Genomic DNA, 72,089 nt, shown 5'->3' with positions numbered 1-72,089 from the left:
TGAGTGACCGAGTTAGCCCCATGATATTTCTTTCTGGGTTTTTTTTTGTTCCTCGATCACTTGATTGTCTGGTTTGCTAACAATCCGCGAGTCATATGGCGAGGGGCTGTAAATACTTGCTTTTAAGGCAGATTGTGTGAAGAGTGGGTGCTACCGGAAGGGCATGACATGATTTCCCTTTTCGCGAACACCTGGTGTCATCACTGATTTTCAGAACCGGGTTAGAATTGGTCTCCCGCAATCCATGCATGTCGTAAGAGGCGGCCAACGGTGGTGGGTGGTCAGGCTAGCTGACTTGGTTGACACGGTCACGCCTAACTGCGTAGATCGATGCTCATGCTATTGATCACTGGATTGTCTGTCCCAGACTTGATCATTTACATCGATCATCTAAAATATTAACACATTCAGTCTCTTCATACGACCAGCAAAGGTTCTTGCGGAGCTTCTCAGACCCGGCGTCCATTATTTGCCTAACCCACATACTGCCAGTATTGCTGTCTCCCTGTCACCCGGTCTCCCTGTCACCCGGTCTCCCTGGTCTCCCTGTCTCCCTGTCTCCCTGTCACCCTGTCTCCCTGTCTGTTGTTAAAGAACAAACAGCATACCTTGACACAATACGTAATGCTTCACTGAGTGTTCCTATGCACCGACTTGTCTATATTTACATTAAGAGTTGATATGTTTTACAAACTGATAAATAGGCGCGTGCTCAAATCGTTAATGGAATATGTACGTCTTTCCTTTATCAGTGTGTAAAACGTATACCGGGGGCGATGGGGTAGCCTAGTGGTAAAAGCGTTCGTTCGTCAGGCCGAAGACACCGGGTTCGATTCCAATCATGGGTACAATATGTGAAGCCCATTACTGCTAAAAGCGGCTTAAAACTACTACACCCCTTTCCTATAGATGAATGCGCATGAGGACTGAGATACTTTTATGAAAAGGATCCAGTGTACTTAAATAGGCAAACATGACTGATCATATGTGACTTGACTGATCACGTATGACCTGACTGATCGTGTGTGATCTGACTGATCGTGTGTGACCTGACTGAGCGTGCGTGACCTGACTGAGCGTGCGTGACCTGACTGAGCGTGCGTGACCTGACTGATCGCGTGTGACCTGACTGATCGTGTGTGATCCTGACTGATTGTGCGTGACCTGACTGACCTGACCTGAGCGTGCGTGACCTGACTGAGCGTGCGTGACCTGACTGATCGTGTGACTGATCTGACTGATTGTGCGTGACCTGACTGACTGAACGTGCGTGACCTGACTGAGCGTGCGTGACCTGACTGACTGACCTGCGTGACGTGACCTGCGTGACCTGACTGAGCGTGCGTGACCTGACTGAACGACTGTGCGTGACCTGACTGATCGTGTGACGTGATCGTGCGACTGACCTGACTGAGCGTGACCTGATTGCGTGACCTGACTGAGCGTGCGTGACTGAGCGTGCGTGACCTGACTCGTGATCTGACTGAGCGTGTGTGATCTGACTGATTGTGCGCGTGACCTGACTGAGCGTGCGTGATCTGACTGATCGTGTGTGATCTGACTGATTGTGCGTGACCTGACTGAGCGTGCGTGACCTGACTGAGCGTGCGTGACCTGACTGATCGTGTGTGACCTGACTGATCATGTGTGACCTGACTGATCGTGTGTGACCTGACTGATTGTGTGTGACCTGACTGAGCGTGCGTGACCTGACTGATCGTGTGTGATCCGACTCATTGTGTGTGACCTGACTGAGCGTGCGTGACCTGACTGATCGTGTGTGACCTGACTGATTGCGTGTGTCCTGACTGAGCGTGAGTGACCTGACTGATCGTGCGTGACCTGACTGAGCGTGTGTGACCTGACTGATCGTGCGTGACCTGACTGATCGTGTGTGACCTGACTGATTGTGTGTGACCTGACTGAGCGTGCGTGACCTGACTGATTGTGTGTGACCTGACTGAGCGTGCGTGACCTGACTGATTGTGTGTGACCTGACTGATTGTGCGTGACCTGACTGATCGTGGGTGACCTGACTGATCGTGCGTGATCTGACTGATCGTGCGTGACCTGACTGATCGTGTGTGACCTCACTGATCGTGTGTAAACTGATCGTCAGCGACCTGACTGATCTTGTGTGTCCTGACTGAGCGTGAGCGACCTGACTGAGCGTGTGTGACCTGACTGATTGTGTGTAAACTGATCGTCAGCGACCTGACTGATCGTGTGTGACCTGACTGATTCTGTGCGACCTGACTGAGCGTGAGTGACCTGACTGCTCGTGTGTGACCTGACTGATTCGTGTGTAAACTGATCGTCAGCGACCTGACTGAGCGTGCGTGACCTGACTGATTGTGTGTGACCTCTCTGAGCGTGTGTGACCTGACTGATTGTGTGTGACCTGACTGATTGTGTGTGACCTGACTGATTGTGTGTGACCTGACTGAGCGTGCGTGACCTGACTGATTGTGTGTGACCTGACTGATCGTGCGTGACCTGACTGAGCGTGCGTGACGTGACTGATTGTGTGTGACCTGACTGAGCCTGCGTGACCTGGCTGAGCGTGCGTGACCTAAGTTGTGTGATTTACGACGATAAAACTGTGTTGCTGTTCCTGTGCCTCCTGGTTGCCGGTTGTATCAGCGTGATTCGACGATGTCACTGATGGGCCTGGTTCGGATTCGCTTGTATTCAGGAATATTGCTGGATGCGGCGTTCAACATCATTCACTCGTTACGTTGTGGTAGGCCGCCTCCGTGGTGTAGTGGTTGGAGCATGGTACTTGTTGGTTCCTGCCTGGTGCTCGGCATTTATGGGTACAACAAGGGCTGGTCGGCTCGGAGTCAGTATACTGTGTCTGAGTGGGGTATTCATGCTTCACTGCTGCATGGTATCTCAGTGGGCTAGCACTATAGAACCAGCTTCAGTCTGGGCTAGTACAAGCAGCCGCACATACACATACACACGCATGCACGTCGTCATATGAGCGAAATATTCTCATGCACGACGTTAAACCCAATTTCATCTCTCCACTTGTGGTAGCATTTTTCTCACATGCAGTGGATAATGGTGGCATGACTGAAGAATTATTAATTATAAAATAGAGTATAGAGCTAAATAAAACTATAGAGTATAAAACTTTCATACAAATTCTATTGAACATACAAGGCAAACCAGCGGTAAAAATACCAATCTTTACTCGTAAAGTCGTGTAGGCCACATGCCTAAAATACAGTAATATTTTGAAAATAGACAGTATTTTGGGAGTATATACAAACGCATGAGATTCTCATAAACACGCAATACACTACCATACACCAGACACGACTAATATACAGTAGAAACGTCACACTATCATATACCAGACACGTCACACTACCATAAACCAGACACGCCACACTACCATACACCAGACACGTCACACTACCATACAGTAGAGACGTCACACTAACATACAGTAAAGACGTCACACTAACATACAGTAGAGACGTCACACTACCATACAGTAGAGATGTCACGCTACCATACACCAGACACGTCACACTACCATACACCAGACACGTCACACTACCATACACCAGACACCTCACACTACCATACAGTAGACACGTCACACTACCATACACCAGACACGTCACACTACCATACACCAGATACGTCACACTACATAAAGTAGAGACGTGACACTACCATACACCAGACACGTCAAACTACCATACACCAGACACGTCACGCTACCATGCAGTAGAGACGTCACACTACCATACACCAGACACGTCACGCTACCATACAGTAGAGACTTCACACTACCATACACAAGACACGTTACACTAACATACAGTAGACACGTTACACTACCATACACCAGACACGTTACACTAGCATACCAGTACACGTTACACTACCATACAGTAGACAGTTACACGTACACACACGTACCATACACCAGATACGTCACACTAACATAAACCAGACACGTTACACTACCATACACCAGACACGTCACACTACCATACAGTAGAGACGTCATACTACCATACAGTAGACACGTCACACTACCATACACCAGACACGTCACACTACCATACAGTAGACACGTACAGTAGACACGTTACACTACCATACATCAGACACGTCACACTACCATACATCAGACACGTCACACTACCATACAGTAGAGACGTCACACTACCATACACCAGATACGTCACACTAACATAAACCAGACACGTCACACTACCATACACCAGACACGTCACACTACCATACAGTAGAGACGTCATACTACCATACAGTAGACACGTTACACTACCATACACCAGATACGTCACACTAACATAAACCAGACACGTCACACTACCATACAGTAGACACGTTACACTAACATACACCAGAGACGTTACACTAACATACAGTAGAGACGTCACACTACCATACACCAAAGACGTTACACTACCATACACCAGATACGTCACACTACCATACAGTAGAGACGTCACACTGCCATACATCAGACACGTCACACTACCATACAGTAGACACGTTACACTACCATTCATCAGACACGTCACACTACCATACATCAGAGACGTCACACTACCATACACCAGATACGTCACACTACCATACAGTAGAGACGTCACACTACCATACATCAGGCACGTCACACTACCATACATCAGACACGTCACACTACCATACATCAGACACGTCACACTACCATACACCAGACACGTCACACTACCATACACCAGATACGTCACACTACCATACACCAGATACGTCACACTACCATACATCAGACACGTCACACTACCATACACAAGATACGTCACACTATCATACATCAGACACGTCACACTACCATACATCAGATACGTCACACTACCATACATCAGACACGTCACACTACCATACACCAGATACGTCACACTACCATACAGTAGAGACGTCACACTACCATACATCAGACACGTCACACTACCATACACCATACATCAGACTACCATACATCACACACTACCATACATCAGACACGTCACACTACCATACACCAGATACGTCACACTACCATACACCAGATACGTCACACTACCATACATCAGACACGTCACACTACCATACACCAGATACGTCACACTACCATACATACACTACCATACATCAGACGTCACACTACCATACATCAGACACGTCACACTACCATACACCAGATACGTCACACTACCATACAGTAGAGACGTGACACTACCATACATCAGACACGTCACACTACCATACATCAGAAACGTCACACTACCATACACCAGATACGTCACACTACCATACAGTAGAGACGTCACACTGCCATACATCAGAGACGTCACACTACCATACATCAGACACGTCACACTACCATACAGTAGAGACGTCACACTACCATATAGCACACACGTCACACTACCATACACCAGACACGTCACACTACCATACAGTAGACACGTCACACTACCATACACCAGACACGTCACACTACCATACATCAGACACGTCACACTACCATACACCAGATACGTCACACTACCATACAGTAGACACGTCACACTGCCATACATCAGGCACGTCACACTACCATACAGTAGACACGTTACACTACCATACATCAGAGACGTCACACTACCATACATCAGACACGTCACACTACCATACAGTAGCGAGGTCACACTATCATATACCACACACGTCACACTACCATACACCAGACACGTCACACTACCATACAGTAGAGATGTCACACTACCATACACCAGACACGTCACGCTACCATACACGCCAAATTTTCCATTTAAATTTTCTTCTTCAACTTTGGATACAAGTAATATTATAGGGCTATATTCAACCCCAATTTTCATGAAAATAGCACATTTATTCATCCTTTCTGTATTTTACATGCCTTTTTTATTCCATATCATACAACTTCGTTAACGATAGATACAAGAAACACAAGGTCACGTTGTCTCTCAGGGGACATCACATACAATAATATATTATTTACCAGAGGTTTTTATGTCTCAGTTCCGCAATGTAATGTAACAATATATTTGACTTTACGACATTGACACCCATACCGTAATGTGTTCCATCAAAACTGGACATGCCATCAGTAAGATTAAACGTGTTAAATACGGTAATATTTCTCTCACCCATAAACTTCTCCATGTTAGTGTTAAAGCGTACAAAGTCGTCACGACCCTGGCCCTTCATGATAGGAGATTTGAATAACCCGGGGGCGTGTATATTCGCCCATAGTAACATTGGCCATGTTGAATTTCGCTGAGTGAGCTCACGCAGTACAGGCCCAAAATATTGTTTGTCAATAAGGTTAACATCAAAATTGTTATGAATGCCTATGCCGACTAATAATAGCGATTTAGACTGGATTGTTTTAACGTGAGCTACAAATTCACCACCCTTGTGGGCATAGTCGAGATACTTCATTACGACTTTCGCTTTTCCTCCGCAGATTTTTGTGTCGTAACTAAGACTGAGGCGGCAGAATTTTTCTGTGAACATGTAGATTCCTTTGCAATCCTTTCGTGTTGCTGAAAATTATTGAATCAAAATATAATAAAATTATGAAATTTGGTAAATTGATTGTTGTAATCCATCGTAAAACCTATACGGGTCTACCTAATCCGTAAGTATATAGTCGCTGTGTGTGTTTTTTAAAACTGACAAATGAAGCAAACGCCTGGTTACTGTGAAATCGAAGTAAGCTGTGATGAGTGAGTGAATATTGCTTTACACCGCACATTGTACCCATGTGGGGATTCGAACCCGGGTCGTCGGCGTGACGAGCGAACGCTTTAACCACTAAGCTACCCCAGCTGTGATGACCGCTCTGCTCAACCCTGAGGGAGTTGCTAAAGTGTTCGCTCGTCACGATGAAAGTTCAGGGTTCGATTCCCCACATGGGTACATATTGTGAAGCCCTATTGTAGTGCCCACCGTCGAGATATTGCTGAAATATTGCTAAAAGCAGCGCAAAACCATACTCACTCACTTTGGTTTCAATGGTGGGACGGTAAACGTGTTTGTTTGACATCGATATATATTTCTGTTACAGGATCGTTTTTAGTTAGTCTTTTATCTTATTTCCTGAGGAACATGTCCTGTAAGTTTTGTTTCAATGTTGTCTAACACCGCACCCAGCTCTATTCCAGCTATATGACAGCGGTCTGTAAATAATCGAGTCTGGAACAGATAAACCAGTGATCAACAGCATGACCATCGAGCTACGCAATGGGATACGATGACATGTGTCCACCAAGTCAGCAAGGCTGACCACCCGAACGCGTTAGTCGCCCGTACGACTAGCATGGTTCGCTGAAGACCAATTCTAACCCGGATCTTCACGGGTCAGATCACCTTAGCACTACTCTGTGTAATAGTGCCCTGGCAACTGTTTTTCGGACAGAGGCATACAATGGTGCTGGTTGCGATTGGGCATCGTCGTCTATTAGAAGAAATACGGTAGTTGTGTTAGATTCTGTATTGACTACACCCTATTCCTTTTCCTCACTTACCATCAGATGCGCTTGACACAAGTGCCCCATAGTCATAATCCCCTGTAAGAACCAATAACATTGCAGTGTAGATATGCCGAATCAAGGAGTCTCCAACAAAATGCACCGTACTTCCTTTCAGAAGTTCACATGCATCTTCTCGCGAGAATTCACGATAGGAACATCTCAAATCTGACGGAACCCACGTGGAATACTCAGCATACCTCTCTTTCCGCAGATCAAAACAATCTTTACAAACACACTCCTCTTCCGATCTCATTTGACAGGAATTGTGAAAGCAGCAAGGGGTTTGTCCTCGTGGGTTACATAATGCTCGGAAAAAGAATACCTTTTCATACGTCAGGTTCCCACAGCGGCCATCTTTGCGTTGGAAGTTTGGAGGAAAGGCATGCCTAGCGTGAGTGCTCTCACGAAAATCGAACATCCTTTTCTTCTCCTGGCTGGACAATGTTCTTGTGTTCCAGTGACCACTGGTCATATATCTGAGAACGTCTGGACATTCAGTCGGCAGGTTAGTCGGTGTAAAGTCTTTTTGTTGGGGTATGACCTTTCGGCATGGGATGTTGACAGGATACCGTATAAACCATAGTGTAAGTACAAGTACTGGAATAACCAGCACCAGCATCAGCTTTGGACGATGCTGATATTTCAACATGTTTGGCTGAAAAGAAAAAAATATTTTGTAAAATGTGCATTAAGACAAAAATAAATAGGTAACTCTAATTTGCAAATTATCAGAAGAAACTCAACAGAGATTAAAGTGAATGTTATGTTACTAGGTAGTCAGCGTTATTCGTGTTACAGACCCCTGTAATCATTGGTGTCTGGGCATGGAAACCAGTGGTCAATAGCAGGAGCAACCATCAAGGAATGATGACACACCACCGGTCAAGTCACCAAGCCTGATTGGCTTATCCCCTCTTCAGTCGAATCTTAGGAAGGTTGTAGAAAACTGTTTGTGAGACTGTTTATTTATTTATTTATTTATTTATTTATTTATTTATTTATTTATTTTGATCGACAATAGTCACGAGGTTTATTTATTTATTTATTTATATATTTTACATTATTTTTATTTATTTATTTTGCCTCGACAATAGTCACGAGGTTTATTTATTTATTATTTATTTATATCTTATAAATATCTATATTTATAAATTATTTATTTATTTGTTTGTTTGTTTGCTCACCAAGCGTGTCCTGTACGTTTATGTATACATTTACAATTTGAAGATAGAAGAATATCATTTGAATATGGCAGTGAATTGCGTGTCCGTCGTTATTTCGTTAAACATTAACTTCTAACAATTATATCCATTGTTTAGATATATAACTTTTAAGTTTAAGTGGAAGAAATTGTTCATTCAAACCTAATTTCTTTTCTTAGGTCATTAAAAGTCTTTAAATCTCGTTAGAAAAATATCCCTACCATACCTTGAACCTAATCTATAACATTTAACAAACACTTCTAGTTTGTTGTCTCTTTCCATGTTTCTGGGGTTGGTACACATGGACACTCCAGTCATTTCCCCTTATGTTGCTCATTAAATATACCATATTAAAGGATACCATATTTGGTAAATGAAGTAAAACCTGAAACCAAGGTTATACACTACGGACAATGATTGAGTGAGCGAGTCTAGTTTTACGCCGCTTTAAGCAATATTCCAGCAATATCATGGCGGGGAACACCAAAACTGGTAAAGAAAGCGTTTTGCTCTTGCTTGAGTGTATATTGCTACAACAAGCCACAATGGCTACCCCCCTCCTAAGAGAGCAAAGACTGAGTTAACTCTAGAGGTCAAGCTGAAATTGTTACATGACAAATTTTGGATTGAGTGTCTCAAAAACTCCTCTAAACCGACATCCCTCTAAACCGACATTTTCACCTGTCCCGAGCGATGTCGGTTAAATGGAGTCCTCTGTATATCTTTCAATAGTAATTCTAATCTAGCAGCATCTTGTTTAGTCAGATGGATACTGGAGATGGTTACTGAAGATGGATCGATGTCGAGAGATAAGACTGTTGTTTTAGACACGTGGGCTACAGCATACTCTACCCTTCGTAACAATAGCATCAATGGAGAGGACAGCAATCGTCACAGTGACGTCACAGACATCAACAAATCTATTGGATAAAAGACTACAATCTTGGTGTGACAACAACAATATTATCCATGAATGTCAAGCTGGCTTTAGACCTGGATACTCAACCATTGACCACATCTTCACCCTACAGGCAATAGCACAGAAGTTCCTCTCCATGTGTGAGATCGTCAACCGGCTTATCTGAATATTTTAAATGCAGCATCGGAACCCGTCAGGGATGTGCCTTGAGTCCAAAATTGTTCATAATTTACTTAAATGAACTCATATATCAACTTGAACAGAAAGGCGGGGAAGGAATATTAATAACAACAGATTTTCCCAATATTTATGCATTATTATATGCAGATGATGTGTCTTCATTAGATGACAGTGTTGCACAACTTCAGAAGAAAATAGATGTGATAGAACAATTTTGTGACTCTACAGGCATGGAAGTCAATCTAAACAAAACAACAGTTATGGTATTCAGGAGAGGGGGGCGGTTAAGAAATTATGAGAGATGGACTTACAAAGGAACTGAACTTGAAGTTGTTAATTTTTACAGGTATCTGGTGATAGTGTTTACCCCAAAACTTTCATGGAGTAAAACATTCAGCTGTCTTACTGCACAAGCCAAGAAAGCCATGTTCAATATCACTACTTTTCAAAGTTTGGAAAACTGGGCTATGAAGATAATTTTAAAGTGTTTGAAAGTATGATTGTTCCAATATTATGTTATGGAGCCGAGATCTGGGGAACTTCATATAACAAGCTGATTGAAAGTATCCAAGTATCATTCTGTAAAAGATTTCTCAGACTTACTAAAAATACTCCAAATAACATGGCTCTAGGGGAGTGTGGCAGACTCCCCTTCAATATATCTACATGAGACTCTCCCTTCAACATATCTACATGGCAAGAGCAATAAAATACTGGACAAGATTAATTCACCTTGGAAACAACAGACTACCTCACCAGGCATATAAAATGCTCAAAACAATTAAAGGACAAATGTTTAATGCCATCGTAGCGCTTCAGCATAATGTAAAGTCGTGTGTGCGGATAAATGGGTCAAGTACGCCATGGTTTCGGGTCAAGTGGTCTACGTCAAGGAAGTCTGATTTCACCTCTACTATTCAACCTGTACATCAACGACCTGATATCAACCCTCAACGCCTTTGACATCCTAGCCTACGCCGATGATATCATTCTGCTGGCCGAGAGGGAAGCTGACTTGAATATACTTCTGGAGGGACTCAGTCAGTGGTGCCAGGTACACAAGATGTCTGTCAACCCTGGAGGGACTCAGTCAGTGGCGCCCGGTACACAAGATGTCTGCCAACCCTGGAGGGACTCAGTCAGTGGTGCCAGGTACACAAGATGTCTGTCAACCCTGGAGGGACTCAGTCAGTGGTGCCAGGTACACAAGATGTCTGTCAACCCTGGAGGGACTCAGTCAGTGGTGCCAGGTACACAAGATGTCTGTCAACCCTGGAGGGACTCAGTCAGTGGTGCCAGGTACACAAGATGTCTGTCAACCCTGGAGGGACTCAGTCAGTGGCCAGGTACACAAGATGTCTGTCAACCCTGGAGGGACTCAGTCAGTGGCGCCCGGTACACAAGATGTCTGTCAACCCTGGAGGGACTCAGTCAGTGGTGCCAGGTACACAAGATGTCTGTCAACCCTGGAGGGACTCAGTCAGTGGTGCCAGGTACACAAGATGTCTGTCAACCCTGGAGGGACTCAGTCAGTGCTGCCAGGTACACAAGATGTCTGTCAACCCTGGTGGGACTCAGTCAGTGGTGCCAGGTACACAAGATGTCTGTCAACCCAGAGAACACAAAGGTCATACATGTTAGAAGCCAAGCAGTAGAAAGAACAGATGTGATATTTCAGTGTTGTGACAAGATCCTAGAGATAGTAGAAAGCTACCATTACCTCGGCCTGCTCTTGACAGAGCATATGAACTACACCCGGATGGGAAATGCGGTGGCAGGCGCAGCCAGCACGGCACTAGGACTCCTCATAGCAAAGTGTAAAATCCTAGGAGGCATACAGCACAGGACTTTTACCAAGCTTTACGACTCCATGGTATGGGCTACTATCGACTACGGTGCTGCAATATAGGGAACGTATCATATCCCATCTATAAACGCTGTTCACAACCGAGCTATGGGGTACTTTATGGGCGTGAGGAAGTTTACTCCGAACCATGCTGCATATGGTGAGATGGGGTGGGTGCCACCGGTTGTCCGGCAATGGAAGAGTGTTGCTCTATTTTACAAGCGATCATGCGGTCAGAACCCGAACAGATTATCTTCTAAGTGGGCCCATTCTAAGGCTGTGTCAAGTGAGCGGAATTGGCATCAACGTGTACACAGGAAATTTAGAACTGTAGATCTTGAACATTTTATCCCTGTTGGAAAACTTTCTACATACGCTTTTTGATATCAGAGGTTGAACAGAAAGTGATGCAAAACTATTTACAGGAGTGGAGTGTTGCAGTCAATCAGGAGAACAGTAAGCGGGGAGGTGGGAAGAAGAAGTGGAGACTGTATCGTAACTTTCAACAGTGCTATGGAGTTGAGCCGTATCTACAGAGTGACCTCCCTTGGTCGTATTGCCGAGCACTAGCCAGTGTAGCCTTGTTGCGCTGTGGAGTCCCTCCGCTACGTGTTGAGACGGGCCGATACACCAACATGCCACTGAACCAATACTTAATTGTAATTAGTGCGTTGAGGATGAATGTCAGGTTTTATTCCAATGTCCACTTTAGTTTGATGTTACAAACAGTCTTTTAGTCAAGTGTGAAGAAATATGTTATGATTTTAAATGTTTGAGTATTAGTGACAAGTTAAGTTTTATCATGTCCGAGGTTGATATGTTTATTGGAAAAACAGCAAGGTATTTTATATCATGGTGGGTAGTCTTTTTTATAATGTGTAGTGTATATTCAACCATTATTGCTTTTTAGTACCTTTTATTAATTAATCTGTATTTTACACAGTAGACATAGTCTCTCGTAACCCTTAATGGGTAGCTTGTAAATAATCTTTTGTTTTATTGACTTGTCTATTGTTTTATATTGTAAATACGAGGTGAGAGTTTAATAAAATTTCTGTCTGTCTGTCTGTCTGTCTGTAATCTGGGTATATGAATGATATGGGTGACATGTGAAGCACTGAAATGCCACTACTGGCACCCGAACAACGCCAGCTGGTCCCCTGGGATGATAGGGGCGGGAGCAGTGTTTGCAATACTTTGCCAGTTGGCCATCAGGGCCTGCTGCCGCCTGAAGTCCTTAAACTCTACAGGCCCTGAATGAAATCTACAGGCCCATTTGGTCAAAATCAAACCAATATAAACAAAATAGACTACACTGTTTCAATTAGCGAAGCCTATGGCGCTGAGAGAAGTTTTTATTTGTTAAAGACTGGTGTTGACATTCCTACACTCAAAAGCGCTGAAACACCAGAAAGTGAAACTGTAAGTATCTTAACATGATGGATCATGGATGATTCCCGAACGTTATTAAAGAAAAACAATATGGGAAAGATTCCTGATGAAAAACACAAACATTGACAGATAATTTACTGAAGGCCCACATTGCTAGATTTTTTGCTTCCTCTCGTGTTGTAACTAACCTGGACGTTACAGATATCAGGCATCAGGAGATGGATCCAAGGTAAGTATAGGTTAATCACCCTTACAAGGTAGTTATTAGTCTGTCTCACAGTCCCTGAACCACATTAATTTCCCTACTGCCAAGCCCTCTCTGCAGTGCTAAAGCCCTAAATAAAGCAAGTCTAGATTTCCTCAGGTTCTGAATCTCTGGTCTCCCTAGGGCTCCTTTTCAATATAAATGGGCTTGTTTGTTACTATCAAAATTATATATATTCAGAGACTAAGCCTTAGTCTAGGTAGTTATTTAAACAAACTCTTACACCACGAGGGCATACTTATTTAATATGTGTGTAATGTATTAGGCATGATGAAGATTATCAAAATAAGTACAATTTTATTGGTTTTAAACATAAAAAAATTGCCCTAGAGCAGTTATTCAGTTATGCTGATAAAACACTTCCAAGAACAATGGGCATCACTTTCCCTAGTGGTTTAATGAAGACCGCTACAAACGTACCTTGCCTTTCCGGGATCCATTAATGACAGTGGCGTCATGAGCGCCCCATGCTTCGGGGCACGTGATTAGTCAACAGGGCACATGATTAAACGACAGACAGCAGGAATAACTGCTTACTGAGTGAGTGAGTGTGGTTTTACGCCGCTTTTAGCAATATTCCAGCAATATCACGGCGGGGAACACCAGAAATGGGCTTAACACATTGTGCCCATGTGGGGAATCGAACCCGGGTCTTCGGCGTGACGAGCCAACGCTTTAACCACGAGGCTACCCCACCGCCCCTCTAAGAAGATAGGTGAACTGGAAGGCGATATTTTCTATTGTTATATCTAGTGTAAAGAAGCAACAGGTTCCAGGAGAAACAATTTCACGCAATGACATTTTTAACCGGTTCCATGGAGACGTTAATTCTCCTATAATCAATTGCTGTTGACCAGTATTGCTAATTTCGAACAGCACTGTTGGTCTTTGCTGGTATATATTAGATAACTTTCTTTTTTTAGAAAAAAAAATAAAACATATCTCACATTGACTGACTGGAGACCCTTCTTCTGCGCTTATCGTATTGAGAGTATCGAAAATAAGTGAAGTTTCGTGATGTATTCATATTAATTTATCCAACTGACATCTCACTTCAAAATTCTGGTTGAAAGAGATCAATAAATTAGACAGAAAATTGTCCAATAATTATTGAAACAAAGATTATTATTATGTTTTACAGATTAAAGATGAACATGCAGCAGAGAGGGTTCGGGTGATCCTTGCACAGTCAGGCTGGTAAGGCTCATCATCAGCTCATGGCCCTTGCCCCCTCTACACGCAGCCCAGACAGCGAATGGGACTTCTCCCAGGAAACACTGCCGATCCCACCAAGAACTTTTCGGAGAATATGAAGGCTCCCCAACACTGCAGCCTTCTGCATGACCCAGAGTATCAGAAGGGTGGTGCTCCCGGTGGACATCCCGGGCACTCTCCTGATCTGCGCCAAGAAATCAGGAGATACCAAACCAAGGGCACCGAGAACAATGAGGAGCCTGACGACAGTGTACTTGGGATGCTGGAGAGACATTTCAAAGGCGAGGTCCGCATATTTATCATGCTTTTCTTGAATCTTGCCAATCACACTGCTGTCAAAAGGGACAGAAAATTCAATGATATAAATAAATTCATTGGCTTTATCGAAAAGGACAAGATCAGGTTTGTTGGCTGGAATTCTTCAGAGGCAGTTTATTGTTATTATTATTATTATCTGAGACAAAAGTAAACAGTTAATGAACCAGTCAAGCGTGATAATCCCATAAAACAACAAGTGTTGGGTCAAACTAGATACCCATGAACTGGAGACAAGACCAAATATATATTTTGATACATCGAGTTTTAATATATGCATGTCATGTCGTTAGATATCTTAAAAGAATATAGATATACATGTTTTCCCTTTGTTGAATAAACAAAGTGATTTATGATTGGATGTGAACTGATACTCAAGACTGAGAACAAAGATGATTAAGTGTTCACCTATCAAAACTAATTGCTGTCAACGTTCTTTCTACCATGACTTTAGTAAATACTGAATTGTGATTGGTTAATTAAAGTCATTCAGAGGTATATAATCACGTTATAATTCCTCTGATTTTCCAACACAGTATGTATTTTGTTAAAATCCTAATAACGCGGTTATGGAAGACTGACTGAGTATGGTTTTACGCCGCTTTTAGCAATATTCCAGCAACATCACGGCGGGGGACACCAGAAATGGGCTTCACACATTGTACCCATGTGGGGATTCGAACCCGGGTCTTCGGCGTGACGAGCCAACGCTTTAACCACTAGGCTACCCAACCGCCCCCCGGTTATGGAAGAATGGAGATAAACACACTATGTTGGAAAATCAGAGGTATATAACGACAAGGTCGACTGGTGTCCAAAAACTCCCTCTCTACTTCATGCAATGTTGATACAGTGTCTAGTTCTTCTACCATGTCAACTCCGCAAAAGTGATCTTACTCCTCAAGACAATATATGAGGTCCATTCTCGACGTCGCAGTTCATTTTGTACATCAACACCAGGGAATAACCCATCTCGGTTGTCCGTTGATAAAGGTTACGTCCTCGTAAAAGGCAAAACGATGTAAACCATATGCATGAATCACAGGAAATATCTGTTTGGATACACTGTAGTGACTTACGTGTATTTTTAAATTACACACTTTAATGGCAGAACATGAACAAAAGCGAAAATAAATGTGCAACTTTTTAGGACCACCCCGAAGTCGGGGCGATGGGGTAGCCTAGTGGTTAAAGCGTTCGCTCGTCACGACGAAGACCCGGGTTCGATTCCCCACATGGGTACAATGTGTGAAGCCCATTTCTGGTGTCCTCCGTCGTGATATTGCTGGAATATTGCTAAAAGCGGCGTAAAAGTAAACTCACTCACTCACCCCGAAGTCCATAAATGTGTCTTCAATTATCGGCGGGACGTCTTCTAACTTCTAAATTCCTGAAGTAAAGTTTATAATATACACCTTATGTTTAAATCACGTTTAAAAGGACGGTTCCTGTGGTGTATACACTGTGTACAAAAAGCGAACATAAGATTCTACTTTCATTTGTTCTACATAGTTTGTCTTATTGCCAGTATTGTTTGTGTGTGATGATGCGCCTTTCAGGGTAATTTGCCAACACGATAAACCCGCTTCTTTCGAAACAAACTTGATTAATAAGCCAATAACATGCGTTTGTGGTGCCTGTCATGTCAAACATATCAAGAATAGGTAGCTGTTGCAGACCCTGATATTTAGAACATTAATGGCACTATTTCACACCACACATCTCTAAAAATAAATAATGCATTTCTCTCAATAATACTAACTATCCGCCCTTAGGGAAGCTACCATATAATTTATATTTTTTTAAACAAATATTTAGATTACAACATTACATTTACAGGTTCGAATGTTGCATTAAATCGACTCTTGCTACCTTTCCCGGCAGAATATTATTTCAAAAGCGAACCCCATAGAGTTATGTCCCTTGGAGCGCTCTTTACGAACATTCTCCATTCTCCTTTGGAGACAGAACCCAGTCCTAGACAAAATGACGCTAATGTCTAGCGCAAAAAACATACGCGCAACTTGTGATTGAAACCAGTTGGACAAACATCGACAACACCGCGTGTGACTGTTTTCGATATGCGAAGCAAATGTTAACATTCCGTATATGGCAAGTGTTCTCTGTTTGGAAGCTGTTCGCCTCGAAGTTTCAATTATGGATTCCAGGTAAGTCGTAAGGGATAATAATTCTTTTATTGCAGGAATAGGAAGCTAAAGTGAGTGCATATGCCCCAATATATATAATATAGGCCAAAATATTGTCGAAAATGTATGACATTGTACCTTTAACATCATTCCGGGCCTTGAAGCCTTTACGATGAATAGTTCCTTTATAAGACTATTATTTTGTAACTTCATTAATAGGGGTGGGTATTGAAGAGAATTTTCATATTGCGATATATTGCGATGCGGAAGCATTTATCGCGATATGTATTGCAATATATTGCAAGGATTATTTTTTTAACAAAAACTACTTATAATCGAGTTAATGCTTGATTATAAAGCAAAAACACAACAAAATCACTATGATTGATTAACCTTTTATAAAAACTTTTAATCATGACAAAATATAAATTTAAGTAACATTTGGCACTAATGAAAGAGGGAAAAGAACAAGTCAAAAAACGGAAATATCCGAAGATTTCCGAGCGTTACGAAGTTTTCCGAATGCATGTCAAAATACCGGTTTTCGATCAGCGTATCGCAATACGTATCGTTTTCATGACTGAACCGGTAAATACCGGTAAACCGGTTATATTGCGCAGCCCTATTCATTAACATACCTTTATTTCGGGGACTTTATGTTAGTCTAGTCATTATTAGGCTATTAGGATTATACTGCAGATTACGGGTTCACACAATGTAGCGGCGAACGTTGTTCTCATACTGTGCTTCATTTCTGAATGTATCGCCCGAACACAACCATGCGAGAGGCGCAATGGCGTCTGCCAATCCACACAAGGAACGTTGTAATAGTAGTCGAACGTGTAGCGTCTGTATCGAACCGTTCAAGGACCCAAAACTGCTACCGTGTTTCCATACATTTTGTCAGCGTTGTTTAGAAGAATTTACATCGAGAACAGCCAGAAATGGTGAGTTTTGTTGCCCCGTGTGTCGCTTCAAAGTCACACTTCCGGAATCAGGAGTAAGAGGGTTTCAAACTAATTTTTACATCGAAGCTGATGAGCTAAAAAAGGCAAGCGAAGATGCATTCTGTGAGGTCTGTTCCAAGACTGCAGTCAACAGGTGTAACCAGTGTGAGCAGATATTATGTGATACTTGTACAAGCGTTCACAACTCATTGAGTATGACTCGAAAGCACTCTCTCATTCGTCTAAATAAGACCTCCAAAGACTACCCGGCGATTTCTAAGCCTGAATTCTGTACTAAGCACAAAGGGGAACGTTTCCGATTTCACTGTACGACATGCGAGCGGGCTGTTTGTCGTGACTGTAAACTAACAGCACACGAGGGTCACAGAACTGTGGATTTGGAAGATGTGATTAAACAGGGTCGCAATGACCTGGCGAAAGTGAAAGTAGAACTCGATGCGCGTATGACTGCGTTTGAGCGAAAGCTTCAGAAAACCGCAGATAGTAAATTGAAATGTTCTATAACAGCAGGCGCGATAGCACAAAAAATCAATTCCGCAGCTGACCAGATGATTGAAAAGATAAACTCTCTCCGCAAAGAAAAGTTGAAAGAAATTAAAGGAATAAAAACAACAGAGCTTTCATATTTAGATAGAATTGAAACGACTACTACACAAGACAAGCTGTTTCTTGCAAGCCATATTGAACATGTATCCAGACTGTTGGAGGAAGGCTGTGGTGCAGATATCTTGAATACACTTCCGGAAATGCGACGAAGGTTAAAAGACATGAAATACAGCATTGACGGAACTGATGTTGAAAAACTTAAGAATCCTATGCTATTAACTGTGTCCAGAAGTAAGAGAATCATGAAAAGCTCAGAAATCCTCCAGATTTTAATGGCAGTTCCTGAAGCCGAAATAGTATCACCTAATTTCGAATTTCAATGTCCTACTGCAAAGGGAACCATCGACTTCATAAGTCCGACTGGTCAGAATCAGGCATGGGTCGCCATTCGCGGCACCACAGGTGGATGTTCACTGATCCTGTTTGATGAAAGGGGTGGGGCAGTAAAGAAGTTTGAACTACACCTAGACCGTTATGAAGCTGTTCGCGGAAAGGGGATCCAAAGTATGATGCACGTTCCTATATCTGACGAAAATGTTAAATCCGAGGAAATCACAGCACTCATGGAAGATATCAAACTGAAACAGAGCTCGCGGAAGGACGTGAAGAATGGTAAAACATGTGAAGTCTTCGCAATCCCAGGAACTGTCAAAGTGTCAACCTCAACAGGGACTGAATTCGAGTTGTCCCCAGTTCCTCTGGCAAGCGCAAGATCCGTATTTTCTCCCGTGGATGTGTGTTGGGGTCCTGAAGGCGCCATTGCTATTGCCGACAAGGGAAGCAACTCTGTTTTGATGTTTCGAGACAAAGAATCCAAACTTAAATCTTACAGAATGTCGCAAGACAGGAATTTTAGCCCATGTGCTGTGGCCTTGGGAGCTGATAATAAGCTGTGGGTTGGGACCGTGTCGGGGAGAGTGCTTATTACTGGCGGACTTGCTTGAAGGTTAGGAAGCTACAAAGACGTTGTTGTCTTAACTACTAACTCCATAATAAGCAAGGTTACATGCAGTTTTGTGAACCCTGACTTTCTCTGTAAGACCTGTGCGTGAATCGTGAAGAAAGCTGGGTAGTTATCCTATATGTGGACAATTTGTAAGACCCATTCTTCTAATACACTATCATAGTCTAAGAAGTGTTTCCCAAATCATTTAATATAAGTAAAATAGAAATTGGTTATTAAGAAAGAATGTCTGTTCATGCAAATTGTGGAAACTAGCTAGTATTAAAGGGCCACTGATCCAGAGCAATTTCCGTGGACTGGTTGTTGCTTTTGTTATTGTTTTTCTCCAGTGAGTACCCGGATGATATCCCAGAATTCATGACTGGTTCGTTACCTCTGCTGCGCAACCCTCATGCGCAATTGATAGTATAAGTACAGACTGATCAACAAAGATGAAATCTTTTATACTCGATAATATTTTGTTGTAAAATCATGTACACTTTGATGAATCATTTGGTTTCTAATAAAAAATATTCACTTTGATAAAAAAAAGCTGATTTTGATGTAAAATTTTGATTTCATAGTAATGTTTACTTTATAAAAATGTTAACATAAATGGATGTAGAATTTGATTTAAGAAATAGTTTGACCTTGAATTTGGTGAGAAGTGTGATACAATAGCATTGTTTTGAAAGTAAGGCTGACTAAGTACATGGGGAGTCTTGGGGAGAGTAGTAAGCTTGGGTTCACTACTAAAGTACTGTCGGAAATGCTAGAAAATTGCTTTTTGGCTTATATTTAAAATCCAGAGGTATTACAGTTACTTAAATAACAAATATCACTTCAAGAAACATCTACCTAATGTAGACCGAGGGAATAATTTTTGAGACATGCTCTAAAATGTGTTTTTACTGATGAAAATACCAAAAAGTTAGAAAAATAAGGGGTAGTGGGACGTTATTTGATACAAACATTAACTGCCTGCGTTACGTCAGCAGCATACACGGTATCGACAGGTGAAACTGACACTTGAGCACACGCTCGGGCGAGGGGTCATCTCAATAGATGATTTCTGCAAAATGTTGAATATGTGTACGTATAGTATACGCATTGATTATGTAAGGGATAATTTGTGTATGTGTGTTTGTTTTGAAATAAACATACGAATTACTGTACATTGGAAAGAATCCTATCACTTGTGTTATCTTATCGATTGATTGTAGAAATGTGCAACGTTTTAATAAATGCTTTTCATGTCAACAGTATATTTCATTGAAAAAATATGGATGTAATTCGGTCAGTTTAATCTAGTTGTGAACATTGGCCAAAGATTTAACGAAGTCACTGGTGTAGATTCTTTGTACACCGCCCGTCTAAGCACTCCCTTGTCAAAGTTGTCAAGGATGGTATTACGTCCCGGTTCTGCTTTTGAGACGGTCCCTGTCTTGTCTGATTTGTTTACAGTATTGTAAACTTGTTGGTAAGACATACCAACATCTCTACAAGTTCTGTAATAAACCCTTTCTAAACTAATGAAAGGTTTACCTCTGTCTTTTCAAGCAGAAAAAACTTATAAACCTTTGCAATAATCGACTGCAAATCGTTGGCCATAGTGGACGCTGTGATAAAGATGTGCATGCATGACGGGAAACTTATTTATCAAGACTTAACATTTATATTAATATTTCTTCTATAAAGAAACGACAATTAAGTAAAGTAACACAAACATTCAACATTTATTTGTTTAGGAAAAACGTTAATTCATATTTTTACACCACCTGTATTATTAGCATAAATGTAAAGACTATTTCAGATTTCTGTTGTTGAACTCTGAAAAGATCTTAAGTTGCTGTTTTGGTACCAAATTCTCTCCTGTAAACTGCCCTTTAAATGCATGGGAATGTTAAATCGATTGAAATAAAAATTAGGTACACTATAGGCGATTTGATATATTGACAACATAGTATATTTATCACCTTTATAAAGATATTAAGGCTAAAAAGCATTTTTCTAGAATTTCCGACAGTACTTTATTTAGTCAATCAGAATGTTGTATTAAATGGCATTATTTTGATAACTAATGAAAACATTTTAAGTTTAACCATCTGCCAGTGGTAACAAATGTTAGGACTGAAATAACGAAATCAATGTACGACTTTATATTTTGTCTTATAATCCTAATTAGTTTGTTATCATATTTGTATGCATTTTGAAACTTAATAAAATGCACACGATCTGCTTATACTTAGTGAATTTATAACATGATTGTAACAGCTAGACATTTTATAGATTGCCAACGTGTATAATATTTCACACACATGCCCTGAGTGCGACCTAGTGCATGTTGTCTGTTTCGTTACACTTCACGGCAAAAGTTTTTATTCTGTTGAATGCCATAACAAATAAATAAAAACAAAATGCAAATATTAAAATTAAAACGGACTAAAGTTATAGTAACATTATCAGGCTATTACCTTGTTCTGGGAATGTATCCATCAATATCCACATAAAGGAATGAGATGTCATTCATCTGCAGCTGACAAAGAATCCTGTTCCATGTCATGTGTCTTTTAACAGTCTAATATGCGAAAGTTGATCTATCGTTTAGGTTTTTCACATTGGTGTATAGTCCCATTGGTCACCCAAGATAGCACTTCTGGCAACTAATTGCATGATGTCCGCCATTCTTTAAAAAGTAATTTAGTTAGCCAATAATGAGCAAGCAATCAATGTATTGGCGGTTAATCCTTTGAAGGAAGGACGTTGTTTTTACAAAGAGACTTTACGACAGGGTGTATTTGGTGGTTATGGCCCGGGAAAGCGAAATCTGGACTAAACCTCCTAAATTTAGGTTTCGCTTTCGCGGGAACGGTCAAGCTACAGTTAACAGTGATGAAGACTATTACTGGGATGCTAGATTTTGAGTTATAACGGTAACGTATGATTACTTGCTTAAAATATCTCTACTGGTGTCGAGCATATTTTTCCATATTGTAAGAAAAATCAATGTTAACGAAACTATATGTTTTTAGATATCGAGAATACATGAACAGGCCAATAAAGAAAGATTATCTTGTGGGTCTGTGCGATGATTTACCACAAGAAAAGCTGTAAACAAACACAACGTAACGTAAATTACTCTGACTCTACCGACATAATCTAATGTCGGCGTCAGCCATTGTCCCAGTTAACTGAGAATTAGTGAGATCTGCTCGAACAACCGTCTTTGCACGGTGGATTAAATAAAATAGTCAAATAAGTCAAACAACAAACAAAATTTACTACACAGCTCCAATGCTTCTTTTCTCGGAGAGTTTTCCTACACCGATGCTTAACCTTGTCATAGATCAAGTGCTGAAACTTGAAACAACTGAAACTTCATCTAAGTTAGAGGCTAACAGATCAAGTATTGGGGTCGCGCGCTAATCTGAAGTACGGTAATCCGGTGTTTTCATAGCAATTCGCTTTCGCGGCACTTCTAGCACAACTTTGGTTTACGCTTTACTGGGAATAGGGAATATTGAAATTTCGCTTTCCCGGGCCGACACCTATTCAGTATAGATTATTAATCTACATACATAAACACTACCTTTTGACAAATCCGCTGTGCAGGATAAAAGCAACTGATCAATCAGCGTGTTATCGGTTAATCCTTTGATTGATGTTTGTTTTGTAACTCAGCTGATAATTCCTCTTACTGCACTTCCATGCGCATACATTTGCCACATCAGACCTCAATTTATAATGATGAGTATTTACTCCAGACACAAGAAATACCAAAAGGGAACCTTTGTCGGGTAATCTGAGTGGTGTTATCACTAATTATACCTGTTATAAATTCATTTACAGACCATCAAGTGAATGATGACAAATAACATGTGTAGGTTTACCACCAAACAAGGGTTACAACAAGAGAGTAGTAATCGCTGTATTGCATGCAAGTTTGATTGCCTGAAAAACAACAACTTATGGGCAGACACTGTTTTGAGGATACGAACGGAACTTCATTGTTACATAAGAAATATATATATATAAGCATTTGCTGTGTACTTAGTTCAAAAGAGGGCTTGCTTCGACCGCAACCCCGTTTTGTGCGGATATATCGTCATCCATTTGTGTCAAGATCGTTTAGTTGAGAGTCAAAATCGGGTTTCAATTGACTTGCAGAAATGACAATAAGGAATTGGTAGGTGTCATGAGTGGTGCTCGATAGGCCAATCATCCATGATTATGTTTACATTAAGTTTTAATCGATTGTATGCGATGGTAGCGTAGCTATCGGCAAAGCAGTCGGGTAGGGTGCATCGAAGTGTCCGGCCTTGTCATAATGTATTATACTGTGAAGCATTTCGAGTCGGGGGTCATCTCAAATTTGTGTACATATTTGATAAAATCTCTAATCCTCGCAAAGGCACGACGGCCTGTGCTCAGACGTGGTTACCCGTAGTATGTACGGCACATATATCTTAGATATAAAATCACATTCAAAAGAAGGACGGGACAATTCTTAATTCATGGGTAAAAACATACTCAAATCCAACTGGATCTCAGAACGATGTAATATTGTAATATTTCAGGGTTCAGAGTATCTTGACTTGCGCAATTATCCTAGACTTTAGTTTGATTCATTTATTTTTTTTTAAAAACCGCACGGGTCGGGGACACAGACTAAGCCGAAGGGTCGTTAAAGGTTTTGTTAAGCGATAACTCTTTATATGTGACTGACATTTATCCTAGCAGCGCACATAGAATAGGTCCGAAAAAAACAGAACCCGTAATATTATAGCCAAAGGTTGTTGTTTTTTTATTCGAACGAGAGGTCAATATACAGATCAGCACAGTGACCGCCGTAGATCCACAGGTTATGGCTCATGGAGTTTTTTTTCATTCGGTAAGCCAATTCTGTGGTGTGTGCTATCTTAAAACCCTCTATATTTTTCCATGTAATAAACTATAAAACAGATGAAATTTCATAGTGAAATCTGAATCAATTTCCATGTTTGTATTGTGTTTGTCAAAACAAAGTAAATTAGGTGCCTGGCAATAATAATCGCCAGGGCCAAGATTTTCGAAGCTCTTTTAGAGTTAAGATAATCGTAAGTTAATGTTAAGGTATGGCACTTACGACCATCTTAACACTTGGAGAGCTTCGTAAATCTACGTCGAGGTTAATTGACCGACTTAATGAAACGAGTACCTAAACCATACCTAAACTTACTGTGAAAACGTCGAATCTCCCTGCAAAGAACGTATTCCAAGGCTCGGTCCCTTCGTTTCCAAACGTCAAGAATCCTGAAAGAACCCCGTCCAAGACGACTGATGTGCCCGTAAACCTACATTGGGTTAGGTATATGATGAGAGCGTGGTGAGTACAACCATGGCAACGCGTGTGTTGACTCACATATGCAAACTATTTTCCAGTTTCTCTCATCTATCCTATTGATATTTGTGCATGGTCGTCTCACCATCAGCGTCAACCATTGTCTAGTTAAATATTGATGCTTTCGACAATGGAAATCCTGGTATCAAGGGTGTGAATAGAGTTGAAAGTAGGCAAGCTGACCTCACTAATTAAGAACATGCACTGGTCGGTGAGGGTAGGAAGGTCGCTAATCGATGACAGATGATCGATGGGTCACGTAGGAAGCAAATGAGGAAGACAAATCACTGACCAGAGGCCAGGGGGCTAGACAAAGGACCAGCAATACCCAGCCTTAAAGACAAAGGACCAACAATGACTAGCCCTAAAGACAAAGGACCAACAATGACTAGCCCTAAAGACAAAGGACTAGCAATACCCAGCCTTAAAGACAAAGGACCAACAATGACTAGCCCTAAAGACAAAGGTCTAGCAATATCCAGCCCTAAAGACAAAGTCCAGCCCTAAAGACAAAGGACCAGCATTACCCAGCCTTAAAGACAAAGGACCAACAATGACTAGCCCTAAAGACAAAGGACCAACGGTGACTAGCCCTAAAGACAAAGGACTAGCCATACCCAGCCTTAAAGACAAAGGACCAACAATGACTAGCCCTAAAGACAAAGGACTAGCAATATCCAGCCCTAAAGACAAAGGACCAACAATGACTAGCCCTAAAGACAAAGGACATAACAATGACTAGCCCTAAAGACAAAGGTCTAGCAATATCCAGCCCTAAAGACAAAGGACCAGCATTACCCAGCCTTAAGGACAAAGGACCAACAATGACTAGCCCTAAAGACAAAGGACCAACGATGACTAGCCCTAAAAACAAAGGATTAGCAATATCCAGCCCTAAAGACAAAGGACCAACGGTGACTAGCCCTAAAGACAAAGGACTAGCCATACCCAGCCTTAAAGACAAAGGACCAACACTGACTAGCCCTAAAGACAAAGGACTAGCAATATCCAGCCCTAAAGACAAATGACCAACAATGACTAGCCCTAAAGACAAAGGACATAACAATGACTAGCCCTAAAGACAAAGGTCTAGCAATATCCAGCCCTAAAGACAAAGGACCAGCATTACCCAGCCTTAAGGACAAAGGACCAACAATGACTAGCCCTAAAGACAAAGGACCAACGATGACTAGCCCTAAAGACAAAGGACTATCTAGCCCTAAAGACAAAGGACTAGCAATAACCAGCCCTAAAGACAAAGGACCAACGATGACTAGCCCTAAAGACAAAGGACCAACTATGATCAACCATGGGTTATACTTGGGCTACACAGGCATATCCTAATAAACATAGTCTGAAAGCACTTGTTGTAAACAAACTGAAAGAAATTAATCTCCAGACTTGGATATCAAACACGGAAAAATCTTGAAGGGGGGCTATTTATAATATATTTTTTTAAATTCTGAACTGATATATGAAATATCTGAACTTATTACATTATGATGATCGGAGAGCTTTACTTATCAGCTGAACCATTACCTATCAGTTGAAACAGGTCGATGGATTAAAACACCCCCATAAACGAAAGATTATGTACTCTTTGTAATGCAAACGATATTGGAGATGAATTTCATTGTTTGTTTATTTGCCCTACCTTGGCCCGAGAAAGGATAAACTATATCAGTAGCTATTCTGTAGAAACCCTAATATGCACAAAATGAACCAGCTTTTTTCACTCTCACAAACTAGGAACAATTAGGAAATTAGCAATATTTTGCAAACTAATAATGTCTCATTTTAAGCAACGCCCTCTAAGTTGTGTTGTGAAATGACATCTCATAATTGATGCTTGGTTCATTACAACTGTTCAATCATCGATAGTGATTGGTTAGCGTCATTTATCAATTTTTCCTGTTATGGTTGTTAATATGCACAGACAAATATGGAAAAAAAACCATGTAGTTCTTTAGAGTTTTTTTTCGCAAATTGCACATGTTTAAACGATGACTAGAAAGTTAAGAACACAAACTTCCTGGAGTCTTTAAGATAAATTCAATCATGACTTTGAACGAGCTCGTGGTGCTTATGAAATATATATTTAATAACACAGACAAAATCAACCTTGTGAAAAATATTATCAATGCAAACAAGCGTTCCAAACTTGTTTGTGTTCGATTATGAGAAAACGTGATCAATTGCTTGGTCGTTTAGTCACTGCGACCAATCTTCGATTATTTCAATTATTCAGACAACCACTACCTCTAATGCCGCAGAACGCGGTCCGAGTGTAAACAAAGCTCAGTTCGGCATATACGCCTGTGCAGGCAATACTCCCAAGGTTAGGTTAGGTTAGATCTGAGCCAGATAGCCAGTGTAGACTGAATAAACAGTTTTGGACCCTCAGACGGACTCATGTTGTTAATGCCAAGACATCGCCCTTTCTCTAAGTGCGATACTTTTAGGTACTCTCCTGGAGCGCGGTTATAGCCGCTTGGTTGACAGGCTTAGTCTGTCTCACTGTCTGTCAACCACATTGGTTTCCCTTCCGTCCAACCCTGTCTACAATGCTAAAGCCCTTAATGATATCCCTAGGCACGGGATCCACATCTCACTGGGGCTCATTTTCTATTTCAGTGGAATTAGGTGTTTCTGTCAAAGTTATAAATATTGAGAGACTAGATATTGAGAGCAGTGGCGCTGGCGTTAAAAAACATCTGCTATATCGACCGCGCACTACGGTATTCCTCGTTTCCCTAGTTTCTAGTAAACAAAGTGTATGTCATTGTGAATCTAAAACGTCGATACAAAAGTATAACACTCTTCAGGCAGATTTCATTTGATGTATAGGACAAAATAGCTGTGAAAATGGTTTGAATACACCACTGAAAATCAGTGAGTGTGAGTGAGTGAGTTTAGTTTTACGCCGCTTTTAGCAATATTCCAACAATATCACGGCGGGTGACTCCAGGAATGGGCTTCACACATTGTACCCATATGGGAATCAAACCTGGGTCTTCTGCGTAACGAACGAACGCTTTCACCATTAGGCTACCCCACCACCCCCTGAAAATCAGTGATGACACCAAGCGAAAAGGGTAAGAATATCCTGTCGTACTGTTAGCCTCTGCTATTCACACAATTTGCACAAACAGGTGAATTACATTGATGGTGCTCCCTTGCCATCCCAAAACCCAGTTAATCTTGGAAGGAAATGGATCCCAAACAAGGATAAGTTCCTCAAAAGGTACCAATTTACCAACACAAGATCAAAGTGAAGTATCAGGTTGGCTATCTATTTTTGTTTTTAATTTGTCCATGCATATTTCCTTCTTTTGATCATAGGTACTATACATGAAGAGTATTTCTGATGTCCCTCGCCGTAATATTATAGCCAAGGAGTCTGTATTCGAACGAAAGGTCTGGATGTTGATCAGCACGATGACCAGCAGAGATCCACAGGTTACAGTTGAACAACGGCGACTACATGTGTTGAAAAGGCAAAGCGTAGAGGACTGAAATCACGTGGGACAGTGGATAAACTATGTTCCCACGATCAATTACGCTGTCCAGGTGAAAACCCGTTTCATCTCCATCAGTAAACGGCCTATTGTTTCTGTCTAAGTGTGCATAAAAACAAGGTGGAACTCATCTCCATCTTCACGCCTACTCCCACTGTGAACCTTTTCCATAAAATCATTATGAGATAACATTCCGTTTTGCCAAAGCCGTTCTATAACTATGATTTATTTTTCTTTTAAAAGGTTTCCAGTTCCAATATTTGCTTATATTCCCTGTATGGATACAAACTAGCTGAATTGTCCAACTGTCCCTGCCAATACGATGCATAGTTATCACTAAGTTGATGTTTGAGTAAAGGTATAGAAGGGAAGTGTGTAATCCATCTAATGTATACTATCCCAAAAAAGAAACGCATAGGCGATCTGTATTTTTAAACATCTATTAATTACCTATTGTGTTCAAACAATCGTCAAAATATGTAACGAAAGTGTTGATAACATGATTTTACACAATTGCACAAGTAAAAATTTGATTTTACTTGAAAATGTTGATTTTGATGAGATTTCTTACAAGGATTAAAAAGGCATCGCCACAACGCAACAGAAATCACCTTCCAGTTGAAATTGTGCAGCAAAGAGCATGCACTGTCTGGCAATAAAATTCCAGATTACTTTCGGAAATTGGCATTCGTTTTGAAGGAGTTTCAAGGTCATATCACCACGCAACGTCTTGACTCTGCGACACGGAACATCGCCATTGAAAGAATACACGCTGGAGATCACCAATCTTCTGTTGCCAGGCGTCTGAATGTTAGTCTGAGCACGATATCACGGCTTGCAGCTCGTTACAACCAAACAGGTATAACAAATGACCGTCCCCGTACAGGCAGACCTCGAGTCACCACAGCAGACCAAGATCGGTACATCCGGGTACAACATTTGCGTGATCGTACTGCCACGGGTTAGAGCACTGCTGCCAGGGTGCCTGGACTTCGGAGGATATCCGGTCAAACTGTACGGAACAGGTTGAAAAAGATTGGTCTGAGAGCCAGGAGACCCGACGTCGGGACCGTGCTACGTCGTCACCATCGCGCTCAACGTCGTCTCCGTCTCCGTTATCTAAAAGTATCCACTTGGTTGTATAGACATTACCTTCTTCTAAACTGGTGTAAAAATTCATGCACTAAAGCCTATTTGTGGACGAGTTATACATGCTTGAAAATACAACATTTTCGCAACAGATTTCTGGCCTATGCGTTCCTTTTTGGAATAGTATATATAAAACGGTTTCTAACCGTATATTTCGCGATGCCATATTTTAAACTGCCTACAAAATACAATTTTATTACTTGATGAATTTAACATGGATATTACTTGTTCTTCCTTTTACACCCACCATACAATTGTTTTGTCATGCGAGTTTACCTATGCCATACATCAGTGTTTGCCCTTAACCCTGAAAAGCTGCAGGCCATAAGGACCCAGAACCATAAAAAGTTGTGGGTCCTGATCAGAATGTGTAGGCCCTATATTTTAATATGGAAATAATACTGTTAGTTATTGGGGTTGAAAAAGCTGTCGGCCATAAGGACCTGCAGAAAACAAAAGGTGTGGGTCCGAGTGGTGTTCAGTCGACCATAAGGACCGACGTTAATTTCGAACGTTGCAAAACATTCAACTTGTGAGAATACTTACATTTCACAACAATACTTAGGGAAAGCCTCAGCGTAAGAATTAAAGAATTCGGAATATATGTTTATTTTATTTCATATTTTTGTATATCAATTAAAAGATATTTTAAGCATTAACACCTTTATTTATGTTTTACATTTTTAAAAAATGAAACCGCAGAAATGAGTCACTATGTTCTTCTGTGTTATGGAAACCAAATAGGTCATCAACAGGTATATAAATTTGCTTTCTAAAAAATCCTCAGTTGTTATTTGTTTATTTTAAAATGTAAAGCCCACGAGTGACAAAAGTACAACTTTATGGCCAAAGTACAATTTTTATGGCCAAAGTACAATTTTTATGGCCAAAGTACAATTTTTATGGCCATCTAGTGAATGGCAGCAGGAAATGACAACAATAAGAGCATCAAGTCGTTTCTGTTGTTTATCAGTACTTAACAAAACTTCAAAATCTTCAATAAAAAATGTAAAATGCAGATTTAAACAGCAAATGAAGGATCAAATTGGGAATTTAACTTCGTTACACGTCGTTGTCAAGGAGTAAAATAGTACATCAGTTCTTAAGTATAGATAATGACAATCACGTACGTAGTTCGTACAAGTTCTTACAGCCCCACTAATTTCTCCCACACATTAAGGCCATGGCTATAACAAGCTTCAGTTTACGAGTAGCTATAAAATGATTCAGTGGGTGAGTGAATCAGTTTCATCCAGTCATGACCAATCATCTATATATTCACATATATGGGGTTTATCGTCGTACTTGAGAATATTTTGCTCGAAGTGCATGTGTGTGTATGTGCGGCTGCTTGTACTAGCCCAGAATTAAGCTGGTTTTATAGTGCTAGCTCACTGAGATACCACGCTGCAGTGAAGCATGAATACCCCCCTCAGACACATTATACTGACTCCGAGCCGACGAGTCCTTTATTGCCGAGCATGCTGATCAATATTTGATTTGTTATAACTGTATGTCAACCTGACAAAGGAACAGGCAGGTTGCTGTGACCCGGTGAAGACTTATGTCGTCAAGACGGGCAGAACAATACCCGATACGTACGACTTCGCCGACTTCACGCGTCAGTTATTCGTCAGTCGTTGGGATTGTATGCAGCAGCTACGACTACCCAGAGAAGATAACAGAAACTGCACACCATCTATGAGATGAGAATCAAATTCTCTAATATTATGAAAAACAAAAGGGAGTGGTATTGTCTGGGGAATATTTTAAATTCTATGTTACACTCGTTGTAAGCAGCTCCACTGTAATTACCTGTGAAGTAACAATGATATTTACCCCTACTCAGGAGTTTATAACAAACGCGACAATTTGTTGCCTTCGTATACGCTCTCCAATCATCCTTTGTCATAAACGTGGATTTCTTAGCGATAAATCTTCTCTGATTATTCTCTCTTCATCTTCAGATTCTAGGAACCTTTAGGGATCTCTGTACATGACAGGGTCATTTTTCTTCATCACGTCTTACAACTACATACACAGGGGCTTATAACACTAAAAACTGCCATCAATGTATGTACTGTCACTAACGGGGTCTTAGCACTATATAAAAGGATCCTTATATATAGTGCTAAGACCCCGATAGTGACAGTGCATACATTGAATGCAGTTTTTAGCGTTACAAGCCCCTGTGACTACATATACCAATGAAGAGGTTAGAATTGGTCTTCAGCAACCCATGCTTGTCGTAAGAGGCGGGTGGTCAGGCTCGCTTATTTCGTTGACATGTCATCGTATCCCAATTTCGTAGATACAACTGCATTTCTTGAGTTCTACGTATATAACTATGTTCAGTAGTTGAACTGCGTGCGGTATCAGGACAACAAACCAGCATTCATTTTACCTTCTTTAGTCAGAATATGGAATAAGTTACCCCCGGGGATACAGAAGTACAACTCCATTGTCCAATTTTAATCAGATGATCAAAATAATTATTACAGCCCCCGCCTCCTTATTTCTTCACCGAAAAGCTAAAATTTCACATACACATCTAACACCTTTTCCAAAGTAAACTTATCTGATACTTTACCCTGACCGGGTTGAAATCCGCGGGAAAATCAACACAAACATCACGTGCATAAACATTATATCTGCTGGTGGAACATTCACAATACAATCTATCCAAAATGGTATGAATTTCTGACTGAAATTCAAAACAATCTCCTTTTCGAGCGCGTCCAAAATATATTTTGTCGACTAACAGGTTTCATCATTAACTATCACTCTGTCCCAACTTATCGTCAAAACGAAACAAAATTAAATATTGCTACATTGATTCATGTATTGTCAGTACATATGTGTAGTCTATGTGTCTACGTGTATGTATTGTATATACGTGTTCTCGCACATGTAGGTGTACATGTATATGTGTGTTTGTGTATGATGTGTATGTACAAGAATATTGTGTTCATATATGCATTGTATGTATTTTTATGTTCTTCAAAGAGCGTTTCTATTTGTCATATTACTATTTGTTATTTTTAAATCTTAAACACAAATCAACCAGTGTCTGTAGAAATGTATTAGGGAACTTTTGCCCATTCCCACTGACCGTTTATGTCAACAAATTATTTATAAAAAAAAGAAGAAAAAAAAGCAGTACAGGGCAGATCCCAGAATTGTAGTCTTGGGACATCATTAATCCTATACCGATATCTAACCATGAGCCATGAGCCATCCCCTCCTCATCTAACACAGCAGAGCCTAGAGATCCTCTCTCCGATTGGTGATTAGTTCAGTTCAGAAGGTGTCCAAATTGTACTGTTACATGCTGAATCGATTAACATTGTGTGCAGAACTTTGATCGGAAGAATAAAATAGGTCAAGAAAGGGATGGGAAAGGTAGGTTTCACGTCAACTGAAGATTACAATATCAATTTGTGGCGGTTGATGTTGGACCACAACTACCACAGCACTCCAAGCAATCTATATTATTGTCCATATAATAAACAATAAAACAGACGAACATTCATAGTGAAATCTGAATCAATTTCCTTGTTTGTATTACGTTTGTCATAACAAAGTAAATTAGGTGTCTGACAATGATAATCAGCAGGTTAACTGACCGACTTAACGAAACGAGTACCTAAACCATACCTAAACTTACTGTGAAAACGGTGGATCTCCCTGCAAAGAACGTATTCCAAGGCTCGGTTGAGTCCATCGTTTCAAAACGTCAAGAATTCTCAAAGAATGCCGTCCAATACGACCGCTGCGCCCTTAAATCTACATTGAGTTAGGTATACGATGAGAAGAGCTTATGCGTTACCTTATCAGAGCTCGTGTAAAGTAAACAGTGGCTTGATCAGGGCTGAAGGCGTGGTGAATACAACCTTCGTTGCTACCATGACAACATGTGTCGGGACTCACCTCACCAGCGACTGGACTTGTCAATCGTTCTGTCGTATACTGCAGGTGAAGGTAAAGTTACTGCATCCGGTTCTATCAAATATGAAGGTACTTCTTGGAAGTAAAAGTACGTCCCGACCAGCGGAATCCTGACAATCGATCAAGGTTGATGCATGTCTTGTGTTTTCTATTTGAGAAAGGGAGTGCGATAGACAGTATTGTTGCCTTCCAGCGATCAGCATTCAATCAGTGCCCAAAGCAGATAAATCGAAGCACATCTGCAATCCAATCTGTCCTAAAATACCTCACTCTTTTACCCTGTTGACATTTGTGCAAACCATTGTCCAGTTTGTCTCTTCTACCCTGTTGACATTTGTGCAAACCATTGTCCAGTTTGTCTCTTCTACCCTGTTGACATTTGTGCAAACCATTGTCCAGTTTGTCTCTTCTACCCTGTTGACATTTGTGCAAACCATTGTCCAGTTTGTCTCTTCTACCCTGTTGACATTTGTGCATGGTCGTCTCACCATCAGGGTCAACCACTGACCAGTTTAATATTGATGCTTTCGACGATGGGTACTGGGTACCCTGGGTACTCTACTGGAGCGCCTTATCGTCGCTTCGTTGACACACGTAGTCTTTCTCCCAGTGCTCAACCACATTGGTTTCCCTTCGGCCAAGTCCTATTTGCAACGCTAAAGCAAGTTTAAATTTCGTCATCTCACTGGGGCTCCTTTTCAATTTCAATTATTTGTTTCTGTCAAAGTTATAAATAGTCAGTGACTAAGCGTTAGTCGATGTGCAGCTGATCACGTGAGCAGTGGCGCTGAGAAGTTTACAACCTTTCTCTGACTAACACGCGTTCTTGGTGTTAAAAAACATCTGCTATATCCACCGCGCACTACTGTAGGCCTGGTTTCCTTGGTCTCTAGTAAACAGATTGTATGTCATTGTTAATCTGAAACGTCGAGTAACTCTCCGATCACTATGCAAACATGAGGTTCACGAGGTGAAATGGCTTCAGACAAATCAAACGTTGTACAGGGATATGTGACAAGGGCGGGTAAGGCTCGGACACCTAAACAATATAATAGTAAAGGTGCGGTCGTTCTTGTTCCCACCCTAAAGGAGTCTGTCCTGTCCGTGACTTCATATTGAAGACAGGGGTTGTGGCACCGAAAAGATATACGAGTATGGAACGTATTTTGGGTTAATCCTTGAAGGAGTGTGCTGCAGTACATGAATGATACGTTGCGATCTTCACTCCAGTACATGAATGGTATGTTACGATCTTCACTCCAGTACATGAATATGTTACGATCTTCACTCCAGTATATGAATATGTTACGATCTTCACTCCCGTATATGAATGGTATGTTACGATCTTCACTCCAGTACATGAATATGCTACGATCTTCACTCCAGTACATGAATGATATGTTACGATCTTCACTCCAGTACATGAATGATATGTTACAATCTTCACTCCAGTACATGAATATGTTACAATCTTCACAAGTATTACTCTCGGACTTATGCTTGTATTATTGTGTTATCCCAATGAGATAATATCCCCCAATTGAACATATATACATCCAGACACACTCTAGTCTGCCTTCGTTCACTGGACATAAAATAAAGTCATTGGAGAGACTGAGGGAAAGCGTCCGTCTCGTTAACAGACTAAAATTCCAAACTAATAAATCTACACCAAAAGTCCCTCGAAAAACTAAATATATACCATAAATCTAAAAATGGAGACAGGGCGATAACTAATTTACAAGAAGGTCACACAAAATTCAATTCCCACCAAATGAAAATAACACCAAACATGGAAATAACACCAAACATGGAAATAACACCAAACATGGAAATGCACACACAGAAACCAGACAGATGAACATGCCCTTCGACACTGCACAAGCCACAAACAAAAAAGAATGGTGCTCCAGAGTTCACAGCCATACACCTAACACTACAGTGAGTGAGTGAGTTTGGTTTTACGCCGCTTTTAGCAATATTCCAGCAATATCATGGTGGGGGAAACCATAAATGGGCTTCACACATTGTGCCCATGTGGGGATTCGAACCCGGGTCGTCAGCGTGACGACACTTAACCATTAGGCTACCCCAACAACTATCTGATCAAATACTCAATGGCTTAAAATGTTGGGCATCTGAAAAGATAATGAAAGACAAAGCCACACATTTAACATAGAAGTAATTTTATTCAGGTTATGAAGTCAACCGATTTTACCAAAAAGCAATAGTTCTGTATAGCAGGAACTGAAAACAATAACGGCACTAAAATATAGCAGGGAGCAGCGATGTGGGTTCCATTGCCTCTATGTGAATTAGTCATTTAGTACCAGGTTACCCTTCAAGAACTTCCTGGAATGATATTAAAGTTGATATTGATGCAACAAGAGGCCAGTGTAGAGATTTATGAATAGACGTTATGTGAATAGAAGTTATGTGATTTGATTTGGATTCAATTTATTTCTAAGCTCATAATAATGGATCTAAGAATATAATTTGATACCATGGGGAAAATTGTCTTAAAGGGCAATAACCGGTTGTTCACACTGTCCTTGGTAGCCTTATCTGAACCGGGCCCTGTTTGTACAAATATGAACGATAGTAAGCAATGGGATACCTTGTTTTCCAGGCATCATGTTTTCCTTTGCTGTTCTTAGTCGACCGCCTCCATAAAGCTGGAATATTGCAGAGTGCGGCGTGAAGCTAAACTCACTCACTCACTCAATCTCTGTTCTTAGTCATACAAGATACAGGGATGCAATCGGATTATACAACTGAAAATCATAGTCTATATGAACATTCAAAATTTGGTTGAAAAGTATGTGATGTGTGAGGTAAAAGTGATTGAAGTGTATTTGCCTGACTGACTAAGTTTGGTTTTACGCCGCTTTTAGCAATATTCCAGCAACATCACAGCGAGGGACACCGGAAATGGGCTTCACACATTGTACCCATGTGGGGATTCGGACCCAGGTATTCGGCGTGACGAGCCAACGCTTTAACCACTAGGCTACCCCACCGCCCCGAAGTGTATTTGAGGGCCCGAAATCGTGAATAGATCTCAAACACATCAAAGAACACATTTCTGACACAAGAGCGGACAGCCGAGGTCATGTACCTTTCACATAGTCCAGAAGAAATCTTTCCCTCTTTAACATGTTAAAGCTCCATTGTTTAGTTACAACAATTAGTGTTCTGGAATTTACAGGACCTCAGCTATCAAACACATCTGTTACGCAGCCTTTAGAAAGAGGTTTCAGTATTTCCCTGCTAAGTTTCCTGGACACAAAGTATGCAAATTTTGGATATTCTGGAGTTGATGGTTCCAGTTCAGTCCATTTTGAGAGACAAGTACTCAGAAAAATGGTGAAAAACAAGTCCAAAAATCCAATATGGCTGCCTAACGGTGCCTTGTACCTACATAGGGCCTCCACTTGAAATTGTAGAGATTCTGATTTCGGATCTGTACCAGATATTTAGGGGTCTTTGGACCAGTAGTTTTGGCGATTTGTTTGTTTGTAAGTCTAACAATTTTAAGCCAAAGGTTCTGTTATGGTTTTATATCCACATAAACCAATTCATACATAACAACACAAACAGTTAAACTTACGCAAGTGAGTGAATATTGTTTAATGCTGCATAAGCAATATTGCAGGTATTTGTGGAGATGATCTCCACTCACTAAATACAAATGTCTGATTTGCATTATCTGTAACAGGTAGAACTTCACAACAGATGTAAGCGGCGTAAAACCATACTCACTCACAACTAAAGTGCCCTTCAATACTCCAGAAAATATATTTAGTTATTTCCTTTGCACCATTGTGAGTGAGTGAGTATAGTTTTTATGCTGCCTTTAGCAAAATACCAGCGGGGGACACCAGAAATGGGATTCACACATTGTACCCATGTGGGGAATTGAATCCAAGTCTTCCGCGTGAGGAGCGAAGGCTTTAACCATTTTGCAAGGGGTGGAGGGAGAGGGAGAGGGAGAGGCCGGAGAAATTGACTATACAGTATTTGACGGACAGACATGCAGACAGACGGTGGACATATTTGTCACTAAATCTGACCAGCGCATATGATACATCGGATTTTTGCAAAGCAGAAACACTAATTCCTTTCACCCATAGATGCAATAACAACAAGGTAACCATCATATAAAAATGTGTTTTAGTCTTGTGAGTGACCGGTCAAATGACCTTAGTTTTAGAGAGAGAGAGAGAGATTAGGTACGGATGTAGTCATTGATTTTTGTATTGTATTTCTAAATCAAATAGATGAAAGACAAGGTAACCATCATATAGCAAAGGAGTGAGTGAGTGAGTTTAGTTTTACGCCACACTCAGCTATATTCCAGCTAAATGCCGTCGGTCTGTAAATAATCAAGTCTGGACCAGACAATCCAGTGATCAACAGCATGAGCATCGATCTGAACAATTGTGAACCGATGACATGTGTCAACCAAGTCAGGGAGCCTGACCACCTGATCCCGGTAGTCGCCTCTTACGACAAGCATAGTCGCCTTTTGTTGCAAGCATGGGTTACTGAAGACCTATAGTAAAGGAGCTTTACAACTTTAGCAATTCAAATCCAGCTAAGAGGACTGTCAGGATGTATTGTAGCTTATCACACAGCAGTCTGCACAGATAAAATTTATCACTTAGGCTAGACTTTTTCAGGCTTGGGTTATGAATCCTCCAAAAAAGACCATATAAATAAAACCTTATTTACTCTTGATTTCAATATGAATTAATTACCGGTACTTAAAATACTAAAATACAAACCTTTGGAGAACCTTGAAGCTTCTAATATATATTTTCAATATTTCAGAAATTACAATACACACCGACAGATCGATTTCCATAACATGTTTATTTCCCCTATTTCTCACACCCCTACTTTTTCCCTTCCTACTTAACTTTTTAAGTAAATACAAAGGATTTGTAATTTAGAACATGACTTTTTTAGGCCAAAAATCTGAGAACCATGCATGAATAACCGCAAATACAAGATTACTTTCCTGTTTTACATTTTTGACAATCAAGAAACAACTTCACTCTCTTTTCATACCTGTACTCTCATATGATTTTAGCAGTCTAAACAAAGAGAAGACCATATGCTCATAAGACTACACAAACAGAAGATCTAAAATTGGTAACTACAAATATGCTAAAACATTTCAGGATGAAACTCAACAAAAACATGACTAGAAGGATAAAATGATTCGGAAAAACAAATTCAAGTGTGAGGGGACGAAGTTGATGAGATATGAACTAAAACCATCCTCCGAGTCCTCATTTCTTGCTTGATGCTGCAACAATGTAGAACATCATCACAGAGAGTTTGGATTCAAGGAGTTTAAAGGCACCAGGAGAAGTAATGTTGCTGATATGATGAGTAAAGTTCCGCAGATGGCACTTGATTCTTTGGAAAATGTACAGATCATCTTCTTCATCTGCGTGTTCCAACCTGGAGTTAGGCTTGGCATCATGGTTTTCAAGTGAAATCCATCTACTCTCGTCTACATGGGCAGCAGTTTCAGTGTTGGTTAAATCTTCTTGAAGAACTTTCCGCTTTCCGAAATCATAAGAGTCAAATTTTGTTGGTTGTTTCCTCAACCTGGTTGACGCTCGTCCAGGATGCTGGTTCTCTTTCACTGCTGTCTCAGGTACGACCTTGACTGTGTGTGAAGACACTGGTCTGATCTGCTGCACGTGAGTCTGTTGCGTGTGTGTCTGCTGGGTGTGTGTCTGTTGCATGTGTGTTTGATGTCTAGACAAGAGTCTGCTAGCATGAATGTAGGACAAGATGAGGTGTGTCACGAGGGTGATGTACAGACGGCAATCTGTTACGTCGGCCATCACCATATTGTCTTCCTCACCCAACACTTGCTGGTACAGGAAGGCAGCCGGCATGAAGTCTGTCTTGTGAGGTCTGGGAGAGTCCTGGGACTCTGAAAGGAGAAGGGTACAGTCTGTCAAATTCTGCTTCACTATCTCTCAAAATCCATAGGCAGATACGGGGGTTGAAGCCCCTGAACTCCACGCCAATGAAAAACGTTAACTTCAATATGGTCCTAGGTCATTGTTAAAAGGGGGTTTGAATCCCCTTAATAGTAAGCTAATCTGAGTGAGAGTGTTGTGCTCAGTGCAACTTTGAATAATGGTATTTAAGTCTAAAGATGTATGTTGTATGATGATACCCTGAGAGGAGTTGAAGTCCATGCCCCTGTGCTTTGTTGGAGTTGGCAGCGTGGTCAGCAGGGTCCGCATACTGGGAGTCCTGGCCAGGTCAGACGGACACTGACCTCTTGAAGTCATAGCCGACAGTAAGCTGGACCCTAAAACAGAGCATGCATACTGATAAAGAGGCCATGCAAACTGATTTAAACTGATAAACAGAGCATGCATACAGAATTCAACGGATAAATAGGCCATGCATACTGAGTTGAATTGATAAATTGGGCATGCATAGTGGTAAATTGGTCATGCAGACTGAATTAAACTGATAAAGAGAGCATGTATACATGAACAGACAATAGGCCATGCATACTGAGATGAGAAAAACTGATAAAAAAACAACATGCATACTGAGTTGGACTGATAAATAGGGCAATGATTATGACTTGAATCTACAAAAAGATTAAATTGTGTTTTGAACCTTCAGGTATGTGTCTAAACAGCTCGGCTAAAGAAAGAATACACTCGAAAACAAGCCTGCTTCCCTCAATACTCAGTGTTGTGAAATTGTGACAAGCATGTTCCTGGAGATGTCATGGTCACGGGATATTTTGTGAAATGCTGACTGACAAGATGTTCATAATGATAATTAACAGAAAATAACCATTTCTTTGTCTCAGTTTTAGACACCATCAAACATGGGAGTGTACAATCTTTTGCCTGGCTTTATATATTTGTAAACCTTGACATATTTAGTTTTATGATCTCAAGCTGTATTATGGTGTGACAACCAGTTACCTCCATGTGTAAGCAGGAGGCGACACACATCCAGACGGTTGCTGGCTACAGCATCATGGAGAGGTGTGATGCCGTCCGGGGTGCAGGCTAGCAGGTCAGCCTTCTTACACGGCTGGTCTGGAAATAAACCAAATTCAACAACCTATCATAGATGTAACATAGATGTGTGATGCTTTCATAACAGTGTGTGTGGGGGTGGGGGGTGGGGGTGTTGCTGGTGACTGGGCACCTTCTGTAAACCTAATTAACAGACTAAACAATCATGTAAATAACAAACCAAATTTCTTAAACAAATGAGTATTTATCTGTCCACACCGATAAAGGCTACTTTAATTGTTTGATCAGCATTCTAGAAGTTGGTGAGTCAAAATGAAACATACAACTTTATGGTTGACAACTTCTTGTTCATTGAATTAAGCGATGTTTCGATGTAGATTCTTAAAACTTTTAGCTTGATAACGGTGTAAGAATCTATATCAAAACGTCGCTTAATGCAATAAAAAAGAAGTTGTCATCCATAAAGTTGTAAGTTTCATTAAGGCTACTTATTCAGTTCATTTTGCCACCATAAGATCTATTTTTTTAAACTTAAATTTTCATATTTCAGAAACAGGAACAGTAAATTGCCAATCGACATCACATGCAATTCAAGTTCTAAGTTCACAGGCAGTTATACTTTTGCTGAGATATGAGTCCATGGTTCTGGCAGGTACGTATTTGAGCAGCAAGTCAACACATTCCACATGGCCTTTGTTACACGCTTCGTGGAGCGGGGTCCATCCGGCATGATCAGGTGCATTCACATCCACACCTGAAACATGGACAGGTGATGATCCCGGACCTGGGAGAATGGCTTCAGGAGGTGGAACAAAGTGGAACTGTGAATCACATATGGAGTAAGTGAGTGAGTGAGTGAGTTAGTTAGTTTACACCACTTTTAGCAATATTCAAGCAATATTCTATATATCACGGAGGGGGACACCAGAAATGGGCTTCACACATTGTACCCATGTGGGGAATCGAACCCGGATTTTCGGCATGACGAGTGATTGCTTTAACCACTAGGCTACCCCTTTGGCCAACATTTGGAGTGAAGCAGCAAGCAGAGGAGGGTGTAAAAAATGTCAAATGAAGTTAAAAGGAGGGCAAAGAAGGGCCATCTCCATCAAAATGTGATAGACATAACTCCAAAGGTGAGCCAATGTTCTTTGCACCCACTCAGCAATAATCAGGTTACATATCTCAGCAGGTAAAACAGAGTCTTCAACAAGCATAGAGTACTCGGGACCAACCATCTCAGGTTACTGGGGACCGAACTGAGATTCCCTACAGGACTGATCCCAAGAACCTATACCAGCAACATAACTTGACTACAACATACCTGGCACTGCTAACAACTGTTTCAGCTTCGCAATATGGTTCTTCATACAAGCTAGATGGAGTGCTGTCTCACCTACAAATCCAATAAAAGTTTCAATGGTTAAAACGAATAATTAACCAAAACAATGATTTCTCACACAATGTGTCACCTGACTACATCGGAGTGAGTGAGTGAGTGAGTATGGTTTTACACTGCTTTTAGCAATATTCCCGCAATATCGTGGCTGGGGACACCAGAAATGGGCTTCACACATTGCACCCATGTGGTTGCTGAATACTAATTCTAACATGGATCTTCACAGGTTTCTACAAAGTTGTGTAAAACCCTGAGTTGGGGCTTAACAATGCAATGAACAATGTCTACGATTTTTGTAAGCACGGTAAGTGTGTTTGTCCTTTTTGAGAAAAGTGCAATATGATCATTTCCTGAAATCCATGAACAGCTATCAGGACGAGTTTTGGACAACAAATCCATGACAAGCTTATCCTGATTGCAAAGGGAGACAATTACAAGGTTACTGCTTTTCAAAACCAAGGAAATCCTGTATTGCAATTCCTGAGCTGTTCCCCTGAGTGTACTAATAACTTTTGAGTCTTCAAGTCTGAACCTCTTTCTTGACATGGGTTTTGGTAGGTATGTAAGGACTTTTAACAGCAAAGTTTACCAAACCACAGACATTTAGTGTTAGGCACTAGCACACAGACTGATAGCCTATAGAAGGCAGCTGGTTACCCTTGGTGTTAGTTTTGTTGATCCTTGCAGCCATGTGCTGTGTGATTCCTTCCCCATCACCATCTCTCTCTCCATCTTTCTCACTCTCTTGACATCTGCCATGTTTTCTGCAGTGAAAGGTAACACTCCAAGAAATGATACTCAGGAAAAACATTCACAAACAGAAGACTGTGTGTTACAATAACCACCAGCTATGTTTTTTGTTTGTTTGATGTTTAATGCCACAATCAGCAATATTCCAGCTATATGGCAGCCGTCTGTAAACAATCAAGTCTGAACCAGACAATCCAGTGATCAACATCATGAGCATCGACATACAGCGTAACGCAATTGGGATATAATGACACCACCAGCTATGACAGATAACTATAGTCATATCAAGAAAACAGGAGATCTAACGTTTTTGGGGTAGAATATATAAATGTATATAGCAACTGCTAATCTTATTTTCATCACTTGCTTGACAATGACATTAGAATCTATATTGAAATGTCACCTTTCACAGAAAAGAGAAGTTGTATATCCATAAAATTATCATCATTCGTGCTAATCATGTTTGTAAAATCATGCTCTTGACAAACATCACAAAATCAAGAGTATGCTGTTATTTCTCTTTGAATCGTGTTAAAGTTGTATCACATCATGACCGCTTAGTAGGGGAGCTCACCCCAAAAGTGATGCTAGATTTACACGTTTAGTGCTTAGGTGATACCCCAAAGCAAGAATCATAATCAGGGCAACTCTGGTATTCCAAACGATAATCACTGCATCCTGGCATATATAAGGAACACAACTCTGCACAGAAAATTGCCCCTATTGAGAAGATCTTTTTCAAATAATACATACTTGTGACATTTCAGCACATTTTTGTGGCATCAGTTTGCTTGTACCAACTTGTACCAAGACCATATACACAGTATGTCACTGTTTCTTGTACACAACAATATTGATTAAATTATATAGTTCAAGTACCTTACCTCAGTTGCTTCTTATGACTGTCCTTCGTGGCTATCTTTGTACTTGACAACCTTGGTAAGAGGAAGATGTACTGAGACACCTGAAAGTAGCAGAAGATAAACTATATGGATAAGACACCTAGTATGTATAATAGATGAAGTCATTCTAAGAAACCTGTACATAAGAGAGGAAGATATATGGAGATAGCTTTACATAATGGAGGAAGATATTCCTGAGACACCTGTATGTAACGAAGGAAGATATACTAAGATACCTGTAGGTAATGAAGGAAGATATACTGAGACACCTATAGGTAATGGAGGAAGACATACTGAGACACCTGTAGGTAACAAAGGAAGATATACTGAGACACCTGTATGTAATGAAGGAAGACCTACTGAGACACCTGTATGTAACGAAGGAAGATATACTGAGATACCTGTAGGTAACGAAGGAAGATATACTGAGACACCTGTATGTAATGAAGGAAGATATACTGAGACACCTGTATGTAATGAAGGAAGATATACTGAGACACCTGTAGGTAATGAAGGAAGATATACTGAGACACCTGTAGGTAATGGAGGAAGATATATACTGAGGACACCTGTATGTAATGAAGGAAAGATACACTGAGACACCTATAGGTAACAAAGGAAGATATACTGAGACACCTGTATGTAATGAAGGAAGATATACTGAGACACCTGTATGTAATGAAGGAAGATATACTGAGACACCTGTAGGTAATGGAGGAAGATATACTGAGACACCTGTATGTAATGGAGGAAGATATACTGAGACACCTGTAGGTAACAAAGGAAGATATACTGAGACACCTGTATGTAATGAAGGAAGATATACTGAGACACCTGTATGTAACGAAGGAAGATATACTGAGACACCTGTATGTAATGAAGGAAGATATACTGAGACACCTGTAGGTAATGAAGGAAGATATACTGAGACACCTGTATGTAATGAAGGAAGATATACTGAGACACCTGTATGTAATGGAGGAAGATATACTGAGACACCTGTATGTAACGAAGGAAGATATACTGAGACACCTGTATGTAATGAAGGAAGATACACTGAGACACCTATAGGTAACAAAGGAAGATATACTGGAGATATACTGACCTGTATGTAATGAAGGAAGATATACTGAGACACCTGTAGGTAATGAAGGAAGATATACTGAGACACCTGTATGTAATGAAGGAAGATATACTGAGACACCTGTATGTGAATGAAGATAAGATATACTGTAATGAAAGAAGATATTCCGAGACACCTGTAGGTAATGAAGGAAGATATACTAAGACACCTGTAGGTAATGAAGGAAGATATACTGAGACACCTGTAGGTAATGGAGGAAGATATACTGAGACACCTGTAGGTAATGAAGGAAGATATACTGAGACACCTGTATGTAATGAAGGAAGATATACTGAGACACCTGTAGGTAATGAAGGAAGATATACTGAGACACCTGTATGTAATGAAGGAAGATATACTGAGACACCTGAAGGTAATGAAGGAAGATATACTGAGACACCTGTATGTAATGAAGGAAGATATACTGAGACACCTGTATGTAATGAAGAAGAAGATATACTGAGACACCTGTAGGTAATGAAGGAAGATATACTGAGACACCTGTATGTAATGAAGGAAGATATACTGAGACACCTGTAGGTAATGAAGGAAGATATACTGAGACACCTGTATGTAATGAAGGAAGATATACTGAGACACCTGTAGGTAATGAAGGAAGATATACTGAGACACCTGTAGGTAATGAAGGAAGATATACTGAGACACCTGTATGTAACGGAAGAAGATATACTGAGACACCTGTATGTAATGAAGGAAGATATACTGAGACACCTGTAGGTAGGTGAAATTGGGATATACTGAGACACCTGTATGTAATGAAAGAAGATATACATAGACACACCTGATCGGTAATGAAGGAAGATATGTATGTGACACCTGTATGTAATAAGGAAGATATACTGAGACACCTTAGGTAGTGCCAAGATCACTGAGACACCTGCCGGTAATGGAAGAAGACCCCACTCAGACACATACTGACTCGTAATGAACCAAGATCCTGGTTGTACACCATTAATGGTAATGGAGGAAGATACCACTGAGACACCTGTATGTAATGTCTTTTGGAAGACCTGGTCTGGAGAACACCTGTATGTACCTTCCGCCTCTCGAGATATACGCAGATACCTGTAGGTACCAAGGAAGATATACTGAGACACCTGTAGGTAATGAAGGAAGATATACTGAGGCACCTGTATGTAATGAAGGAAGATATACTGAGACACCTGTATGTAATGAAGGAAGATATACTGAGACACCTGTATGTAACGAAGGAAGATATACTGAAACACCTGTATGTAATGAAGGAAAATACACTGAGACACCTATAGGTAACAAAGGAAGATATACTGAGACACCTGTATGTAATGAAGGAAGATATACTGAGACACCTGTATGTAATGAAGGAAGATACACTGAGACACCTGTGAGGTGAGGTGAATTGGGTTTAACGTCATGCTTGAGAATCAGTCATTGTACTATGACATGAAAACATATGAATATTGCTAAGATAACCAGTCAAATGCTATAAAATGTGTAACCACTTGCAATTAACCATTGTACTTTATCAGACATGTGAAGCTGGTGTTAATGATAAAGAACTAAAACTCAAGAACTTGCAATTTTGGTGAGGTTGAGACGATCTAAATCGAGCCCTTTGACCAGCAAGTAGTCATCCATGTTGGCCAGCAGGAGCTGTAAAGAACAGTTCATAACAATGGAGTACACATCATTACTGAGCATCGTGTTAAGTGGTGTCCTGTGTGCATAAGGCGGGGCACTTGCCTTGCTGACAGGTCAAACAAGATCAAAATGAAACATTAAGCTTAGAGGTAGCAACATTTCAGACTAATTACAGAAACCTCACAGCAGAGGGCATCAGAGATGGGCTTCACACATTGTACCCATGTGGGAATTGAAACAGGGCCTTTGGGGGCACTGGTGAACACTATGTACCCTTGGTCTTGAAATCCTGGATAATCAAGATTTGTTAACACAGGGATTTACCTTGAGTCCTGTATTTGAGGGTCCCTCCGACTCATGCTCTTAATTTTTAGGGGACCTGGACAACAAAATTGGGGTCCCATACACTAAAATATTATTATTAATACTGTTATTGCATTGTGTATCATGATCATCACATTGTTCCAGTAATTAAATTGCAAATAATACCATAACCCAGCTAGTAGCAAACTCAGTGATAAATTATTGTCACTTGATTGGAATTATTTTTTAGTATTTGGACTCTTTCTGAGTCTGAGACCCTGTGGACACGCTAATAAATTTTGTTGTGTCCATTGTCAATTTTTATGCGTATAGGACGCAGGAATTCGCATCCTGTAATTCCCTGGTTAAGAGTATAATATGTCCTCTGTCCAGGTTTTCTATCAATACCTGACCTCACAACATTAAACTACTGGCAAACAAGGATAAGTTGACCACCACCGACCTGACAATTAACACGTATTAGCATGTACTAGTGCCGCCCACTGGCGCTTGTCATTGTTAGCGAAGGGGCCCCAGGTTGTCCGCGATCAAGCGTAGTGCAATGGGTAAAGCAAGGCACAAGGTGTGAGCAGCTACGAGCGGAATCAATTTCATCGTCATACAATACACGTGCACTAGCTTACATCTGTTCTACCTTTCACAAACCAAATGGGTTTGCTCATTGCCGTGCACCGCCTACTTCTCGTAAACGCGATCTCTGCACCGGTCTTACTTATCCTTGTTTGCCAGTAGTACCATGGCCCAATATCAGGGATTTATGTAATGAGTTCAAACTAAGTGAAAACAGAAACAGACCCTCACCTGAATAACTCGCAGACACAACCAGTTTGGCTGTAGATTACGAAATGTGGCTAGCAGAGTTGTCTCCTCCTTGATACTACATCCTGAACGGGACATACAAGAGTAAGTACACAGTTCAATATGGAGAATGGATCATAGAAACAATTAACACAACTGACTTTAATAGCACTATTGTCATTTATGATACATATCAACAATACTTAGAGGATTATCAGATTATCGGTCTGTTCACCTGTAATTTTGCGAGCCAGTTCATTTATTAACAATGATGTCCTCTCTCCAATGTCTGGGTAGCCATTTGTCATCACACCCTGGTCAGCTATCTGACAACATTGGGTTGCCATGGAAACAAGGCTAAGGATGCTCTCCAACAGCTGACTCTGCAACAAAACCAAAGAATTTGAAGAGTGAGTGAGTTTAATTTTACACACGCAGTCACTCAGCAATATTCCAGCTATATGGCGGTCTGTAAAGTAACAGATTGAGGAGTCTGGACCAGACAATCCAGTGATCAACAGCATGAGCATCGATCATTTGAAGAGTAGAAAAAGAAACTTCGGCAGCTGTAACAGTACCATTCTACAAACTCCAACAGGTTGGCGTCTACCTCTACCTCACCTTATGCGATCACTGCAGTCACTCTGCACTGTTCTACAAAGACCAACAGACTTTAAGTGTACCTCACCTTGTTTGTGCAGTCACTCGGCAGCTGTAAGCACTGCTCTACAAAGTCCAAGAGCTGCTGTGTGCGAGTGTTTGGGAACAGCAGGTAGGAAGGGTACCACAGACACTGAACCAGCATGCAACATCTCAACAGCTTCCTCCTCTCCTTCACCTCTGATGACTGCTGTCTGAATAGAGATACATCAGTGAAACATGTCTGTACAGAGCATTTGGATTTGCAGATAACTGGTTTTGCTGACAGCCAGATTTGGATTTCTAAAGAGCGACAGCTGCAAAAGCACAACATTACACCACACCCCATAGATCAGAATCCATTCAAATAATATCCTCAGCTCCCTAGGAAGAGTACAATTGGATATATGTGTTGTGATAAATCTTTAGTCGACTTACTCTGACAGAAAGCTGCAGAAGCTGTGCCTGAAGACGGCAACGAGGAACTGTAGCAGAAGGTGGTAATTGTCACTGTAGACATCCTTCTCCAGGGCCCCTCTGGTGCAAGACGGATGAAAAATACATCAAAATATAGGTGAGAGCAGCGATGAGGGCTCCATAGTCCTTTTGGGCTATACCCCAAAAAACTCAATTAGCCATTTATTTCCTCCTCGCCGTGAGGCATGGAGCCCTAACTACACAACGTGAACACATGCATAGTGATTGCTAACCCACTAACTCTAATAAGACACATGTAGAGTAGGGTATTAGGAGATAAACAAACTGTGCTTTCATTTGAGAGTTATGTCTAATGTAGATTTCACTTGACCAGGAGAACAAGTTCTATGGATCATTGCATTACTTGCAATAAAGGTGTAGAGTATCTTGTGTCCTTCAACATGCAAGCTTCAAAATGCCAATTAAAGATGGATGTAAGAATACATGTTTTCCACTATCCTGCAACAAAGCTGACAAATTCCCTCACAGGATCTGAGAATGCATAATCTCCACCTACCCTAAAACAAAGCTGACAAATTCCCTCACAGGGTCTGAGAATGCATAATCTCCACCTACCCTAAAACAAAGCTGACAAATTCCCTCACAGGGTCTGAGAATGCATAATCTCCACCTACCCTAAAACAAAGCTGACAAATTCCCTCACAGGGTCTGAGAATGCATAATCTCCACCTACCCTAAAACAAAGCTGACAAATTCCCTCACAGGGTCTGAGGGTGCACCTACCCTATAACGAAGCTGATGAACTCCCATACACCCTCCCTGTGGCCATCTTCCAGCAGATGGAAGGCGTTGAGGTAGATGTTCCTCATCAGTTTACTGTTGGGTGGATGGGCAGTCAGGATATTCATCAGGATCTTGTATGCCATCTGAGATATGTGCCTAGACTTGGCTTTCTGGAATATAGGTTTACTTAGGTATTTACATCTTCCTTCAAGAGACACCGTTACCTGTTTTCACCCAAGTTTTCATGACTTACTTTCTTAATACACAGGTCAGGTGGGGTGAGGTGAAATTGGCTTTAACGTCATGCTTGAGAATATTTCGCTCATATGACGACGTGCATGCGTGTGTATGTGCGGCTGCTTGTACTAGCCCAGACTTGAGCTGGTTTTATAGTGCTACCTCACTGAGATACCATGCCGCAGTGAAGCAAGAATACCCCACTCAGACACAGTATACTGACTCCGAGCCGACCAGTCCTGGTTGTACCCATTAATGCCAAGCGCCAGGCAGGGACCAACAAGTACCATATTTTAACGTCTTTTGGTATGACGCAGTCGGGGATCGAACCAGCGACCTTCCCGCTCTCGGCGGACGCTCTAACTCACACCACCACGCAGGGCGGTTCTTAATACACAGAATATAATGAGGGAGTTTAGTTTTACACCACTTTTAGCAATATTCGAGCAATATCACGCACGGGTGACCAGAACTGGGCTTCATACATTGTACTCATGAGGGAAATCAAACCCGTTTCTTTGCTTTGGCGCTTTAACCACTAGGCTGCCCAACCCGCCCCACTCAGAATATAAGTGTGACAGAATCAACAATATTGGGGCTAACATAAAGTTGGGTTTTTGGTCAACTGAAAGTATGTCTTGCTGAAGTACAGCCGTATCTTCAGAACCTTTGACCTCTTTCTTGTAGGAATTACCATTTTGGCTGATCATTAAACTTATCTGTTTTTACATGCAATTTGTCAAAAATTTGAGAAAATTAAAATGGACCAGTATATCTTGCAGTTATCATCTATTAACCAAGGGCTTGATCCATAAAACGTTCATAGAACTATGCCATACGTAAGCCTATGATAAAGTTTGAAAATTTTAATATAAATTGTATATTTATATACTTATCCTATCTCACAGTATGCACTTCTCTCTCTTGATTCGACACTGAGTGGAACGATGTTAACTTTTTCCCTAGGCCTCACTTGTCCATCTTCCCAAGCACTCCATGCTACCCTCACTATAAGACAGCTTCCTAACTCTCATGCAAAGCATGCGGCATGCACCACAAGCTGCCCACGTGACTATCTCCGAATCATCATTCTCATTCTTGGAGCCACTGGATAATATCCATCTTGGAGAATCTGCATAGCGGGGAGGATGGGCGGGAATCCGTCACGTGAGATAGGATAAGTATATAAATATACAATTTATTTTAAAATTTTCACATTTTTAAACTTATCCTATCTCACAGTATGCACTTATCCCACGGTCGGACGGCGGGACGCAGATACCCTGTGTCTTGACAGGGTGAACAGCAGGAACTGTGTAGACTCGAAACGACCGTAGATAGTGAATGCACAAGGGAGGCCTGTTATGCATGCACGCAACTCATATGCTTCTCTTGAACTCCTTGGCTTACTAAGCACAACGTCTCCCATAGAGATGGGGGCTCCCGAGCGATGTGGTGTTCGGCCGCAACCTCCGAAGAAGGACGCAGCTCAGTGAGAAAGTATGTCACTTCGCCACGATTTTCAAAGTACCCCTGTAAATTAAAATTCGGGCCAGCCCCTGCTTCGAGAAGACCCCCACAGACCGACCAGGGCGGGTGAAAGAGAAAGTACAACTTCGGGAACTCAAATTTTAGCGTTCAGTTCCGGAACAGCATCAAATTGACCCTCACTCCTTTGCATAAGCTTAGTCAAAAGGATGAGCCCGGCAACTTCGGAGTCAGAACGCAACAAAATCCACTGGAATTCGGGAGTGACACACACTTCACTGAAGTAATTGCTTCGAAAAGTAGAGGTCAGGAAACGTGAAATGTCGAACCCTTCCACATTGTGATACAGAATCGAGCTCCAGATTCATCCAACCACCGAGGTTGCAGTATCTCCGTGTCTTAGTATAAAACTAAGTGAAGTAGTTCTAACCCATAAGCAATCAAAACACAAGGCAGACAGCAAGTTCAGACTTATATTCAAGAAAATACAGGGAAGCAGCAACCGCGAGGGACCGTTCCCTATCTGCGTTGGTGGGCCGTAGACAGCTGTTGTGCGAGCACAAGGGATCCAAACTGGTGCAGGCCTTGGACATCCTTGACTGAGAGGTCTCGAAGGTAGTGCGAGGAGAAGACCAAGTCAGATCGCCAGAAACATCCTTCCATAATGGCGTGGAGAGAGCAGTTACTATGCAAAGCCATTGTAGACGCTAACGCCCGCGTCTCATGTGGATTGGAAGCTGTCGGAGGCGGTAACCCAGCGAAGGTGTAAGCCCGTAGGATGGTGGCTCTCATCCAAAAGGATAAAGTGGTGCGAGACACTTCCGCCCTGGATGTTGAGGACAACAGAATGAAGAGGCGCTTGCAGAGACGGCGGCGATCTTGAGAAGCAGCAAGAAAATCTTCAAAGCCCTACAGGGCAAAGCTGCAGGTCTTCATTGTCATGCGGCCCAAGGATCGTGGACAACGGTGGGATGGAAAAAGTATGATCGGGATGTCCCAGCAACTGATTCTTCGCTACAAAATCCCAACGGAGATCGAGGAAGACTTTGCCATCCGTGGAGTTCAGAAATCGTGAGCAGCTGTAGCCAAGGCCACAAGGAAGAAGGTCTTGAAGGAGATCTTTTCAAAGTCCTTCTGAGCTAGGGGTTCATAGTCCATCGAGGCCAAATGACGCAGCACCACAGATAAATCCCAAGCAGGAGGTCTAAACTTCTTAGACTGATCGGCCAACTTGAAGGACCGGAGCAAATACTGAAGCTCAGGAACTGTGGAGACCTTAGAGCCTGTGGTGGTAGCCAGGACCGACTTGATCGCAGCAAGGTAAGTGGCCAAAGTGGAATCCTTGAACTTCTTAGATGACCGCAAATGCTGCAGAAACGACGATTTGAGGCGAAGTAGAAACGGGAGATGTAATGCCTCTGGACGTGCAATATCTCTCAAAACATTTCCACTTCTCATCATAAAGTGCGCAGGTGGAAGTCCGATGAGCAGAAGTGATGGCCATAGCCACTCTCCGCAATACCCCTTAGCGATTAAGGACTTCTGCAGATGCGTCAAACGTGCAGAGACAGGGTGTGAAGGGATACATGATGCCGATCCAGTGAGGGTGTAACAGTAGGTCGCGTCCTGGGAAGAGGAACTGGGTTTAGAGGAACTGGGTTTAGGTCTGCGAGCTGTGCGGGATGGACAAAACCAACTCCTGACTGGACAGTAAAAGTCGCGACCAAAGACAGTAGAATCTGCCTGGTCACTTTCGGAGTTTCTGGATGACCCTGGGTAGAAGAGAGCGGAGGTGGAAAGGCATAAAGCGTTGAGTCCCTCTCACGAAATCGCCAGAAGCGATGAGATCCCATGCTAGTTGGTCTGGTATCGGGGAGATAAACTGTAGGAGCTGATGGTTGAACCGCATAGCGAATAGGTCGACTTAGGGCCTTGATAGCGAGGCCCGATCGGGCCGGGACAGCGCATCTCGCGATGACATTCCTGACTCGGGGAATGTGTCTGGCTCGAGCATCAATGGCAAGGGAGTCAATCAGATGGAAGAACGAAGCGCCCGACTGAAGAAGGTTCGCCCGAACCCGTCGACCGAGATGGTTGATGTACCAGGCGACGAAGAGTTGTCTGTCTGAATCAGCAGGGAGGACCCCGAAGTTCCGTCGCCCAATGTTGAATGGCGAGAAGAACCGCCAAGAACTTCGAATTCATTGATGTGCAAGTCCCGTTCTGCGGGCGACCACAGCCCGGCTGTCTGATGATGAAGAAAGTAGGCCCCCAACCTTTGGCGGCGGCGTCGGCGAACAAATGGTGCGTTGGAATGAACAGCATCAAACAAACTCCGGCATAAGCGTTCTGTTTCGACAAGCCCCACTGAAGAATACGTAAGGGTTCGGGAAGGCGAATCAACTCCTGGAGATTCTCTGAGGCGAGATCACGGATGCAGGAAGCGCTGCAACCCGGCGCGAGTTGCAATTGTCCCCGCCGTGTCAATGCCTGTGCCGATGTCAAGAGGCCCAACAGTTCCTGCCACTGTCGTAAGGTCCTGGCCTGCGACAGTGCTAACGGAACTAGCTGTTGAATCTTTAGCCACCTGTCTTGGGGGACGAAAATCAGGCCCTGGTGCGTGTCGAAAGTTGCTCCGATGAATTGAAGGGTCTGGGTCGGTGTTAGTTCCGACTTCACAGCATTTAACAACCAACCTAGTTGCCGGAGTAGCTTCGTACTGAACTCCAACTGACGTAGAAGAACGACAGGGTCTCTCTGTGCCTGAATGCAGTCGTCTATGTAACTTTCGAACACAACCCCCGACGGTCCATTGATATTGGATCCCTTGGAATACGAATCGGAGAAATTTCAGCGAACCCAGATGAATGGGCACATGATGGTAAGCATCTTGCAGGTCTAAGCTGACAAGAAAATCCCCTTTCTTCAGGATGGTGCAAAAAAGGACGGTCAATACCATCCGGAAGTGAGGTGGGCGCTGGAGATAGTGGGCATTGAAAAGTTTCATGTTGAAAATGAGTCTTAGTTTTGTGGACTTTTTCTTGGGAACCAGAAAGATGGGGGGGAATAGAACCCCGGAGTGCTGAGTGCCGGACCGAGAGACTGGACTGCACATTTCTCTATGAGCGTATTTATGGTGGAGTGAAGAACCTGGACCTGGTCCACCGGGTAGCTGCGGTGTACTGGATGAACTGTCAGCGGCAGACGTCCGATGACCGGAAGATGATAGCCTGTGGCGAGGAGGTCGGTCACGAAAGGATCGTCGAGATCGTCCAGTTGGGAGCGAACCTTCGTAGTCTCCCGCCCACTGGAGAGTCGTAGATGGGGACGGCTGGAGGCGGGAGTTCCCAGTCGTGCCCTTGTTTCGACGAGTCACTGCTTGGGGGCCCCACTCCCAGCTCGGGAGTCGGACTTGGGAGGACGTCGGGAAGAAGTGCCACGGGAGGACCTGCTATCTCTAGCTCAGGACGAATGGACACGAAAACCCTGACGCAGTTCCGGATGAGACGGCACGAACCGAGGAGGCCTCCTCTGTATCATGGAAACTTGCAGATGAGACTTCTGGAGTTTCAATAATTCCACGAAACTTGAAATTGATTGTCCCGATCCACCTTTTCCGTTGAAACTTCTCCAATCATGCCATTAAACAAGGATATCTGTGACATATGGAGGTGGAGTTTCTCCACTATCCAAGCTGAAACTTGAGGCTCATCAACAAAATCCAAACTTCCCTCTCGGGAATCCACAACCCGAATGTGCTGGAGGCGTGGGATTAGGTGGAACACCAGGACTAGGGACGCCATCGTAACAGATGGTTGAGGAAAGGAGCATTCCCGTAGAGTGAGCAGCCTGTTGTTGATTCCAAGCGGTAGTAAGAACACTTAACATGGAGAAGGATCGCAGCCAGATCTAGGGGAGGGTAGTTTCCTGCGCCACAACCCGAGTCCAGGAATCTGGTACAATCCGAGTAGAGAGATGCAAGAAGGCAGGAGTCCCGTCAGAAGTCATAGCACGCTGAGATTGCAACTCAGAAAACTGTTGATTAGATCGACGATCCGTAGAAAATATCTATGTCTGGAGGGGGATGCACAAATGGAGACCCGCTGAGGAGAACGGGAGCGAGGGGAGATATCGCAACGATAAACACGATCCATGGATGTTGATAGGCAGCAGTCAACCGTGTAGGAGATCGAGGTTGACGGGTCGAGTGCCCAGAACCGGAAGTCCCATGATGACGAGAAGACAAATTCCGAGGAGGTGACTTGGAACGAAAAACCGATCTCCAAGAAGCAGAGGGAGGCGTGTGCTTAGTTGAATACGAACTAGGCGAAGAGTGGCGTCTCGGCGGTGAAATAGACCGATCAGATCTATCCGGTGAAAATATCCGAATAATAACAGGAGACTGATCCAGCGATTCGGTGAAAGCTGTGTCCGTGCTGAGGAGGCGTGACTGTAGGATCCAACAGAGTTCGGGGAAGTAATCAGATGATGCGTCGAGAGCCATTCCGCTGAATACCGCTTGGAAGAAGGCCGTTTCGGCGAAAGGCTGTTCACCACATGCCATTTCCGTGAAGTCTTCCGTTTCGGCAAACGTTGTTTTGACGAAGTACGATTAGGTGAAGTCTGTTTAGCAGACATTCGATCCGGAGAATGCTGACTCTTAGACTGGTGTTTCGATGAAGACCTGTTCGCACACGCTGTTTCGGAGAGAGTCGGTCTAATTCTGGGGAAGGTGGACAGTCCGCCAATTCGAGGTAGAGTGGAGCGGAGGTGGATCCGAGTCTGTGATTCGATCTGAAGCAGAAGATCGAGGTAGAAGTCGAAGCTAGCTGGATGCAAGACACACTTCTTTTCGCCGAATGGGAAGGAGACCGTAAAACCACTGACAGGCGTTGAGGCGAGGTAGACTGGTTCCTCTCACTACTGGATGAACGATGAGAGCGAGAACGGCTTCTGCGCATGCGCTCTGTGCAGTCAGGTGTAGAGATCAGCTGATTCTTGTCCGAAACAGATAAGCCAGGTTGCCGAGATAACTGGTCCGGTGAACGAGAGACAGAGAGCGTAGTTCGAAGGTCCCACTGTGTACAGGTATCCTGAGGGGTGGTAGCAGTCTCGACAACCACTGCCCAGGACGTGGTCGAAGACGAAGGACTCGGGCTGGAATGTTGAGAGCCCAACAAATGCCGAACATCTTCCGATAAGTAAGAATCTGACGACGCTCTCACGAAATCCTCTTAATTCGAGTGAGGGGACTGTGACCGCAGAGCAGACAAAGTAGAACGCTTAAACTTTCCTTTTTCTTGGAGGGACTGGGTCCGTCAAGTGAAGCGGCATAACGAGCCCTGTCAGCAACACGACGAGCGCAAGCCTGAGTGTAGTCACCAAACGCCTCGAAGGTAAGATCCTTGCATTTATTGCAACGAGAGTCCCATTTATACTGTCCCATACAGTCAACACAATACCCATGTGGATCACTCGCGGAGAACACTTTACTACACCAGGATCATTTTTCCTTTTCTTTGGCTGAACACTTTACTACACCAGGAGTAAAGTAAGATACGTCCACACTCATGTGCGACAAGAAAGAGAATGATGATTCCGAGATAGTCACGTGGGCAGCTAGTGGTGCATGCCGCATGCTTTGCATGAGAGTTAGGAAGCTGTCTTAAAGTGAGGGTAGCATGGAGTGCTTGGGCGGATGGACAAGAGAGGCCTAGGGAAAAAGTTTACATCGTTCCACTCAGTGTCGAATCAAGAGAGAGAAGTGCATACCGTGAGATAGGATAAGTTTAAAAATATAGAGTTACGAACGCTTTGTGGATCGGGACCCAGTTGTTAAATCGTTCACATGTGACCTTTTCTCTTATCAATATTAAAACAGTTTTTCATGAGGACAATGTCTGGACCACAAAGGTCACTACTTGTCGATATGATGATAGTAGCTATCTCACCAGGAGGACCTGTGTCATCAGCGTGTGCAGCAGCTGAGATGATGGGTACGTCTGTATCGATGCCTGGGTCATCGTCAGGGCCTCCAGCTGAAAGTTCTCCTCAACGCAGATGTTGATGATGTTGCTGACGGAGCTTGGCATCTGACTCGGTAAGGTGTAGTCACAACTCTTGGACTGAATATAACAGTAGTGTTGCTTAATCTAACAAGAATATTCTGTAATATGTTTGAGCAAGTTTTGAAAGTAAAATCAAATAAAATATGGAAATGAAATGGGATTAAGATTGCAACACTTATACACATATATGCATGCACATGCACATGTAAAATTGGACTAATGCTGGTTTTAAGGTGACAGCCAAATGTGAGACCATGCCCTAGCTTACCATAAAATACCCCACTCAGACTACCATACCGACGTCGAGCCAACTTGTTTCATTCCCTTAATTTGAGAGTGAGTTAAGTTTTACGCCGCTTTTAGCAATATTCCAGCAACATCACAGCAGGGGAAACCAGAAAATGGGTTTCACACATTCTACCCATGTGGTGAATCAAAGCCGGGTCTTTGGCGTGATGAGCAAACGCTTTAACCACTAGGCTACCCCATCACCCCATCCCCTTAATCACGATGGCAGGCAGGGAAACAGCAAACAACTTTTAATGTTCTTTCATGTGACGTGGAAGGTACCAAACAATTGACCCTCTGCTCTTCAAGGTGATGCTCCATCCACATCTATAAATCAACTGAGGTGGCACATGCAAGATGAAGTAGTCCTAAGGCATCAGAACCAAAAGAATTTCCTGATGCCCTTTCTGAGCATCACTTCTATCAACCTACCATCTGCGAGTCCAATTTCACTCCAGACCAGAGAGGACACCATGGCTGAACTGGATGTGTTAACTGGAAAATATATAAAAACAATTAAATGTTTGGAACATGTTCATCTGTGAATGAATCAAGCCAAAATAAAGTAAAGGTAGTGTGTTTGCCTATATTATGCATATTCACTGATTGATTCAAATAATATTATGATCCAATGTTTTACATATCTGCAAACGCCCACCCCACGCTACACCCATCCCACCCACAACATGCTACACCCATCCAACACCACACCCAGCTCACCCGTAACACATCACACCCTTCCAACACCACACCCAGCCCACCCAAAACACATCAACCCATAACACATCATACCTAGCCCACCCATAACACACCACACCCAGCCCACCCAAAACACATCAACCCATAACACATCATCCCTAGCCCACCCATAACACATCACACCCTTCCAACACCACACCCAGCCCACCCAAAACACATCAACCCATAACACATCATACCTAGCCCACCCATAACACATCACACCCATCCAACACCACATCCAGCACCACACCTAGCCCACCCATAACACACCACATCCAACACCACACCTAGCCCACCCATAACCCACCACACCATCCAACACTACATCCAGCACAACACCTAGCCCACCCATAACCCACCACACCCATCCAACACCACACCTAGCCCACCCATAACACACCACACCCATCCAACATCACATCCAGCACCACACCTAGCCCACCCATAACACACCACACCCATCCAACACCACCATCCAACATCACACCCAACACCACACCTAGCCCACCCATAACACACCACACCCATCCAACACCACATCCAGCACCACACCTAGCCTACCCATAACACACCACATTCATCCAACACCACACCTAGCCCACCCATAACACACTACACCCATCCAACATCACATCCAGCACCACACCTAGCCCATCCATAACCCACCACACCCATCCAACACCACACCTAGCCCACCCATAACACACCACACCCATCCAACACCACACCTAGCCCACCCATAACACACCACACCCATCCAACATCACATCCAACACCACACCTAGCCCACCCATAACACACCACACCCATCCAACACCACACCTAGCCCACCCATAACACACCACACCCATCCAACACCACACCTAGCCCACCCATAACACACCACACCCATCCAACATCACATCCAGCACCACACCTAGCCCACCCATAACACACCACACCCATCCAACATCACATCCAGCACCACACCTAGCCCACACCATAACACACCACACCCATCCAACACCACACCCAACACCACACCTAGCCTAACACACCACACCCATCAACAACCATAACACACCACACCCATCCAACACCACACCCATCCAACACCACACTAGCCCACCCATAACACACATAACACCCATCCAACACCACATCCAGCACCACACCTAGCCCACCCATAACACACCACACCCATCCAGCACCACACCTAGCCCACCCATAACACACCACACCCATCCAACACCACCTCCAGCACCACACCTAGCCCACCCATAACACACCACACCCATCCAACACCACATCCAACCCACCCATAACACGCCACACCCATCCAACACCACACCCAACACCACACCTAGCCCACCCACCATAACACGCCACACCCATCCAACACCACACCTAGCTCCACCCATAACACACCACACCCATCCAACACCACACCTAGCCCACCCATAACACACCACACCCATCCAACATCACATCCAACACCACACCTAGCCCACCCATAACACACCACACCCACCCATCCAACACCACCCATCCAACACCACACCTAGCCCACCCATAACACACCACACCCATCCAACATCACATCCAACACCACACCTAGCCCACCCATAACACACCACACCCATCCAACATCACATCCAACACCACACCTAGCCCACCCATAACACACCACACCCATCCACCACCACCCACCCATAACACACCACACCCATCCAACAACACCACACCACCCCATCCATAACACACCACACCCATCCAACATCACATCCAACACCACACACCTAGCCATAACACCATAACACCCACCACATCACATCCAACACCACACCTAGCCCACCCATAACACACCACACCCATCCAACACCACACCACACCCAGCCCCACCCATAACACACACACACCCATCCAACATCACATCCCACATCACCACAACACCAGCCCACATAACACGCCCACCCACCCAACACAACACCCAGCCCACCCATAACACACCACACCCACCCAACACAACACCTAGCCAACTCATAACACACCACACCTATTCAACACCACACTCACCCCATGCCACACCCATCCAACACCACACCTAAAACCTCACCCATCCCAAACTGCATCCAGCCCCATCCACGCTAAAACCATCCCACACCAAGCCAGTTGTTATTCCTACTACAAAATCACCATCCACTGTCAGCATGTTACTGGGGAACCATTCTCATCTGGATTCTCTGTACAGGTGTGGCCTATACTCCATGGTAAAAGATACAGATACTTCGCAGATGCAGACAGATATTATGGCTCTCAGATCACAGGGGAAAATCAGCAAAAATTCTGGCTACACATATCACTGCACCTTCATCTTCTTGGTCAAAGGTTGCACGCCATCACAAGCATCGTCAACATCATCATCGAAGATCTTCCTCTTCACAGGACATGATTGCATCAGTGGGTTGGGTGGCGTCACAGATGTCTTCTCCTTCACATGTACTTTGAAGAAGAAAAGAGACACTCAAACCTTACTAAATCAGAGAGGAAGGGCAGTGGTTTGGCCATATAATACAATAAGATGAGAAAGGATGGGACTACTTGTTGCCTGTTTGGTGCTGGTTATTAAAAGGATATGTATCTTATCACTTTAACATAACTAGTTTTCTAAACAATATAAAAATAACCCACAACCCAACTAGACAAGTGATATAAAGTAAATGTTCCTTAACCCAAGGTTTCTGTACAGCATTAAGTTATTTATGATTTTGTTTATGCACAACATTGCTCATTTTGAGGTACCCAAAAATTTACTTTTGACATTTGCTCAGTAAAAATGGACATACTTTTGTGAGGTTTCTCATCTATGTCGGACTGGACTTGTTTTCTGTTGTCAGGGACAACCTCACCAGCTTCTTTGGGAGGAGAGAAATATGTTGACAACTTCATCTCACCAACAAGCTCTGGTTGTGAACACTTTTCTGGAATATAAGTCATAAGTGACTTTACCTAGGTACTAAGCAGTATGTGCTACACTCATCGAAAACCAGTATTTTGACATACATTCGAAAACTTCGTAATACTCGGAAATCTGCCGGATATTTTCGGGTTTTTTCATGATGTGGTGGTGATGATTGGTGCATTTGTGGTAATGGTGGTGGTAATGATCGTGGTGAAAATTACATTTAAATGGATTTGTTAAATTCTCATTTAAAGTTGTGTTTTTAATTATTGTTTAGGTGTTTCAGTCTTTCACAAAGTTTTGGAGCTGAATGTTTCAAATATTTACTCATAAATGACCAGTGATCTCTGATATGTCCTGACCAGGTCAAGTTGCTGTCTGAAATCTCAGGGCTTTTTTTGATAGTGGAGAAACTAGTTCAAACCATTAACCACTGCGTTGATGTTAAATTGTTCTTTTCCTTGTCTCATTTGTGCCAAATATTATTCACATTTTTATTTTGTCATGATTAAAAGTTTTTATTAAAGCCTAATCAAGCATAGTGAGTTTGTTGTGTTTTTGCTTTATAAATCAAGCATTAACTAAATTATAAGTCGTTTTTTTTTGTTAAAGAACATTTCTTGCAATATATTGCAATACATATCGCAATACCCACCCCTAGAGTGTATTTGGCTCAATGGTACTTTTAACCATGTTAACCTATGTCAGCTAGACGTGGTTTAGAAAGACCAAAGTGATGCAGATGACAGATGTATGCCACTACGGTGAAACCCACGAGTATAGATATGGTGCTGATAAACCAACAAGCTGATTAGGGCACACTCGGATTCAAACCCAGGATCATAGGTTTCTGGTACACATAAAGATTACAACTCTGGCAACCAAACATCGGCACCTCAGGTGAATGGACCATGTTAGCCCTTAAAGGCACAATGTCACACATTTTAGACAATATTTTGGCCCATATTATATATATTGGGGTATATACACTCACATTAGGTTCTTATTCCTGCAAAATAAAAGACTTATTATCCCTTATGACTTGCCTGCAATCAATTATTGAAACTTCGAGGTGAACAGCTTCCAAACAGAGAACACTTGCCATATATCGAATGTAAACAATTGCTCCATACATCGAAAACTGTCACACGCAGTGTTGTCGGTGTTAGCCGAACTGGTTTCAATAACAAGTTGTGCGTAGGATATTCATAAAGAGCGCACCAAGGGACATAACTCTATGGGGTTCACTTGAAGTAACGTTCGAACGGTAGAGGGTGCAAGAGTCGATTTAATGCAACATTGCATTAATTCATTCCAACTTTTCAATTTAATATTGTAATCTAAACACTTAATTTGTTTGGGAATAAATTATATGGTAGCTTCCCTGAGGGCTGATAGTTAGCATTATTGATTGAAAAGGCATTATTTTCAGAGAAGTGTGGTGTGATATAGTGCCTATAATCATAAAAGAAGTCATATCTTTATGAAAATCTTGTTTTCATTGTTTTCATATATATAATCATGATAAAAGAAATACTTAATGCCAAATTGACCGAACTGAAATTAACCTAAACATTACCAACATCCATCTTTGTTTTGGAATGCTAAGGAATGACAGTATTCTAACCTTGTGAAGAAGAAACACTCCTGCGCAGACTACGGGACAGTGTAGTTCTGTGACGCTGTTTACTGGTTGAACTGAAGCCAAAGTCTCCCAGGGAACTCTGCGACACCTTTCTGGTGCTGCCCTGAGACAAGGGGCTGGATGCAAATGATGACATGCAACTCTGTGAAAACTTCTTTTGAGAATCATTCTTAACCTCAATGACCATTTTCAAATCAGGTGTTTGTCTGGCAGAAATGCATGATGAAATTGAGCCAGGGAATGAGGCAATTGAAGCAGAACGTGTTCTAACAGCTAAAACATCAGATGCACTTTTCCCCTTAAGACTTCCACGCACAAATGCACCTTTGCTCCTGACTGCTTTCAGTGACCCACTTCTTACTCTGGGACATGGAGAGCTGTCCGAAACAAGCACAGGTGAACTAGACATCATAGGGGGTACGGCTTCGGTTTCTAGTTTCTCTGAATTGCACTTTTTTTGCTGTCCAATAATCACTTTAGCATCTAAAACCACCACAGGTGTTCTTGACATCACAGAATGTAAGGGTTCAGTTTTAGGTTTCTGCAAATAGCACTCATTCTGCTGTCCCACCACTGGTTCACTAGATGCCATAGAGGGCAAGGGTTCAGTTTGTGGTTTCTTTGAATTGCATTTAATATGTTGATATTTATTCTCTTTAACAACTAAATCAGAATTAGATGTAGTAAGCCTCGCTGCCCTTCTCAGAGACCTTCCAGGCTCCTGCAAATCCCCTGACATGGAACTAGAGTCCAGGCTGGATGTTTGGTTATTGGCACGTCTCTTTACCAGTGCTGTAGACGATGGTCCTGAGTCTTGAACTCCTTTGAATTGTGCTAGCCTTGCGGACTTCCGTCCTTCCTGGGATGAACTTATGTCAATATCCATCTCAACAGATACACAAGTTTCCAAACTTTTCTTCTCAGACAGACAATTGTGATGATTCTTAACAAATGTAGTAAGTGACGGTTGTGACTGTAACCTTATCTTCAGAGAGGTCAGATGATCTGGATCAGATATTTCTCTTTTAGTATTCTTTGACCATTGGGAGAGTTCCTTCCCCTGCCCTATAACCTGGTACCTTTTCTCTACCCCAGCCAGTCTCCTCGACATCCTCTGACGTCGCTGTGATGACACTGCAGAACCAGCTGATGCTGTTTGGAAAGAGGTATGTCCTTCTTCCATCACAAAATCCTCAGTATCTGCATCTGGAGTCACAGATGTACTTTGAGACCTTGAATCTTGTGAAGGAGACAAATGACCCACATTTTGTCTTTGCTTGATGATGTTTGAGGCAGATCTAGACAGCCTTTTGGTCTTCTTACCAGTTAAACTTTCTTGCAGTTTAGCTCCAGACCTCCTAATGGAAACTATCTGAGATCCACTGTCAGGTATTTCTGTTGTGTTGGAATGTGCCGATATCCCTGGAAGACATAGAAACTGTCCTTCTTGGAGCTCTGTGACATTTTCTCGGTTATTCCTGCTAGATCTCCTTGTCTGGACATTTTCCATGACTTTCATCTTTTTATTCTTCATCTCAGATGATGAAGCAGAAGATTTCAACCCTCCGGAACTTAAAAAGGATCTTCTTGGTATATTTGATCTTGACAATATTTCAAAAGAACTGTCAGGTTCTTTATCGTTGGAAAACATTTCAGAAAACCTTTTTGAAGACCGTAATGAAGATGACCTTGACCCCTGTGTAGATGAAAGTGTTTCTGCATCAGCCTGAGAGGAGTTCTGCGATATAAATGTTCCATCCATGGAGTCTGAAAACTGACTGACTAATGTATGCTGTGACTTGAGAGTTTGTGATACTTGGGAAGACTGTGACAGAGACTTCTGAGAGGAAGTGATAAAGGTCTGATCACCAGGGGATTTTGAGGAGGGTGCCATGGATGCGAGATAATCCATTGGGTCAGGCCGTGGATCCTGTTAAAATAAACACCCTGTATTTCAAACACTTCAAGGCCATTATGCATCATGAGCATTATCATGCCCATGTCAGTACTAAGTCACATGAGGGCGGTGGGGTAGCCTAGTGGTTAAAGCGTTCGCTCGTCACGCCGAATACCCGGGTTCGATTCCCTACATGGGTACAATGTGTGAAGCCCATTTCTGGTGTCCCCCGCCGTGATATTGCTGGAATATTGCTAAAAAGTGGCGTAAAATCATACTCACTCACTCACTAAGTCACATGAACACAACACTATCAGTATAAGTGAGTGTTGAACTTCAGAGAGTGGTGTAATGATACATCGATACATACGAAATTGCATACCAATCCTTGGTCTATGAGACAATACATCAATACCCTTGGAAAAAAGATTGTATCAGGATACAAATTGTATCGCATTTATTGTATCAAGATAAGTATCGTATCATGAGGTGAGGTGAAATGGGGTTTAACGTCCCTCTTAAGAATATTTTGCTCATATGACGATGTGTATGCGTGTGTATGTGTGGTTGCTTGTACTAGCCCAGACTTAAGCTGGTTTTATAGTGCCAGCCCTATGAGATACCATGCCGCAGTTAAGCATGAATACCCCACTCAGACACATTATACTGACTTCAAGCCGACCAGTCCTTGTTGTACCGATTAATGCCGAGCGCCAGGAATGGACCAACAAGTACCATATTTTAACGTCTTTTGGTATGACGCGACCGGTGATCGAACCCGCGATCTTCCGCTCTCCGGGTGGACACTCTAACCACTACACCAGGCGGTTGTATCGTATCATGACCCCACTGTATTGTAACACATGTGTACACATGAAGACTGGGTGAGAATTGGTATTTAGCAACCCAAGCTGTTTGTAAGAGGCGATGAACGATTAACTGGAATATTTCTGAGTGCACTGTTACACAACAAACAAATGTTACACCTGTGACATAGCATGGTTCTGGTTCTGATGCACCATTGATCATTAATTTACTATGACAACAGATGGATTCTAACCCATCGAAAGAAAGGATAGGAACACTGTAAGCAAATCCAACAAAGACATAAAACAATTAACTCCAACAGATAAGTCTAAGCAGCCCAAAGCACATCTGTGTGAGTGAGTAAGTTTGGTTTTACGCCGCTTTTAGCAATGTTCCCGCTATATCACGGCAGGGGACACCAGAAATGGGCTTCACACAATGTACCCATGTGGGGAATTGAACCTGGGCCTTCGTCGTGACAAGCAAATGCTTTCACCACTAGACTACCCAACTGTCCAATAAGCACATCAGAAATGGCGTCATTAAGAACTGTAAGCAAAAGAAAATGTTTTGCTTTAGATCAGTCTTTCCAAAATTACCATTTGCCATTATTTCAAAACTGATTCCAGTAAGATTTGATTTGGACTAGTAAGCTAAACTAGTAGTAATAGTCCCAATGATAACACAAAAATCTACTAAAGAAACAACATCTAATCATGACAATAGGTACTGGAGTATTTAACATGTGAAAGTGGAAAGCATGAAACCATACCTGTAGGAGATAATCTCCGATGAAGTCTGGCTTGACCAGCAGAACTCCATACTCCATGAGGGATTGATTATAGAGTTGAACTGCCATCTTGCCATCCGTGAACATGTATGTTATGGTGTTGGCGATCTTTGACGGATTGTCGACGGGCAGTTTGACACTGTACACATCTGCACCCCCACTCTTCAGCAACCTGATGGGATATTTATACACAGTGCCTTTTAGAAAGTGGTCAAATGCAGTTTGACACTGTACACATCTGCATCCCCCACTCTTCAGCAACCTGATGGGATATTTATACACAGTGCCTTTTAGAAAGTGGTCACATGTAATCATGGTAATAAACACTATATTTGGGATTACACTTTCTCAGTAAAGTACAGATTCTAGTACTGTTTGGACTGAGTTTCATCCGGGATTTGAACCCAAGCCTGCAGTATGAGGCAACTAAATACAACACACAAAGTCAAACCAGCTACGCTAACAGCCTCCACTTGTTTGCTGGCGATTAAGTGCTTGACTAAAAATGCTGATGTTACTTATACAAACAGGACCTTGTTCCAACAATTGTCTAAGCCTCATTTCTTACCTTTTATAGACATGTCCTCTCTTTTTGTCTGAAACAACAACAGATACATTCCATCCCTTGAAGGCAGGGGCACCTGTGAGGGAAATATGTAGCCGCCATCTGATTGGTGCAAGCACCAAGGGATCTGATTGGCTCTTCTGTCCATGTTTTGGCTGCCACTCAAAGTCTTCCTCAGGAAGCCACTCCTTTACGAGGTCGCTGGCTGTTATGTATTCAGGTCTGAGGATCCATCTTCCTGGAAAAGTTTTTCCTACATCTCAGAATCCTTCCTGATCCAGTTTATTACCTGATTACATCTCACTTCACATATAAATACCCATGACCCATTCACAACCATATCATGGTTTGAGTGATGTTAAATACTACCATACTAAAAAGTAAAACTAGCCATCCATTCAAATTACTCTTTCTCTCAGGATTGAAACAAGCGGCCACATTACATAACCAGTTATTCTTACAACAGAAATACAGCTTAATAGGCAAATACTGTATTGCACTTGAAATTCCATTTGCACAGCTGCCAGATCTAACTTTTCCAATGTTCGGCAGTACTTGGATCCAAATCACAAATGTATGCAGTCATTTCATAAAACATGGCATCAGACTAACATACAGTGGGCATGATGAGGTCTAAGAAACAGCTATCCAATTTCTGTATCTGGTAGCCATGTTGAAAAATCTCTAACCCCCTTTCAGTAGCAAACATTCACACAAAATAGATAAGCTGAATCTTTTAAGCCTTTTTTGAGAAATGGACAACAGACATCTTGCAATGACATGCTCACATGGCCTCTTACATCAGATCAGCTAGAATGGATAAGGTGCAAAAGCATGAACACCTGGTACAACCTCATTAACATCATTTTATCCAAAAAAAGTGACATCATAATGAAAAACACTAGTCCTACCTGTTGCACAAGCACCAAGATACTTCTCACTAGCGAGACAGTTTTCCACAGATCACATGGGTACAACTAGCCTTAAAAGACTGAAACATAATAATGATAATTTCAATAAAGCAGCTATACCATATGTGACTGACAATAAAACATGAGAACATATTCAGGGTTAGAATGTTTTTGTATTACAGTGCAAATTACACTTACAATCATAATGGCATTGATAATATATAGTTTTGAGGGTGTGGCTGCACAAAGAGATCTTAACAAGAAGGTTGTTTTGAACAACAGGACCTTCATACCATAAGCATTTCTTCTTTAAGAGGCATTTTAGAAGTTGCAAAGATGAAGGAAAACCAAGTTCTATAGACAGTCAACTTCTGTATTGCAAGGAGTGTGATGTTTCAGTGTAAGTAGTAACACCATTATCAAGCAAGTGATGCAGAGAAGTTGACTATCCATAGAACTTTTATTTCCTCCTGTACCTAAGTACCCCGTAAGCCAGGTAGCAAAAATGTATATGATATTTATGACAGATTTCATGCCAGCAATATTTGAGACTTATTACAATGACTAATTTACTATCACCGGCAAATAATCAAGTCTGAAATAAGCTAAATTTTAGCTGACAGAATTAGGAAAACACAGCTTAGAGGTGAGGTGAGGTGAAATTGGGTTTAACATCGAGCTTGAGAATATTTCGCTCATATGACGACGTGCATGAGTGTGTATGTGTATGTGCGGCTGCTTGTACTAGCCTAGACTTAAGCTGGTTTTATAGTGCTAGCCCACCGAGATACCATGCCGCAGTTAAGCATGAATAGCCCACTCAGACACATTATACTGACTCCGAGCCGACCAGTCCTGGTTGTACCCATTAATGCCAAGCACCAGGCAGGGACCAACAAGTACCATATTTTAACGTCTTTTGGTATGACGCGGTCAGGGATCGAACCCGGCGACCTTCTGCTCTCCAGGCAGACGCTCTAACCACTACACCACGGAGGCGGTAACACAGCTTAGAAGCATCGATTTATCAGGTTATAAGTTGCTGTTAAAGTGTTGCATAAAATCCTCAGGTAAGGCTCAGGAAATGTATATACACACAAATAATTCTCCACAGTTCAATATAGCTCACCTGTTCTTGGTTCAATACTTTGACTAAACATGAAAGATCAACTTACATCAATGTCAAAATAGATTCCTCCCAGCTGCTGTATAATTTTTCCATATTTTTTCCTCTCTCCTCCAGACAAGCCAGAAATCAGAAAGACGCGACTTGTCTGCAGACGTGTCCTCAATGTGCCCGACATCCTACATCTTCCGTTACATCAGTCCTTCTGGTAAAAAGACGAGAGACATTCTAGAGAGACCATCTTCAATGTTGTGTTGTTGCTCTTTTAACATGTTTAATCTGTAGACACGTAAGTTTTCATAGATTCACAGGTGTCTGTGGACAGGTGATGTTTGAACTTTTGACACAACTTTGTTTTTAACGTTGTCCCATCATGCTTACTAGGCCGTGACCCATTAAGCTGGATGCATGCAAGCATAAATACTGAGCCTCAGGTTTGAACCGAGAGCCAATATTGGGCAGAAATCAAGACATTATTAAACTTCAAAATAACTCCATGACAACTAGCATACATATGTCTGCAGCTAAGTACAAACACGTCAGTTGACGTATTTAAAAAGAGGCTGTTGTTGACACAGAGGGAAAGCCATCGACATTTTAAATTTTTAATCAGGATTCTTTACTTCCTATCTGTAATCAAAACTTACATTTGCCGCCATTATGTTGTCATTTAAAAGGGAGGTTACTCTAATACTTTTGCTTCAAAAGCTTAATGGTAGAAGTAGCAGTAAAATCCCTTTAACGTCTCCTTATCAGGGGTGACAGAAATGGTAACTTTATGAAGTGCGTTATTCATATGAATTAGAAATAAACTTTTTCATGGAAACGCTTTCAAAAAGGATATAATAGTTTCGATGATACTTTCATACATTTATCAGATACACTATGTTTTTACTCTCGGGTCACATTCATCGGCAGCAGAGGCCATCAGGCACAATAGTGAGTGAGTGAGTTTAGTTTTACGCCGCACACAGCAATATTCCAGCTATTTGACGGCGGTCTGTAAATAAACGAGTCTGGACAGGCAACCCAGTGATCAACATCATGAGCATCGTTCTACGCACATTGGGATACAATGACATGTGTCAGCGAGCCTGACCTCCCGATCCCGTTAGTCGCCAGATACGTGAGCGAGTGAGTTTGGTTTTACGCCGGTTTTAGCAATATTCCAGCAATATCACGGCGGGGGACACCAGAAATCGGCTTCACATTAGTTTATTAATATTTTATATTTTATAACCCCTGGTTCAGGATATTCATCGTAATAGAACGGAGAAATCTCTCTCTAACTCTCACACACACTCACACACACTCTCTCTCTCTCTCTCTCTCTCTCTCTCTCTCTCTCTCTCTCTCTCTCTCTCTCTCTCTCTCTCTCTCTCTACACACACACACACACACTTACTTGATATTCACCCCAATGATTTAAGGGATGAATTCTAGATTACGGCAGTTTCATATCGTGAAAATGAAGAAAGTATCTCGGTTCCTTTTATATTATATATGATATTCTGTTTATTACCGAAGTCGTCAAATTGAGGAAAATAAACCCCAAACTGCTTTCAAACATAGGCTGGCTACTCGCCGTCGCCGCATGTAGAACGCAACGTCACAGAAGAAACTCTCTCGCTCGTGAAATACCGATATTTAGGCACGAGTGTCGTAAACATAGTACGATAAGTATCTCACAGAAGAAACGTGACGTCATAGCATTGTTCATGACGTCACGTCACCATGACAAAGTGATATTTTGCCCTAGGGCATCGTATGAAAAATATGAACCCCGATATTTTTGCCCTCGTAGGTAATAAATTAAGTCATGTCATGTCATGTCATATCATATCATATAATATTATTAAAACAATTTTAACGTTTAACGTCTTTTTGTATGACGCGACCAGACGAACAGCCCGAACCTTCGTTACTGTGTACTGCATGATGACATGGCATATTTACAATTCTGTGATGACAAAACAATGTATCGGATTGATTTAAATTATGAAGTGATGGAAGTCATATGCGCTTACCGCTGGTGATATCCACGATCACGAGTTGTACGCTCCCATAGCCATAAAACATGGCCTAAGGGCCGCAACTCTGCACAGCGGCGCCTTACACGAAATGGCCCCAATAAATGTGGTTTTACACGACATTCACTCTCTGATACTGACAGGAGATTTGTTTTCGGGTAATAAATAACGGGGTTAACGCCGTTGGCTGTGCTTATTGTGTGTATTCATACGTGTAATAGATGGCGATTTTGACCTTGTCCAGCCGTGGGACGAAACTGAACTGACCGGTACCTGGTACCTGGTATACGTGTTGATCTCCAGTAACATCCAGAGTTGCTCAAGCGTTCGCTTGTAGCCTCGAAAACCCGGGTTCGGTTCCTCAAAGGGTTAAAGATAGGAAGCAGGGCCTAGATTTTCGAAGCTCTCTTAGCGCTAAGATAGTCGTAACCATACATTAACTTTAACTTACGACTATCTTAGCGCCTGAGGAAGTAAACCAACAGTTAACTGACCCATCCTCGGGGTTCAGGTAAATATACTTGGACTATATAGGCCTAGGTTTGGTTTGTCATAGTGACCCAACGACAAAAGCCTTTCAGTCTTACTATCACAATCTGCACGAAGGCCTTATCTGTCATAGTGTAGGCGTCGGGCCATTTGTGCATAAAAGTACCTCTTGAGAAGGAGGTTTCATGAACAACTAATTAATGTACAAAGATGTTTCATAATCGGTTAAGGAATGCTCATCCCACATAGAAATTTACCACACACTGTGTCCACAATTGAGGCCTCTTTAAATCAGCAATTAATGTATGTGTAGTCACAAAAGTCGCCTGTGCCATATATCATTGAAATGTTTAGTACATCTGCACTTTCGGAACGCCATGTTGTAAATGATTCTAACGGGTCACCTACAGTAGTTTGGTAAGGTCTGGCCCTAGCGGGGTATACCAGGTGGGGCGGTGGGGTAGCCTACTGGTTAAAGCGTTGGCTCGTCACGCCGAAGACCAGGGTTCGAATCCCCACATGGGTACAATGTGTGAAGCCCATTCCTGGTGTCCCCCGCCGTGATGTTGCTGGAATATTGCTAAAAGCGGCGTAAAACCAAACTCAGTAAGTAAGTAAGTAAGTATACCAGGTAAGGACGCCCCGGGCGTCGATCAACGAAACTCGAA

At 42.2% G+C, this 72,089-nt stretch overlaps 3 protein-coding genes and 1 long non-coding RNA gene across 7 annotated transcripts; 2 read left to right on the top strand and 2 right to left on the bottom strand.

The window, feature by feature from the left end:
• Window positions 1-5,537: 5,537 nt before the first annotated feature.
• Window positions 5,538-34,221, bottom strand: LOC124285862. Of its 3 annotated transcripts, none has more exons than XM_046722140.1 (3): window positions 33,284-34,221; window positions 7,566-8,226; window positions 5,538-6,581 (listed from the first exon to the last, which is right to left on the bottom strand). In XM_046722140.1, the coding sequence occupies exons 1-3, from the start codon at window positions 33,338-33,340 to the stop codon at window positions 6,031-6,033; spliced, it is 1,269 nt and encodes a 422-aa protein (XP_046578096.1). In that variant the 5' UTR covers window positions 33,341-34,221; the 3' UTR covers window positions 5,538-6,030. The 3 variants fall into 3 exon arrangements, with proteins under 3 accessions (XP_046578096.1, XP_046578097.1, XP_046578098.1); XM_046722141.1 differs by lacking the exon at window positions 33,284-34,221 and adding an exon at window positions 24,788-25,158; XM_046722142.1 differs by lacking the exon at window positions 5,538-6,581 and having other exon boundaries at window positions 7,517-8,226.
• LOC124285861 (tripartite motif-containing protein 45-like) lies at window positions 17,834-19,884 on the top strand. The gene has a single exon (XM_046722139.1). The coding sequence runs from the start codon at window positions 17,846-17,848 to the stop codon at window positions 19,568-19,570; it is 1,725 nt and encodes a 574-aa protein (XP_046578095.1). The 5' UTR covers window positions 17,834-17,845; the 3' UTR covers window positions 19,571-19,884.
• On the top strand, window positions 25,299-27,352 carry LOC124285864. Of its 2 annotated transcripts, none has more exons than XR_006900894.1 (2): window positions 25,299-25,415; window positions 25,495-27,352. It is a non-coding gene; the product is annotated as an uncharacterized LOC124285864 (long non-coding RNA). The 2 variants fall into 2 exon arrangements; XR_006900893.1 differs by having other exon boundaries at window positions 25,329-25,415; window positions 25,465-27,352.
• A 4,201-nt stretch (window positions 34,222-38,422) lies between the features above and the next one.
• LOC124285806 lies at window positions 38,423-69,101 on the bottom strand. Its single transcript, XM_046722072.1, is given in 23 exon segments — window positions 38,423-39,520; window positions 39,770-39,907; window positions 40,545-40,661; window positions 41,221-41,355; window positions 41,926-41,997; window positions 42,658-42,764; window positions 43,635-43,714; window positions 46,354-46,428; window positions 47,542-47,624; window positions 47,774-47,921; window positions 48,227-48,392; window positions 48,616-48,714; window positions 49,399-49,568; window positions 57,075-57,248; window positions 57,912-57,974; window positions 60,568-60,701; window positions 61,046-61,180; window positions 62,789-64,736; window positions 66,283-66,472; window positions 66,869-67,103; window positions 67,777-67,807; window positions 67,809-67,856; window positions 68,952-69,101. Coding segments are annotated over 23 exon segments (5,136 nt in total). The 5' UTR covers window positions 69,081-69,101; the 3' UTR covers window positions 38,423-38,861.
• Between the last annotated feature and the right edge of the window lie 2,988 nt (window positions 69,102-72,089).

This window comes from Haliotis rubra, unplaced genomic scaffold, assembly GCF_003918875.1.
Source record: "Haliotis rubra isolate DU_JTF1 unplaced genomic scaffold, ASM391887v1 Scf37, whole genome shotgun sequence".
Taxonomy (NCBI): Eukaryota; Metazoa; Mollusca; class Gastropoda; order Lepetellida; family Haliotidae; genus Haliotis; species Haliotis rubra.
The sequence above is the reverse complement of the archived record's forward strand: the minus strand, read 5'-3'. Positions and strand labels throughout refer to the sequence as shown.

What these genes read in the sequence shown, in the direction of transcription:
- LOC124285861 (XM_046722139.1), top strand. Translation starts at nt 17,846, where the DNA reads ATGGCGTCTGCCAATCCACACAAGGAACGTTGTAATAGTAGTCGAACG.
- LOC124285862 (XM_046722140.1), bottom strand. Translation starts at nt 33,340, where the DNA reads ATGGACTCAACCGAGCCTTGGAATACGTTCTTTGCAGGGAGATCCACC. An exon ending in GGAGATCCACCGTTTTCACA is followed by an intron (nt 8,227 to 33,283) that starts GTAAGTTTAGGT and finishes TTTTCTTTTCAG; the next exon opens with CCAAACATGTTGAAATATCA. An exon ending in TGTGTCAAGCGCATCTGATG is followed by an intron (nt 6,582 to 7,565) that starts GTAAGTGAGGAA and finishes AATAATTTTCAG; the next exon opens with CAACACGAAAGGATTGCAAA.